The 72,089-nt window shown below is 46.3% G+C and overlaps 1 long non-coding RNA gene across 1 annotated transcript; it reads right to left on the bottom strand.

Annotated features, from left to right (window-relative positions):
• Window positions 1–36,674: 36,674 nt before the first annotated feature.
• Window positions 36,675–68,550, bottom strand: LOC135571027 (uncharacterized). Its single transcript, XR_010463624.1, has 3 exons — window positions 68,241–68,550; window positions 38,531–38,603; window positions 36,675–36,751 (listed from the first exon to the last, which is right to left on the bottom strand). It is a non-coding gene; the product is annotated as an uncharacterized LOC135571027 (long non-coding RNA).
• Window positions 68,551–72,089: the final 3,539 nt, after the last annotated feature.

The following is a 72,089-nucleotide window of genomic DNA, read 5'->3' as shown; positions in this document are numbered from 1 at the left end:
CTTCTCTAAAACAGTAGCCTGTGTCAGTGTCATTGAGTTGGCTGGCTTGGTGTTGGAGTCTCCTATAGACAGGCAGCAGTAGAGACTCTTCTCTCAACAGTAGCCTGTGTCAGTGTCATTGAGTTGGCTGGCTTGGTGTTGGAGTCTCCTATAGACAGGCAGCAGTAGAGACTCTTCTCTCAACAGTAGCCTGTGTCAGTGTCATTGAGTTGGCTGGCTTGGTGTTGGAGTCTCCTATAGACAGGCAGTAGTAGAGACTCTTCTCTAAAACAGTAGCCTGTGTCAGTGTCATTGAGTTGGCTGGCTTGGTGTTGGAGTCTCCTATAGACAGGCAGCAGTAGAGACTCTTCTCTCAACAGTAGCCTGTGTCAGTGTCATTGAGTTGGCTGGCTTGGTGTTGGAGTCTCCTATAGACAGGCAGCAGTAGAGACTCTTCTCTCAACAGTAGCCTGTGTCAGTGTCATTGAGTTGGCTGGCTTGGTGTTGGAGTCTCCTATAGACAGGCAGCAACAGTACAGGGTCTAGATCCCCCCCTCCATAACACAATAGACTTTGTTTATTTCCAATCAGGATGTGATTAATGGAGATGTTGACTAGGATTGTACCCTAGCTCCCTCCTCCACTCCACTGTCCTCTTTGTGAATGAATACATCCCCATCAGGCCCTGTCCTGTTAATAGTACTGAATGACTTCCTGTCTGTGTCCTCATTACCCCTCATAGTGAGGTGAAATTACATTACTCTGAGTGTGTGTGTGTGTGTGTGTGTGTGTGCGTGCGTGCGTGCGTGCAAGATACAGAGCTCATCTTTCATAGAGATACTATCCCCCCTCTACACACACACACACACACACACACACACACACACACACACCTGTTTCCTGTCTGCTGTTGTTCCTCACACAGAGAACTGCCATGATCCCATATGTATGACAAACATGTCTCAGACACACACCACTACTCAACCAATCTACTCTGCTGTCTCAGTCACACACCACTACTCAACCAATCTACTCTGCTGTCTCAGTCACACACCACTACTCAACCAATCTACTCCGTTGTCTCAGTCACACACCACTACTCAACCAATCTACTCTACTCTGTTGTCTCAGTCACACACCACTACTGTGTTCTCTGTGTGTGTGTAGCTGTAACATGTGTTCTCTGTGTGTATGTAGCTGTAACATGTGTTCTCTGTGTGTAGCTGTAACATGTGTTCTGTGTGTGTATGTTGCTGTAACATGTGTTCTCTGTGTGTAGCTGTAACATGTGTTCTCTGTGTGTATGTAGCTGTAACATGTGTTCTCTGTGTGTATGTAGCTGTAACATGTGTTCTCTGTGTGTGTGTGTAGCTGTAACATGTGTTATCTGTGTGTATGTAGCTGTAACATGTGTTCTCTGTGTGTGTGTAGCTGTAACATGTGTTCTCTGTGTGTAGCTGTAACATGTGTTCTGTGTGTGTATGTAGCTGTAACATGTGTTCTCTGTGTGTATGTAGCTGTAACATGTGTTCTGTGTGTGTATGTAGCTGTAACATGTGTTCTCTGTGTGTATGTAGCTGTAACATGTGTTCTCTGTGTGTGTGTAGCTGTAACATGTGTTCTCTGTGTGTAGCTGTAACATGTGTTCTGTGTGTGTATGTAGCTGTAACATGTGTTCTCTGTGTGTATGTAGCTGTAACATGTGTTCTGTGTGTGTATGTAGCTGTAACATGTGTTCTGTGTGTGTATGTAGCTGTAACATGTGTTCTCTGTGTGTAGCTGTAACATGTGTTCTGTGTGTGTATGTAGCTGTAACATGTGTTCTCTGTGTGTATGTAGCTGTAACATGTGTTCTGTGTGTGTATGTAGCTGTAACATGTGTTCTCTCTGTGTGTATGTAACATGTGTTCTCTGTGTGTATGTAGCTGTAACATGTGTTCTCTCTGTGTGTATGTAACATGTGTTCTCTGTGTGTGTGTAGCTGTAACATGTGTTCTCTGTGTGTATGTGGCTGTAACATGTGTTCTCTGTGTGTATGTGGCTGTAACATGTGTTCTCTGTGTGTATGTAGCTGTAACATGTGTTATCTGTGTGTGTGTAGCTGTAACATGTGTTCTCTGTGTGTATGTAGCTGTAACATGTGTTCTCTGTGTGTAGCTTTAACATGTGTTCTCTGTGTGTATGTAGCTGTAACATGTGTTCTGTGTGTGTGTATGTAACATGTGTTCTCTGTGTGTATGTAGCTGTAACATGTGTTCTCTGTGTGTGTGTAGCTGTAACATGTGTTCTCTGTGTGTATGTAACATGTGTTCTCTGTGTGTATGTAGCTGTAACATGTGTTCTCTGTGTGTATGTAGCTGTAACATGTGTTCTCTCTGTGTGTATGTAGCTGTAACATGTGTTCTCTCTGTGTGTATGTAACATGTGTTCTCTGTGTGTGTGTAGCTGTAACATGTGTTCTCTGTGTGTATGTAGCTGTAACATGTGTTCTGTGTGTGTGTATGTAACATGTGTTCTCTGTGTGTATGTAGCTGTAACATGTGTTCTCTGTGTGTGTGTAGCTGTAACATGTGTTCTCTGTGTGTATGTAACATGTGTTCTCTGTGTGTATGTAGCTGTAACATGTGTTCTCTGTGTGTATGTAGCTGTAACATGTGTTCTCTGTGTGTATGTAGCTGTAACATGTTCTCTCTGTGTGTGTGTGTAGCTGTAACATGTGTTCTCTCTGTGTGTATGGTGCTGTAACATGTGTTCTCTGTGTGTGTGTGTGTGTGTAGCTGTAACATGTGTTCTCTGTGTGTGTGTGTGTGTGTACTGTATGTGTGTTTTATCTGCTATAGCTAAAGGTGTACATAAGGTGTATATTTTTTAAATCTGTTTTCTAAATGATTCTACTTCTTGCATCAGTTACCTGATGTGGAATAGAGTTCCATGTAGTCATGGCTCTATGTAGTACTGTGAGCCTCCCAGAGTCTGTTCTGGATCTGGGGACTGTGAAGAAGAGACCCCCCCCCCCCCTGGTGGGATGTCTCATGGGGTATGCAATGGGTGTCCCAGCTTGTCTCATGGGGTATGCAATGGGTGTCCCAGCTTGTCTCATAAATGCAATGGGTGTCCCAGCTTGTCTCATGGGGTATGCAATGGGTGTCCCAGCTTGTCTATGGGGTATGCAATGGGTGTCCCAGCTTGTCGTGGGGTATGCAATGGGTGTCCCAGCTTGTCTCGTGGGGTATGCAATGGGTGTCCCAGCTTGTCTCTGGGGTATGCAATGGGTGTCCCAGCTTGTCTCGTGGGGTATGCAATGGGTGTCCCAGCTTGTCTCGTGGGGTATGCAATGGGTGTCCCAGCTTGTCTCATGGGGTATGCAATGGGTGTCCCAGCTTGTCTCGTGGGGTCGATGGGTGTCCCAGCTTGTCTCGTGGGGTATGCAATGGGTGTCCCAGCTTGTCTCATGGGGTATGCAATGGGTGTCCCAGCTTGTCTCATGGGGTATGCAATGGGTGTCCCAGCTTGTCTCGTGGGGTATGCAATGGGTGTCCCAGCTTGTCTCGTGGGGTATGCAATGGGTGTCCCAGCTTGTCTCGTGGGGTATGCAATGGGTGTCCCAGCTTGTCTCGTGGGGTATGCAATGGGTGTCCCAGCTTGTCTCGTGGGGTATGCAATGGGTGTCCCAGCTTGTCTCATGGGGTATGCAATGGGTGTCCCAGCTTGTCTCGTGGGGTATGCAATGGGTGTCCCAGCTTTGTGTTCAGCTGTTTGAATGGACAGACTCACGTCAAATGCCTCTCACAAAGACAAGTAGTCAATGCAGTGAATCTCTCCTCTACTTTGAGCCAGGAGAGATTGACATGCATGTTATTGATGTTAGCTCTCGGAGTACATCTAAGGGCCCAGCTGTGCTGCTCTGTTCTGGGCCAACTGGAATTCGCCCGTGTTCTATTTTGCAACACTCGACCATCTGACTGGACAAGAGTCCAGGTGGGATCAAACTAGAGAACTGTAGGACTGGTTTAGTTGATAGTGATTGTCAAGAAAGCCGAGCAGCACTTTATTACAGACAGACCTGTTCCCCCATCTTAGCTTGGGCCTCCCGAGTGACGCAGCGGTCTAAGGCACTGCATCTCAGTGCTTAGTGGCGTCACTACAGACACCCTGGTTTGATTCCAGGCTGTATCACAACCGGACGTGATTGAGAGTCCCATAGGGCGGTGCACAATTGGCCCAGCGCCGTCCGGGTTTGGCCCGGGGGTAGGCCGTCATTGTAAATAAGAATGTGTTCTTAACTGACTTGCCAAGTTAAATAAAGGTTAAATAATATTTTTTAATTATAATAATCTATGAGCCAGAATTACCTCAATTAGCCATAAAATCCCTAGTTTGAAAGTGATTGTTTTTCTAGAAGCTGTGCTGCACCATCTCCCCGACATTTTCCCCCACGTGGGCCAGCCGCCCAGCAATTAGAGTTCAACCAATGAGCTTCATCACCTCGCCGTATGAGTGACAGCTAGTAATAAGCATACTAGTGGAATGAACTGATTGACAGGCCCAACACATACAGTATACCACACAAGACATATACTACTAGTGGAATGAACTGATTCACTCTGACAGCCCCAACACATACAGTATACCACACAAGACATATACTGCTATATACTACTAATGGAATGAACTGATTGACAGCCCCAACACATACAGTATGACATATACTGCTATATACTACTAGTGGAATGAACTGATTGACAGCCCCAACACATACAGTACACCATACAAGACATATACTGCTATATACTACTAGAACACAAGCATGTGCTATCCCTCCAACACACAGTGTACATGCACAATGCTCTCACAGACAAGGGGCAACGTGCTCCAACAGACCATCATCAAGGGGCAACGTCCTCCAACTGACCATCATCAAGGGGACCATCATCCCCCTCCAACTGACCATCATCCAACTGACCATCATGAAGGAGCAACGTCCTCCAACTGACCATCATGAAGGAGCAACGTCCTCCAACTGACCATCATCAAGGAGCAACGTCCTCCAACTGACCATAGAACATCATCAAGGAGCAACGTCCTCCAACAGACCATCATCAAGGGACAACGTCCTCAAACTGACCATCATCAAGGAGCAACGTCCTCCAACTGACCATCATCAAGGAGCAACGTCCTCCAACAGACCATAGAACATCATCAAGGGACAACGTCCTCCAACAGACCATCATCAAGGGACAACGTCCTCCAACAGACCATAGAGGAATGCTGGAATGAAGACTCTCAGCCTGTTTGTGATCAGAGTCCTATAGCTCCCCCTACTGGATGAACGCTTTAACAGCTGGGAAGGAGACCTGGGAAGGAGACTGGCACAACGTCTACACAACGTCTACAGGGGCGTTGGGCCAGTAACTGAGAGGTTGCTGGATCGTTCTGAGCAATGCAGTAATCCAACTGTTCCCTGGGCGATAAAGACGTGGTCGTCGATTAAGGCAGCCCCCCCCACCTCTCTGATTCAGACGGGTTGGGTTAAATGAGGAAGACACATTTAAGTTGAAGGCATTGAGTCTTCCACCTTTCACCCAACCCCTTCTGTTGGTCAGCAAATGGGAGGGTCTTCAGAGGTTAAATTAAATGTATTCGGTATGCACAAGGGAACCCGCACACCTGCAAAGCCCATGACACCTGCCTAAAGGTACTGTAAGTCTGAATGGGGAAAGGGGAAATAACCTAACCTGGGGGGGGGGGCCCGTGAAGTGTCTCCAGGAGGGCATGTTGAGACAACCTGTAGAAACTCCTGTCCTCCTCATCTGGACCCTTTCCAACATGGACACTCCTTCTTCTGGACTCTCTCTGACTGGTGTTCAGCGCATCTTTAACCATTAAAACACGAGGGACTTCTACTAGTCTCCTCTTCCTGTTTGCTGTGTGTGTGGTGATAACGTGTGAATTGTGTCCCTGTCTCTTACTGGTTCTCTCTAACTGGATAGTTGTACCTATATCTGAACCGCCACTTCTTTTGGCGACCACCACATGGTATATGCTCTTTTTTCAGGGGGAATAGCGTGCTACATGTTTCTCAGATTTGATTCTCTGGAGAAATCGACAGACACACAATAAGTCAGTCTTATTCCATGTTTATTGACCAAATCAAAACAGAGTCAATGGGGTGAGTATACGTCGACTGATCAAGCTAGTAGACAGAAGCTCATCAAGTTCTAAATGAATAGTCCTACCGGTAAAAAAAAAAAAAAAAATGACACCAAGGTCAAAGGTTATCAAATCAGACAACAAAACAAAAGAAGAAAAGCCTAAATATAAAACAAAAACCTTAATTCAAAAGTTAAAAAATATACATTAATTTAATTCTGAATGATTTACTGTACATAAAGAATTTCTGGTCCAAAATGGATATTTTCTCAAGAACAAAACGGACGTTTTTCCTCTTTAAAAAACAGAACCTTCTGTTATTTAAATCTGCTCTTCACTCACAGAAAAAGGTCACATAACAATTGTTTTTTGTTGATCAGGGTTAAAACAAAATGGTTCATTTCTTAACGAAACGCGTATGTTTGTCTTCTGAAGGAAAATTAGATATTTACGTGAAAGCCGTCATCACAAAAACAAGATGAAAAGCTTCAGAGTAACTCACAACCCAAAAAGATGCCACGATCAACATAAAATTCATAACAAAGTATTCTGTTTGTCATCAAAAGATAATTGTAAACTGAGACTTTCTTTGCCACTGTGGGAGGGGGATAATTAAGAGCCCCTTTAAGAGCCCCTTTAAGAGCCCCTTTAAGAGCCCCTTTAAGAGCCCCTTTAAGAGCCCCTTTAAGAGCCCCTTTAAGAGCCCCTTTAAGAGCAGTCATTCACTAGATTCAGGGATGATTTGTTTCTTGAGCGGATGGTCAAGGAGCCGGAACACAAATCATTTGTAGACTGAAAATTGACCTCAAGAAGACCAAATAGATATAATATTTATCTTAAACTTAATCATTTCAAAGCTTGCTTAGATTTGTATACAGTCACATACATCCCTCTGTTACGCATGGGAATACTATAGAACAGATTTACATATATCTATCTAGCTCAGAAAACATAGGGCAGCAAATAATATCCCCTGTGGGCCACCAGTTGGGGAAGACCCCCCCCCTACGAGCCAAGCCCCCCCCCCTACTTTAAAGTAGCAGAATTCTGGTCCTCTTTAGTATCTCATTATAACTATTACTTTAAACAAAACTATCAAGAAAATATCAAAACTGCACAAAAAAAAAAGAAATACATGGAAAAGAAAACATGCAATGAACAAAAAACATCTTCACAAAAGAACACAGATTCAGAGGCTCACGAAATACCAAACTAAATTATATACAAGGTACTATAACAAACAAAAATGCATAACTCCTCAAAACACTGAAGAACAGAAAATAAAAACTCTTCCCCGAACTCTTCCTCTTCTAGTCAGGTCAACTCGATAACAACCGTTAACCGAACTTGAGATCTGTGAACGAAACTCACATTTTCACAAATCTCCTAATTAAATTCTCCAATTGAAAATCTCACATTTTTACATTTTCAATTCATGAAAGTTACCCATGCATATCTGAAGTTAGGATTGGACCCTATGAGAGCTGACAAACAATGCCGATCATGATTGATTCCTGATGATAAAATGGATCTTTCCCCAGAAGTCAAGGATGTGGTAGACTGCATCTGCCGAGGGTAGGAGACGACCCTCCATCTCTTTCTACATCCTCGTCTTCTCTGTCCTCTCTTCACGCTTCCTGTCCTCACTTTCTCCACATCTCTCTTTCCTGTTGTCTCTGTGACCCGGTCTGGTCTCGTCTTCCTCTCTAATCCATAACTACAGTCTCTAAAGTGCTCCGATGGAAACTGGACTGACAGAAAAGACAAGTCCCTCCCCCCAAAAAATACAAACAAAAACAAAACAAAAATTAAACAAAAAAAATGAAAGAAAATAAACATCTGCACCGAGCGTGTGTGTGTCTGTGTGTGTCTGTCTGTCTGTCTGTCTGTCTGTCTGTCTGTCTGTCTGTCTGTCTGTCTGTCTGTGTCTGTCTGTGTGTCTGTGTGTCTGTCTGTCTGTCTGTCTGTCTGTCTGTCTGTGTGTGTGTCTGTGTGTGTGTGTGTGTGTGTGTGTGTGTGTGTGTGTGTGTGTGTGTGTGTCTGTCTGTCTGTGTGTGTGTCTGTGTGTGTGTCTGTCTGTGTGTGTGTGTGTGTGTGTGTGTCTGTGTGTCTGTGTGTGTGTGTGTGTGTGTGTGTGTGTGTCATAGCGTCCCCCGTCATCATCTTCAGTACTTTGGCACTTTGGTGTAATCCTCAGTGTGTACGCTCTTACACAGCCCTATGGACAGGATCATACCCAGGAGCTGTGGAAAGCAGAGGGTAGAGGTTAGAGGTCAGGTTAACAGTATCACTACATCTAAAGCCTCTCAGGAGGGTTCTCTCAATAGCTGTGATCAATGTATGCTCCTGTAGCAGGAAGTGTCTACATACATTGAAAAACAAGAGCTGCTGTCTTGGAAGTCACGAGGATTAAGGTCAGAGGTCAGATGCTGTTTCTGACGGGCATTTATTCCTCTTAATGATAAACATCTGTCTGGCTGAGAGACCTGCCTGACAGATTCTATAAAATGTATATGTTGTTCTGGTCCAGTAGAATGTATATGTTGTTCTGGTCCTATAGAATGTATATGTTGTTCTGGTCCAGTAGAATGTATATGTTGTTCTGGTCCAGTAGAATGTATATGTTGTTCTGGTCCAGTAGAATGTATATGTTGTTCTGGTCCTATGTAATATATATGTTGTTCTGCTCCTGTAGAATGTATATGTTATTCTGGTCCAGTAGAATGTATATGTTGTTCCGGTCCTATAGAATGTATATGTTGTTCTGGTCCTATAGAATGTATATGTTGTTCTGGTCCTATAGAATGTTGTTCTGGTCCAGTAGAATGTATATGTTGTTCTGGTTCAGTAGAATGTATATGTCGTTCTGGTCCAGTAGAATGTATATGTCGTTCTGGTCCAGTAGAATGTATATGTCGTTCTGGTCCAGTAGAATGTATATGTCGTTCTGGTCCAGTAGAATGTATATGTCGTTCTGGTCCTATGTAATATATATGTTGTTCTGCTCCTGTAGAATGTATATGTTTTTCTGGTCCAGTAGAATGTATATGTTGTTCCGGTCCTATAGAATGTATATGTTGTTCTGGTCCTATAGAATGTATATGTTGTTCTGGTCCTATAGAATGTTGTTCTGGTCCAGTAGAATGTATATGTCGTTCTGGTCCAGTAGAATGTATATGTCGTTCTGGTCCAGTAGAATGTATATGTCGTTCTGGTCCAGTAGAATGTATATGTCGTTCTGGTCCAGTAGAATGTATATGTCGTTCTGGTCCAGTAGAATGTATATGTCGTTCTGGTCCAGTAGAATGTATATGTCGTTCTGGTCCAGTAGAATGTATATGTCGTTCTGGTCCAGTAGAATGTATATGTCGTTCTGGTCCAGTAGAATGTATATGTTTCTGGTCCAGTAGAATGTATATGTTGTTCTGGTCCAGTAGAATGTATATGTTGTTCTGGTCCAGTAGAATGTATATGTTGTTCTGGTCCTATAGAATGTATATGTCGTTCTGGTCCAGTAGAATGTATATGTCGTTCTGGTCCAGTAGAATGTTGTTCTGGTCCAGTAGAATGTATATGTTGTTCTGGTCCTATAGAATGTATATGTTGTTCTGGTCCAGTAGAATGTATATGTTGTTCTGGTCCTATAGAATGTTGTTCTGGTCCAGTAGAATGCATATGTTGTTCTGGTCCTATATAATGTTGTTCTGGTCCTATAGAATGTATATGTTGTTCCGGTCCTATAGAATGTATATGTTGTTCTGGTCCTATAGAATGTATATGTTGTTCTGGTCCTATAGAATGTTGTTCTGGCCCAGTAGAATGTATATGTTGTTCTGGTCCTATAGAATGTTGTTCTGGTTCAGTAGAATGTATATGTCGTTCTGGTCCAGTAGAATGTATATGTCGTTCTGGTCCAGTAGAATGTATATGTCGTTCTGGTCCAGTAGAATGTATATGTCGTTCTGGTCCAGTAGAATGTATATGTCGTTCTGGTCCAGTAGAATGTATATGTCGTTCTGGTCCAGTAGAATGTATATGTTGTTCTGGTCCAGTAGAATGTATATGTTGTTCTGGTCCAGTAGAATGTATATGTTGTTCTGGTCCAGTAGAATGTATATGTCGTTCTGGTCCTATAGAATGTATATGTCGTTCTGGTCCAGTTGAATGTATATGTCGTTCTGGTCCAGTAGAATGTTGTTCTGGTCCAGTAGAATGTATATGTTGTTCTGGTCCTATAGAATGTATATGTTGTTCTGGTCCAGTAGAATGTATATGTTGTTCTGGTCCTATAGAATGTTGTTCTGGTCCAGTAGAATGCATATGTTGTTCTGGTCCTATATAATGTTGTTCTGGTCCTATAGAATGTATATGTTGTTCGGTCCAGTAGAATGTATGTTGTTCTGGTCCTATGTAATATATATGTTGTTCTGCTCCTGTAGAATGTATATGTTATTCTGGTCCAGTAGAATGTATATGTTGTTCCGGTCCTATAGAATGTATATGTTGTTCTGGTCCTATAGAATGTATATGTTGTTCTGGTCCTATAGAATGTTGTTCTGGTCCAGTAGAATGTATATGTTGTTCTGGTTCAGTAGAATGTATATGTCGTTCTGGTCCAGTAGAATGTATATGTCGTTCTGGTCCAGTAGAATGTATATGTCGTTCTGGTCCAGTAGAATGTATATGTCGTTCTGGTCCAGTAGAATGTATATGTCGTTCTGGTCCTATGTAATATATATGTTGTTCTGCTCCAGTAGAATGTATATGTTGTTCCGGTCCTATAGAATGTATATGTTGTTCCGGTCCTATAGAATGTATATGTTGTTCTGGTCCTATAGAATGTTGTTCTGGTCCAGTAGAATGTATATGTCGTTCTGGTCCAGTAGAATGTATATGTCGTTCTGGTCCAGTAGAATGTATATGTTCTGGTCCAGTAGAATGTATATGTCGTTCTGGTCCAGTAGAATGTATATGTCGTTCTGGTCCAGTAGAATGTATATGTCGTTCTGGTCCAGTAGAATGTATATGTCGTTCTGGTCCAGTAGAATGTATATGTCGTTCTGGTCCAGTAGAATGTATATGTCGTTCTGGTCCAGTAGAATGTATATGTCGTTCTGGTCCAGTAGAATGTATATGTCGTTCTGGTCCAGTAGAATGTATATTCGTTCTGGTCCAGTAGAATGTATATGTCGTTCTGGTCCAGTAGAATGTATATGTTCGTTCTGGTCCAGTAGAATGTATATGTCGTTGTTCTGGTCCAGTAGAATGTATATGTCGTTCTGGTCCAGTAGAATGTATATGTCGTTCTGGTCCAGTAGAATGTATATGTCGTTCTGGTCCAGTAGAATGTATATGTCGTTCTGGTCCAGTAGAATGTATATGTCGTTCTGGTCCAGTAGAATGTATATGTTGTTCTGGTCCAGTAGAATGTATATGTTGTTCTGGTCCAGTAGAATGTATATGTTGTTCTGGTCCTATAGAATGTATATGTCGTTCTGGTCCAGTAGAATGTATATGTCGTTCTGGTCCAGTAGAATGTTGTTCTGGTCCAGTAGAATGTATATGTTGTTCTGGTCCTATAGAATGTATATGTTGTTCTGGTCCAGTAGAATGTATATGTTGTTCTGGTCCTATAGAATGTTGTTCTGGTCCAGTAGAATGCATATGTTGTTCTGGTCCTATATAATGTTGTTCTGGTCCTATAGAATGTATATGTTGTTCGGTCCTATAGAATGTATATGTTGTTCTGGTCCTATAGAATGTATATGTTGTTCTGGTCCTATAGAATGTTGTTCTGGCCCAGTAGAATGTATATGTTGTTCTGGTCCTATAGAATGTTGTTCTGGTTCAGTAGAATGTATATGTCGTTCTGGTCCAGTAGAATGTATATGTCGTTCTGGTCCAGTAGAATGTATATGTCGTTCTGGTCCAGTAGAATGTATATGTCGTTCTGGTCCAGTAGAATGTATATGTCGTTCTGGTCCAGTAGAATGTATATGTCGTTCTGGTCCAGTAGAATGTATATGTCGTTCTGGTCCAGTAGAATGTATATGTCGTTCTGGTCCAGTAGAATGTATATGTTGTTCTGGTCCAGTAGAATGTATATGTTGTTCTGGTCCAGTAGAATGTATATGTCGTTCTGGTCCTATAGAATGTATATGTCGTTCTGGTCCAGTTGAATGTATATGTGTTCTGGTCCAGTAGAATGTTGTTCTGGTCCAGTAGAATGTATATGTTGTTCTGGTCCTATAGAATGTATATGTTGTTCTGGTCCAGTAGAATGTATATGTTGTTCTGGTCCTATAGAATGTTGTTCTGGTCCAGTAGAATGCATATGTTGTTCTGGTCCTATATAATGTTGTTCTGGTCCTATAGAATGTATATGTTGTTCGGTCCTATAGAATGTATATGTTGTTCTGGTCCTATAGAATGTATATGTTGTTCTGGTCCTATAGAATGTTGTTCTGGCCCAGTAGAATGTATATGTTGTTCTGGTCCTATAGAATGTTGTTCTGGTTCAGTAGAATGTATATGTCGTTCTGGTCCAGTAGAATGTATATGTCGCTCTGGTCCAGTAGAATGTATATGTCGTTCTGGTCCAGTAGAATGTATATGTCGTTCTGGTCCAGTAGAATGTATATGTCGCTCTGGTCCAGTAGAATGTATATGTCGTTCTGGTCCAGTAGAATGTATGTCGTTCTGGTCCAGTAGAATGTATATGTCGTTCTGGTCCAGTAGAATGTATATGTCGTTCTGGTCCAGTAGAATGTATATGTCGTTCTGGTCCAGTAGAATGTATATGTCGTTCTGGTCCAGTAGAATGTATATGTCGTTCTGGTCCAGTAGAATGTATATGTCGTTCTGGTCCAGTAGAATGTATATGTCGTTCTGGTCCAGTAGAATGTATATGTCGTTCTGGTCCAGTAGAATGTATATGTTCGTTCTGGTCCAGTAGAATGTATATGTCGTTCTGGTCCAGTAGAATGTATATGTCGTTCTGGTCCAGTAGAATGTATATGTCGTTCTGGTCCAGTAGAATGTATATGTCGTTCTGGTCCAGTAGAATGTATATGTCGTTCTGGTCCAGTAGAATGTATATGTTGTTCTGGTCCAGTAGAATGTATATGTTGTTCTGGTCCAGTAGAATGTATATGTTGTTCTGGTCCTATAGAATGTATATGTCGTTCTGGTCCAGTTGAATGTATATGTCGTTCTGGTCCAGTAGAATGTTGTTCTGGTCCAGTAGAATGTATATGTTGTTCTGGTCCTATAGAATGTATATGTTGTTCTGGTCCAGTAGAATGTACATGTTGTTCTGGTCCTATAGAATGTTGTTCTGGTCCAGTAGAATGCATATGTTGTTCTGGTCCTATATAATGTTGTTCTGGTCCTATAGAATGTATATGTTGTTCTGGTCCTATAGAATGTTGTTCTGGTCCAGTAGAATGTACATGTTATTCTGGTCCTATAGAATGTTGTTCTGGTCCTATAGAATGTATATGTTGTTCTGGTCCTATAGAATGTTGTTCTGGTCCAGTAGAATGTATATGTCGTTCTGGTCCAGTAGAATGTATATGTCGTTCTGGTCCAGTAGAATGTATATGTCGTTCTGGTCCAGTAGAATGTATATGTCGCTCTGGTCCAGTAGAATGTATATGTCGCTCTGGTCCAGTAGAATGTATATGTCGATCTGGTCCAGTAGAATGTATAGGTCGCTCTGGTCCAGTAGAATGTATATGTCGCTCTGGTCCAGTAGAATGTATATGTCGCTCTGGTCCAGTAGAATGTATATGTCGCTCTGGTCCAGTAGAATGTATATGTCGCTCTGGTCCAGTAGAATGTATATGTCCATTCTGGTCCAGTAGAATGTATATGTCGTTCTGGTCCAGTAGAATGTATATGTCGTTCTGGTCCAGTAGAATGTATATGTCGTTCTGGTCCAGTAGAATGTATATGTCGTTCTGGTCCAGTAGAATGTATATGTCGTTCTGGTCCAGTAGAATGTATATGTCGTTCTGGTCCAGTAGAATGTATATGTTGTTCTGGTCCAGTAGAATGTATATGTTGTTCTGGTCCTATAGAATGTATATGTCGTTCTGGTCCAGTAGAATGTATATGTCGTTCTGGTCCAGTAGAATGTTGTTCTGGTCCAGTAGAATGTTGTTCTGGTCCAGTAGAATGTATATGTTGTTCTGGTCCTATAGAATGTATATGTTGTTCTGGTCCAGTAGAATGTATATGTTGTTCTGGTCCTATAGAATGTTGTTCTGGTCCAGTAGAATGCATATGTTGTTCTGGTCCTATATAATGTTGTTCTGGTCCTATAGAATGTATATGTTGTTCCGGTCCTATAGAATGTATATGTTGTTCTGGTCCTATAGAATGTATATGTTGTTCTGGTCCTATAGAATGTTGTTCTGGCCCAGTAGAATGTATATGTTGTTCTGGTCCTATAGAATGTCGTTCTGGTCCAGTAGAATGTATATGTCGTTCTGGTCCAGTAGAATGTATATGTCGTTCTGGTCCAGTAGAATGTATATGTCGTTCTGGTCCAGTAGAATGTATATGTCGTTCTGGTCCAGTAGAATGTATATGTCGTTCTGGTCCAGTAGAATGTATATGTCGAATTCTGGTCCAGTAGAATGTATATGTCGTTCTGGTCCAGTAGAATGTATATGTCGTTCTGGTCCAGTAGAATGTATATGTCGTTCTGGTCCAGTAGAATGTATATGTTGTTCTGGTCCAGTAGAATGTATATGTTGTTCTGGTCCAGTAGAATGTATATGTTGTTCTGGTCCAGTAGAATGTATATGTCGCTCTGGTCCTATAGAATGTATATGTCGTTCAGAGAGAGAGAGAGGTCCAGTTGAATGTATATGTCGCTCTGGTCCAGTAGAATGTTGTTCTGGTCCAGTAGAATGTATATGTTGTTCTGGTCCTATAGAATGTATATGTTGTTCTGGTCCAGTAGAATGTATATGTTGTTCTGGTCCATAGAATGTTGTTCTGGTCCAGTAGAATGCATATGTTGTTCTGGTCCTATATAATGTTGTTCTGGTCCTATAGAATGTATATGTTGTTCCGGTCCAGTAGAATGTATATGTTGTTCTGGTCCTATGTAATATATATGTTGTTCTGCTCCTGTAGAATGTATATGTTATTCTGGTCCAGTAGAATGTATATGTTGTTCCGAGAGTCCTATAGAATGTATATGTTGTTCTGGTCCTATAGAATGTATATGTTGTTCTGGTCCTATAGAATGTTGTTCTGGTCCAGTAGAATGTATATGTTGTTCTGGTTCAGTAGAATGTATATGTCGTTCTGGTCCAGTAGAATGTATATGTCGTTCTGGTCCAGTAGAATGTATATGTCGTTCTGGTCCAGTAGAATGTATATGTCGTTCTGGTCCAGTAGAATGTATATGTCGTTCTGGTCCTATGTAATATATATGTCGTTCTGCTCCTGTAGAATGTATATGTTATTCTGGTCCAGTAGAATGTATATGTTGTTCCGGTCCTATAGAATGTATATGTTGTTCTGGTCCTATAGAATGTATATGTTGTTCTGGTCCTATAGAATGTTGTTCTGGTCCAGTAGAATGTATATGTCGTTCTGGTCCAGTAGAATGTATATGTCGTTCTGGTCCAGTAGAATGTATATGTCGTTCTGGTCCAGTAGAATGTATATGTCGTTCTGGTCCAGTAGAATGTATATGTCGTTCTGGTCCAGTAGAATGTATATGTCGTTCTGGTCCAGTAGAATGTATATGTCGTTCTGGTCCAGTAGAATGTATATGTCGCTCTGGTCCAGTAGAATGTATATGTCGCTCTGGTCCAGTAGAATGTATATGTCGTTCTGGTCCAGTAGAATGTATATGTCGCTCTGGTCCAGTAGAATGTATATGTCGCTCTGGTCCAGTAGAATGTATATGTCGTTCTGGTCCAGTAGAATGTATATGTCGCTCTGGTCCAGTAGAATGTATATGTCGCTCTGGTCCAGTAGAATGTATATGTCGTTCTGGTCCAGTAGAATGTATATGTCGCTCTGGTCCAGTAGAATGTATATGTCGTTCTGGTCCAGTAGAATGTATATGTCGTTCTGGTCCAGTAGAATGTATATGTCGCTCTGGTCCAGTAGAATGTATATGTTGTTCTGGTCCAGTAGAATGTATATGTTGTTCTGGTCCAGTAGAATGTATATGTTGTTCTGGTCCTATAGAATGTATATGTCGTTCTGGTCCAGTAGAATGTATATGTCGTTCTGGTCCAGTAGAATGTTGTTCTGGTCCAGTAGAATGTATATGTTGTTCTGGTCCTATAGAATGTATATGTTGTTCTGGTCCAGTAGAATGTATATGTTGTTCTGGTCCTATAGAATGTTGTTCTGGTCCAGTAGAATGCATATGTTGTTCTGGTCCTATATAATGTTGTTCTGGTCCTATAGAATGTATATGTTGTTCGGTCCTATAGAATGTATATGTTGTTCTGGTCCTATAGAATGTATATGTTGTTCTGGTCCTATAGAATGTTGTTCTGGCCCAGTAGAATGTATATGTTGTTCTGGTCCTATAGAATGTTGTTCTGGTTCAGTAGAATGTATATGTCGCTCTGGTCCAGTAGAATGTATATGTCGCTCTGGTCCAGTAGAATGTATATGTCGCTCTGGTCCAGTAGAATGTATATGTCGTTCTGGTCCAGTAGAATGTATATGTCGTTCTGGTCCAGTAGAATGTATATGTCGTTCTGGTCCAGTAGAATGTATATGTCGTTCTGGTCCAGTAGAATGTATATGTCGTTCTGGTCCAGTAGAATGTATATGTTGTTCTGGTCCAGTAGAATGTATATGTTGTTCTGGTCCAGTAGAATGTATATGTCGTTCTGGTCCTATAGAATGTATATGTCGTTCTGGTCCAGTTGAATGTATATGTCGTTCTGGTCCAGTAGAATGTTGTTCTGGTCCAGTAGAATGTATATGTTGTTCTGGTCCTATAGAATGTATATGTTGTTCTGGTCCAGTAGAATGTATATGTTGTTCTGGTCCTATAGAATGTTGTTCTGGTCCAGTAGAATGCATATGTTGTTCTGGTCCTATATAATGTTGTTCTGGTCCTATAGAATGTATATGTTGTTCCGGTCCTATAGAATGTATATGTTGTTCTGGTCCTATAGAATGTATATGTTGTTCTGGTCCTATAGAATGTTGTTCTGGCCCAGTAGAATGTATATGTTGTTCTGGTCCTATAGAATGTTGTTCTGGTCCAGTAGAATGTATATGTCGTTCTGGTCCAGTAGAATGTATATGTCGTTCTGGTCCAGTAGAATGTATATGTCGTTCTGGTCCAGTAGAATGTATATCCCTGAAGCTGAGAGGCTCTGGTCCAGTAGAATGTATATGTCGCTCTGGTCCAGTAGAATGTATATGTCGTTCTGGTCCAGTAGAATGTATATGTAAATAGCCCTCTGGTCCAGTAGAATGTATATGTCAACTCTGGTCCAGTAGAATGTATATGTCGTTCTGGTCCAGTAGAATGTATATGTCGTTCTGGTCCAGTAGAATGTATATGTCGTTCTGGTCCAGTAGAATGTATATGTCCTTCTGGTCCAGTAGAATGTATATGTCGTTCTGGTCCAGTAGAATGTATATGTCGTTCTGGTCCAGTAGAATGTATATGTCGTTCTGGTCCAGTAGAATGTATATGTCGTTCTGGTCCAGTAGAATGTATATGTCGTTCTGGTCCAGTAGAATGTATATGTCGCTCTGGTCCAGTAGAATGTATATGTCGTTCTGGTCCAGTAGAATGTATATGTCGTTCTGGTCCAGTAGAATGTATATGTCGCTCTGGTCCAGTAGAATGTATATGTCGCTCTGGTCCAGTAGAATGTATATGTCGCTCTGGTCCAGTAGAATGTATATGTCGTTCTGGTCCAGTAGAATGTATATGTCGCTCTGGTCCAGTAGAATGTATATGTCGCCTGGTCCAGTAGAATGTATATGTTGTTCTGGTCCAGTAGAATGTATATGTTGTTCTGGTCCAGTAGAATGTATATGTTGTTCTGGTCCTATAGAATGTATATGTCGTTCTGGTCCAGTTGAATGTATATGTCGTTCTGGTCCAGTAGAATGTTGTTCTGGTCCAGTAGAATGTATATGTTGTTCTGGTCCTATAGAATGTATATGTTGTTCTGGTCCAGTAGAATGTACATGTTGTTCTGGTCCTATAGAATGTTGTTCTGGTCCAGTAGAATGCATATGTTGTTCTGGTCCTATATAATGTTGTTCTGGTCCTATAGAATGTATATGTTGTTCTGGTCCTATAGAATGTTGTTCTGGTCCAGTAGAATGTACATGTTGTTCTGGTCCTATAGAATGTATATGTTATTCTGGTCCTATAGAATGTTGTTCTGGTCCTATAGAATGTATATGTTGTTCTGGTCCTATAAAATGTATATGTTGTTCTGGTCCTATATAATGTTGTTCTGGTCCTATAGAATGTATATGTTGTTCTGGTCCTATAGAATGTATATGTTGTTCTGGTCCTATAGAATGTATATGTTGTTCTGGTCCTATAGAATGTATATGTTGTTCTGGTCCTATAGAATGTATATGTTGTTCTGGTCCTATAGAATGTATATGTTGTTCTGGTCCTATAAAATGTATAAGCTGTTCTGGTCCTATAGAATGTTGTTCTGGTCCTATAGAATGTATATGTTGTTCTGGTCCTATGGAATATTGTTCTGGTCCTATAGAATGTTGTTCTGGTCCTATAGAATGTAAATGTTGTTCTGGTCCTATGGAATGTATATGTTGTTATGGTCCAGTAGAATGTATATGTTGTTCTGGTCCAGTAGAATGTATATGTTGTTCTGGTCCAGTAGAATGTATATGTTGTTCTGGTCCAGTAGAATGTATATGTTGTTCTGGTCCAGTAGAATGTATATGTTGTTCTGGTCCAGTAGAATGTATATGTTGTTCTGGTCCAGTAGAATGTATATGTTGTTCTGGTCCAGTTGAATGTATATGTCGTTCTGGTCCAGTTGAATGTATATGTCGTTCTGGTCCAGTAGAATGTTGTTCTGGTCCAGTAGAATGTATATGTTGTTCTGGTCCTATAGAATGTATATGTTGTTCTGGTCCAGTAGAATGTATATGTTGTTCTGGTCCTATAGAATGTTGTTCTGGTCCAGTAGAATGTATATGTTGTTCTGGTCCTATAGAATGTATATGTTATTCTGGTCCTATAGAATGTTGTTCTGGTCCTATAGAATGTATATGTTGTTCTGGTCCTATAAAATGTATATGTTGTTCTGGTCCTATATAATGTTGTTCTGGTCCTATAGAATGTATATGTTGTTCTGGTCCTATAGAATGTTGTTCTGGTCCAGTAGAATGTACATGTTGTTCTGGTCCTATAGAATGTATATGTTGTTCTGGTCCAGTAGAATGTATATGTTGTTCTGGTCCTATAGAATGTTGTTCTGGTCCTATAGAATGTTGTTCTGGTCCTATAGAATGTAAATGTTGTTCTGGTCCAGTAGAATGTATATGTTGTTCTGGTCCAGTAGAATGTATATGTTGTTCTGGTCCTATAGAATGTATATGTTGTTCTGGTCCTATAGAATGTTGTTCTGGTCCAGTAGAATGTATATGTTGTTCTGGTCCTATAGAATGTATATGTTGTTCTGGTCCTATAGAATGTATATGTTGTTCTGGTCCTATAGAATGTTGTTCTGGTCCAGTAGAATGTATATGTTGTTCTGGTTCTATAGAATGTTGTTCTGGTCCAGTAGAATGTATATGTTGTTCTGGTTCTATAGAATGTATATGTTGTTCTGATCCTATAGAATGTATATGTTGTTCTGGTCCTATAGAATGTTGTTCTGGTCCAGTAGAATGTATATGTTGTTCTGGTTCTATAGAATGTATTAGTTGTTCTGGTTCTATAGAATGTATATGTTGTTCTTTACCTCGATGACAGCCACTCCCAGGCAGACCCCAGGATCACCCAACGTTGGCAAACAGCCAGCTCTCTACACTGGAGTTACAGCCTAAGGGACAGACAGAGAGAGAGAGCGACAGACAGACAGAGAGAGCACAGACAGACAGAGAGAGCGTTCACAGACAGACAGAGAGAGAGCGACACAGAGAACAGACAGAGGACAGACAGAGCGACAGACAGAGCGGTACAGAGCGACAACAGAGCGACAGACAGAGCGTTCAGACAGAGTCAGACAGACAGACAGAGCGACAGACAGACAGAGCGACAGACAGACAGAGCGACAGACAGACAGAGCGACAGACAGACAGAGCGACAGACAGACAGAGCGACAGACAGACAGAGCGACAGACAGACAGAGACAGACAGACAGAGACAGTCAGCGAGAGCGACAGAGAGAGCGACAGAGAGAGCGACAGAGAGAGCGACAGAGAGAGCGACAGAGAGAGCGACAGAGAGAGCGACAGAGACACAGTCCAATATATTAACAGATGAGGGTGGTGTTGAGTGATGAGTCAAACATGACATATTTCAATGGAACAGACTTCCATGGAGTACTGATACACGAGTAGCACAATGACAAGCCTCTAATGTAGGAGTGTTCTCTCAATCAATCAATCAACTAATATATGAAGAGTTCTTACCCTGTCGTAGACGGGCCAATCAATTGACTGCGCCTCACAGAAACCACTGTCGGAGGAGGAGTTACCCTCAACCAGAGACACGTTCTGACAGGAACACGGGAACAACAGCTGGGAACTGTTCACTACGACAGCATTACCATGCCAGTCCATACGACCCTCCATCCACAACACTCCATCTGGAGAGAGAGAGGGATGGACGGAGGGAAGGTAAAATGGATGGACGGAGAGGGGGATGGACGGAGAGGGGGATGGACGGAGAGGGGATGGTTGAGAGGGGATGGACTGGAGGGGGAGGGACGGAGAGGGGAGGGACAGGAGAGGGGGAGGGACGGAGAGGGGGATGGACGGAGAGGGGATGGACGGAGAGGGGGATGGACGGAGGGAAGGAGAGGGGGATGGACGGAGGGAAGGAGAGGGGGATGGACGGAGGGAAGGAGGGAGATGGACAGAGGGAAGGAGGGAGATGGACAGAGGGAAGGAGGGAGATGGACAGAGGGAAGGAGGGAGATGGACAGAGGGAAGGAGGGAGATGGACAGAGGGAAGGAGGGAGATGGACAGAGGGAAGGAGGGAGATGGACAGAGGGAAGGAGGGAGATGGACAGAGGGAAGGAGGGAGAGGATGAGAGAGAGAAGGGGGAGGTAGAGAGAGAGCGAATGGGGAGACATAGACAAAGAGAGAGCGAGAGGGGAGAGAGAGCGAGAGGGGAGAGAGAGCGAGAGGGGAGAGAGAGCGAGAGGGGAGAGAGAGCGAGAGGGGAGAGAGAGCGAGAGATAGATCAACGCTGACTAGCAACCCTGTACTGTAAGTATTGTTTTACAATGAACTTAGGACAATGTTGAAGCTGCTGAAGGCGTTTATAAGGAGCTGAGAGGTGGAGTTTTCTCCACTTCCTTCGTTTGAAATCACTTTTCCAGACGGACGGAGCTTTAAGAGCGTAAAGGCCGTCGCGTCCATTTCTAACAGTTGTGGTTTGGCTCCACTGAACAATCCATTTCTAACAGCTGTGGTTTGGCTCCTCTGAACAGTCCATTTCTAACAGCTGTGGTTTGGCTCCTCTGAACAGTCCATTTCTAACAGCTGTGGTTTGGCTCCTCTGAACAATCCATTTCTAACAGCTGTGGTTTGGCTCCTCTGAACAATCCATTTCTAACAGCTGTGGTTTGGCTCCTCTGAACAATCCATTTCTAACAGCTGTGGTTTGGCTCCTCTGAACAATCCATTTCTAACAGCTGTGGTTTGGCTCCTCTGAACAATCCCTTTCTAACAGCTGTGGTTTGGCTCCTCTGAACAATCCATTTCTAACAGCTGTGGTTTGGCTCCTCTGAACAATCCATTTCTAACAGCTGTGGTTTGGCTCCTCTGAACAATCCCTTTCTAACAGCTGTGGTTTGGCTCCTCTGAACAATCCATTTCTAACAGCTGTGGTTTGGCTCCTCTGAACAATCCATTTCTAACAGCTGTGGTTTGGCTCCTCTGAACAATCCATTTCTAACAGCTGTGGTTTGGCTCCTCTGAACAATCCATTTCTAACAGCTGTGGTTTGGCTCCTCTGAACAATCCATTTCTAACAGCTGTGGTTTGGCTCCTCTGAACAATCCATTTCTAACAGCTGTGGTTTGGCTCCTCTGAACAATCCATTTCTAACAGCGGTGGTTTGGCTCCACTGAACAATCCATTTCTAACAGCTGTGGTTTGGCTCCACTGAACAATTAGATGTCTTTTATGACGTGCGTCAAATGACACAAGTCTAATTTCTGTACAGAGAGACTCACACCCGCCTCACACCCGCCCCACACCCGCCCCACACCCGCCCCACACCCGCCCCACACCACCAGCCCCACACCACCAGCCCCACACCACCAGCCCCACACCACCAGCCCCACACCACCAGCCCCACACCACCAGCCCCACACCACCAGCCCCACACCACCAGCCCCACACCACCAGCCCCACACCACCAGCCCCACACCCTTGACTCCTTACATCAGACAATTATTTTCAATTGAATGGTTAAGATTAATTGTATTTTAATACATTTTACACCACTTGCCACTTTACCGTAAAAACTACAGGTCCTGTTAAACCTCTTTTGGTCGACTGGTGGGGTGACTTTTGAACTGGTTGGAATTGTTCTCCGTTTCAAGTCAAAATAAACCCCCTCGTAGTTCAAAATGGTTAGAGTTGTGGGAAGATACCACTAGATCTGTGCTCTCCTCTCACCGTCCTCTGTATGTAATCCCAGGCCTGCTCGGTGGTGCTGTTCTTGCCAGGGTAGTTGCTCAGGATCTGGGTCACGATGTTGGACATCTCCTTATTTAGCTGAGACAGAGAGACACAGACATAGACAGAGAGAGAGAGAGAGAGACAGAGACACAGAGACAGAGACACAGAGACAGACACAGAGACAGACACAGAGACAGACACAGAGACAGACACAGACACAGACACAGAGACAGACACAGAGACAGAAGGGGGGGAACCAGTCAGTAAACCAGTCATTCAATGAGTCAAATCAGACAGCCAGTGTTGGTTTCTAAACACAAACACAAAACCTGGAGAGAAAATACAATGCCCAGAACTAGAGATACAAATTAGTTGAATAAATCTGAGTAAATTCCTGTAGAAAAATATCCCTGACTATTGAAAACTAGCATTGTTTAGTAATGTGTAGATGTTACGGCTCCCACTCATCTCTGACCCCTCCCACTCATCTCTGACCCCTCCCACTCATCTCTGACCCCTCCCACTCATCTCTGACCCCTCCCACTCATCTCTTACCCCTCCCACTCATCTCTTGACCCCTCCCACTCATCTCTGACCCCTCCCACTCATCTCTGACCCCTCCCACTCATCTCTGACCCCTCCCCTTTCCTCTGTTGAATCAGGGCAAATAAATATAAGAGGCTCTTCCCCAAATGGCACCTATTCCGTTTATAGTGCACTACTTTTAACAAGGGTGTATAGGAATATCAGTCAAAAGTAGTGCACTATGTAGGGAATAGGGCTCCAGTCAATAGTAGTACCACTGTATAGGGAAAAGGGCTCCATTTGAGTTTTTTTCTGCCACCTAAAAGCTTTCAGGTGTGTGTCGGTAAAGAGCAGAACGACAGGAAGTTCATGTTCGATGGTTGTTGAAACGCGTTTTGTTTTGAACCTTTATTGAACCAGGAAGTCTCATTGAGGTCAGAAGGAGACCTGGCATGCCTTCCTATGGTGAGACATGTGCTCTCTCAATGAGCCTTTCCAACATTCCTCGCTCCCCTCTCCTCACTTCCTATATCCTCACCTCCTTCTCAACCGTAGGCCCAGGCCCGGCGACAGGCCCAGGGCCCCGGCGACAGGCCCAGCGGCAGGCCCAGGGCCGGCGACAGGCCCAGCGAACAGGCCTAGCTACAGGCCCAGGCGACAGGCCCAGCGTGGTTAGCTACATGATTTGAAATGCTTAGTTATAGTGAACAGAGTATTACTGAGAAATCAGATCTTGTTTAAAAAGTACTGAAGCAGCAACATGTCCAGTCTTGTCCATCTGGCAGACAGGCTGCAGCCGCCGGCTGATGCTGAAAAATAACTGAAGCTGGAGACGCACATCTGGAGAGGCCTCGGTGTGGTGGTCGGGAGAGGCCTCGGTGTGGTGGTCGGGAGAGGCCTCGGTGTGGTGGTCGGGAGAGGCCTCGGTGTGGTGGTCGGGAGAGGCCTCGGTGTGGTGGTCGGGAGTTCAATAATGCCATGTTGGAGAGGCCTCGGTGTGGTGGTCGGGGAGGCCTCGGTGTGGTGGTCGGGAGAGGCCTCGGTGTGGTGGTCGGGAGAGGCCTCGGTGGTGGTCGGGAGAGGCCTCGGTGTGGTGGTTAGGAGAGGCCTCGGTGTGGTGGTCGGGAGAGGCCTCGGTGTGGTGGTCGGGAGAGGCCTCGGTGTGGTGGTCGGGAGAGGCCTCAAATGGGTGTGGTGGTCGGGAGAGGCCTCTGTGGTGGTCGGGAGTTGGCCTCAGTGTGGTGGTCGGGAGAGGCCTCAGTGTGGTGGTCGGGAGAGGCCTCAGTGTGGTGGTCGGGAGAGGCCTCAGTGTGGTGGTCGGGAGAGGCCTCAGTGTGGTCACTCTGGTTGGAGAGGCCTCAGTGTGGTGGTCGGGAGAGGCCTCAGTGTGGTGGTCGGGAGAGGCCTCAGTGTGGTGGTCGGGAGAGGCCTCAGTGTAGAGGTCGGGAGAGGCCTCCCAGTGTGGTGGTCGGGAGAGGCCTCAGTGTGGTGGTCCAGAGGCCTCAGTGTGGTGGTCGGGAGAGGCCTCAGTGTGGTGGTCGGGAGAGGCCTCAGTGTGGTGGTCGGGAGAGGCCTCAGTGTGGTGGTCGGGAGAGGCCTCAGTGTGGTGGTCGGGAGAGGCCTCAGTGTGGTGGTCGGGAGAGGCCTCAGTGTGGTGGTCGGGAGAGGCCTCAGTGTGGTGGTCGGGAGAGGCCTCAGTGTGGTGGTCGGGAGAGGCCTCAGTGTGGTGGTCGGGGAGAGGCCTCAGTGTGGTGGTCGGGAGAGGCCTCAGTGTGGTGGTCAGAGGCCTCAGTGTGGTGGTCGGGAGAGGCCTCAGTGTGGTGGTAGGGGAGGATCATATCTCCCTTCCTACCTACCTAAATCCCTGAAGCTGGAGACTCATATCTCCCTCACTAACTTTAAGCATCGGCTGTCAGAGCAGCTCACAGATCACTGTACCTGTAAATAGCCCATCTGTAAACAGCCCATCTGTAAATAGCCCACCCAACTACCTCATCCCCATACTGTTATTATATATATTTATTTTTGCTCCTTTGCACCCCAGTATCTCTACTTGCACATTCATCTTCTGCACATCTATCACTCCAGTGTTTAATTGCTAAATTGTAATTACTTCTCCACTACGGCCTATTTATTGCCTCACCTCATTTGCACTCACTGTATATAGACTTCTATTGTGTTATTGACTGTAAGTTTGTTTTACTCCATGTGTAACTCTGTTGTTGTTTGTGTCGCTCTGCTTTGCTCTATCATGGCCAGATCGCAGTTGTAAGTGAGAAGCAGTTCTCAACTTTGGCCTACCTGGTTAAATAAAGGTGATCTGGCCTACCTGGTTAAATAAAGGTGATCTGGTCTACCTGGTTAAATAAAGGTGATCTGGTCTACCTGGTTAAATAAAGGTGATCTGGTCTACCTGGTTAAATAAAGGTGATCTGGTCTACCTGGTTAAATAAAGGTGATCTGGTCTACCTGGTTAAATAAAGGTGATCTGGTCTACCCGGTTAAATAAAGGTGATCTGGTCTACCTGGTTAAATAAAGGTGATCTGGTCTACCTGGTTAAATAAAGGTGATCTGGTCTACCTGGTTAAATAAAGGTGAAATAAAATAAATAAAAATAATGTTAAATGTTAGATCCAGACTTGGTTCCATTTCAGATCCAAAAAGCAGGAAGCTTCAGGGATAATATCTATGGCTGTCCCAAACAGCACCCTCTTCCCTAAGTAGTGCACTACTTCAGGGATAATATCTATGGCTGTCCCAAACAGCACCCTCTTCCCTAAGTAGTGCAGTACTTCAGGGATAATATCTATGGCTGTCCCAAACAGCACCCTCTTCCCTATATAGTGCACTACTTCAGGGATAATATCTATGGCTGTCACAAACAGCACCCTCCGCCCTAAGTAGTGCACTACTTCAGGGATAATATCTATGGCTGTCCCAAACAGCACCCTCCTCCCTAAGTAGTGCACTACTTCAGGGATAATATCTATGGCTGTCCCAAACAGCACCCTCTTCCCTATATAGTGCAGTACTTCAGGGATAATATCTATGGCTGTCCCAAACAGCACCCTCTTCCCTATATAAGTCGCTCTGGATAAGAGCGTCTGCTAAATGACTTAAATGTAAATGTAATAGTGTACTACTTCAGGGATAATATCTATGGCTGTCCCAAACAGCACCCTCTTCCCTATATAGTGCACTACTTCAGGGATAATATCTATGGCTGTCCCAAACAGCACCCTCTTCCCTATATAGTGCAGTACTTCAGGGATACATCAGGGATAATATCTATGGCTGTCCCAAACAACACCCTCTTCCCTATATAGTGTACTACTTCAGGGATAATATCTATGTTGTCCCAAATGGCATCCTCCTCCCTAAGTAGTGCACTATAGAGAGTCTGAGAGGTGGATTTCAGCTTTACGGCGTTTCCTAGTCAGATGTTTCCCTTCAGGTCCACTGGGAGAGACAGGCAGTGTGTGTGTGTGTGTTTGTGTGTGTTGTTGAGGTGGCTGAACCAAGCCAAACTATCCTATCCAGCCAAGATGGATTCTGTTCCATTACAAGTTTACATCTTCTGCTACAATCTGCTAAGTCATTCCAAACCAGCTAGAAAGTTATAGAAGGTGTGTGTGTGTGTGCATGTTTCTCCAATTATCCACATCTGTGTTCACACATCTCTCCAGCTGCTGTGAGTGTGTTTCTACGAGCAGCAGTCAAACTCTCTGACCCCTATCTCTCTGACCCCTCTCCTCACCGACACACACCTCTCTGACCCCTCTGCTTACTTCCTCTCACTGACAGACACACACCTGGCCAGGCTTTCAGACTGGTCCTCCTGGGGCCTCTGGGGTTATAAAGGCCTCATTTAAACAATAATCTCCTCCACTACACTAGTGCCTAGTTCCATATGTATTATTTCATTTGGATGTCTTCCCTATTATTCTACATGTATATGTTGTTCTGGTCCAGTAGAATGTTGTTCTGGTCCTATAGAATGTATATGTTGTTCTGGTCCAGTAGAATGTTGTTCTGGTCCTATAGAATGTATATGTTGTTCTGGTCCTATAGAATGTTGTTCTGGTCCTATAGAATATATATGTTGTTCTGGTCCTATAGAATGTTGTTCTGGTCCTATAGAATGTATATGTTGTTCTGGTCCTATAGAATGTTGTTCTGGTCCTATAGAATGTTATTCTGGTCCTATAGATTGTTATTCTGGTCCAATAGAATGTTTATGTTATTCTGGTCCTATAGAATTTATATGTTATTCTGGTCCTATAGTTTGTTATTCTGGTCCTATAGATTGTTATTCTGGTCCTATAGAATGTTGTTCTGGTCCTATAGAATGTTGTTCTGGTCCTATAGAATGTATATGTCATTCTGGTCCTATAGAATGTATATGTCATTCTGGTCCTATAGAATGTATTAACACAGCTTTTGGTAGCGTGTTCTGACTAAGTAATAAGGTGTAATCAGTCTCAGAACAAGGTGTTTTCTCAAGGGTGTAGTGAGTCATTTTCTACAGAACAGGTTGTGTTCAGGCGGGTTCAACATTCTGAATGTTCTTGGTTATAACAGTGAACAGACATTGTAGGTTCAACATTCTGGAATGTTCAGGTACAGACTGGTCTGTGCAGACATTGGTTCAACATTCTGGAATGAGGTACATTGTAGAACAGACATGTAGGTTCAACATTCTGGAATGTGCTCAGGTATACACAGTGTGAACAGACATGTAGGTTCAACATTCTGAATGTTCAGGATACATTGTAGAACAGACATGTCAGGTTCAACATTCTGAATGTTCAGGTATACACCGATGAGAACACATGTAGGTTAACATTCTGGAAAGGTACACACTCGTGTAGAACAGACATGTAGGTTCAACATTCTGGTTATGTTCAGGTGACACATTGTAGAACAACATGTAGGTTCAACATTCTGGAATGTCTCAGGTACTCTTGGTTATAACAGATGAAATGATACATTGTGTAGAACAGACATGTAGGTTCAACATTCTGGAATGTTCAGGTACACCAGAACTGGTCTGTGTCTAGTGGTTCAGAGCAGATGCAGTTCAGAGCTTTAACATAAAGTCAAATATTGCTGGGAATCTCCGAGCTCTTAGTTATAAAAATCTGTCGATGTGCCCTTGAGCAAGGCACTAAACCCTAATTGCTCCTGTAAGTCACAGTGGTTATAATGTGTCTGCTAAATTACAAAATGACATACTTTTCTGACATTTCTCTTTCCTGAATAGACCAACAACAGGTGTAAACAGGAAGTGACATCACTCACCTGGTCCTTCTGGTTATAGTAGATGAGTACATTGTGCCACCTGACCAATCAGAATCAGCAGCAGGCAGGTGCTCTTGGGGAGGAAGAGAGGATCATGGGATATATGAGATGACATCAACTCAGACTGGCAACAGTCCATAACAATGCATAAACACATCCACCCAATCACCCGACATCATCCCCTGCAGCATCGTTCAGACATCAACATGCCTTCAAATAGAAATGCATTATGTATTCAACTATGTATGTAAATACATTGACTAGGATGTGAACTCCACATCATCTCCTAGTTATAACAGAGATGCTACAATATCCAACTGGAACAGCCACAGGGCTTTGTGTTGCTACAATATCCAACTGAACAGTACGGGGCTTTTGTGTTGCTCAATATCCAACTGGAACTCACGGGGTTTAATGATGATACAATATCCAACTAAAACAACTCAGACTGGGCTTTGTGTTGCTATAATATCCAACTGGAACAGCCACGGGGCTTTGTGTTGCCATAATATCAACTGGAACAGCCACGGGGCTTTGTGTTGCTATAATAACAGACTGGAACAGCCACGGGGCTTTGTGTTGCTATAATATCCAACTGGAACAGCCACGGGCTTTGTGTTGCTATAATATCCAACTGGAACAGCCACGGGGCTTTGTGTTGCTATAATATCCAACTGGAACAGCCACGGGGCTTTGTGTTGCTATAATATCCAACTGGAAGAGCCACGGGGCTTTGTGTTGCTATAATATCCAACAGGAACAGCCACGGGGTTTGTGTTGCTATAATATCCAACTGGAACAGTATCAACATAAAGGGGCTTTGTGTTGCTATAATATCCAACTGGAACAGACTGGCTTTGTGTTGCTATAATATCCAACTGGAACAGCCACGGGGCTTTGTGTTGCTATAATATCAACTGGAACAGCCACTGGGCTTTGTGTTGCTATAATATCCAACTGAACAGCCACGGGGCTTTGTGTTGCATAATATCCAACTGGAACAGACTGGGCTTTGTGTTGCTTAATATCCAACTGGAACAGCCACGGGCTTTGTGTTGCTATAATATCCAACAGGAACAGCCACGGGGCTTTGTGTTGCTATAATATCCAACAGGAACAGCCACAGGGCTTTGTGTTGCTACAATATAAAGGAACAGCCACTGGGGCTTTGTGTTTATAATATCCAACTGAACAGCCACGGGCTTTGTGTTGCAACAATAGTCCAACTGGAACAGACTGGGGCTTTGTGTTAACTATAATATCCAACAGGAACAGCCAGGGGCTTTGTGTTGCTATAATATCCAACTGGAACAGCCACGGGCTTTGTGTTGCAACAATATCCAACTGGAACAGCCACGGGCTTTGTGTTGCTATAATATCCAACAGGAACAGCCACGGGGCTTTGTGTCAACTATAATATCCAACAGGAACAGCCACGGGCTTTGTGTTGCTACAATATCCAACTGGAAAGTATCCACAGGGACTCTACAAGGTCTGAAAGCCTTCCACAGGGTCTAAACAAGGTGTTAAAGCCTTCCACAGGGTCTCTACAAGGTGTTGAAAGCCTTCCACAGGGTCTCTACAAGGTGTTGAAAGCCTTCCACAGGGTCTCTACAAGGTGTTGAAAGCCTTCCACAGGGATACTGGCCCATGTTGACTCCAATGCTTCCCACAGTTGTGTCAAGTTGGTTGGATGTCCTTTGGGTGGTGGACCATTCTTGATACACACTGGGAACTGTTGAGTGTGAAAAACCCAGCAGCATTGCAGGTCTTGACACAAACCAGTGTACCTGGCAGTGTACCTGGCTTTAACCTGTCTCCTCTCCTTCATCTACACTGATTGAAGTGGATTTAACAATGACATCAATAAGGGATCATCTTTCACCTGGATTCACCTGGTCCGTCTATGTCATGGAAAGAGCAGGTGTTCTAATGTCAACTTTGTGCACTCAGTGTAGATTTTGGAGATGCCAGCAATGTTTTAAAGATGGTTTTGACTTTAGATTTGTGCACCACTGATTGCGAGTCAGATTGCGAGTGTGCGCCTGTGTGCGCCTGTGTGTGCCTGTGTGTGCCTGTGTGTGCCTGTGTGTGCCTGTGTGTGTGTGTGTGTGTGTGTCTGTGTGTGCCTGTGTGTGCCTGTGTGTGCCTGTGTGTGCGCGTGTGCGTCTGTGTGTCTGTGTGCCTGTGTGTGTGCGCCTGTGTGCGCCTGTGTGCGCCTGTGTGCGCCTGTGTGCGCCTGTGTGCGCCTGTGTGCGCCTGTGTGCGCCTGTGTGCGCCTGTGTGCGCCTGTGTGCGCCTGTGTGCGCCTGTGTGCGCCTGTGTGCGCCTGTGTGTGTGTGTGTGCCTGTGTGTGTGTGTGTGTGTCTTGTGTGTGTGTGTGTGATACATGTGTGCCTGTGCCTGTGTGTGTGTGCCTGTGCCTGTGTGTGTGTGTGTGCCTGTGTGTGTGTGTGTGTGTGTGTGCCTGTGTGTGTGTGTGCCTGTGTGTGTGTGTGCCTGTGTGTGTGTGTGTGTGCCTGACTGGTGTGTGTGTGCCTGCTCACCAGGCCCAGCAGACAGCGGATCTCGTAGATCGCCCCCAGGCAACCCAGGAAGCCCATCAACATGGAGAGACCACCGACACCTATCAGGATAAAGTCAAGCCATCTTCAGCGCTGTGGAGGACTCTTCTGTAGAGAGAAACAAAGCAACACTCTCAGGTTCATTAGTCGCTGTGGTAAAAACCATATATAGGCTAGCATTTTAGCATACCTACAGTACACAATGGGGTACTCCTCTTTAGAGGTGGGAACATTGCAGACAATGGTTAGCATATCTGCTGTTAACACATATAGGTTAGCAGTTTAGCAATCGACTACTGTGCAGGCTTGTATTTAAGCAGGCTGATGTAGGCTATACACAGGCTAGCATTTTAGCATCGCTATGGTAAAAACCATATATAGGCTAGCATGTTAGCACACCTACTACACATGACAGGCATTTTAACCCATTCATCCCTTAGCAGACACAGTGACTGCCTCACGTCTGACAGGTAGACAGACAGACAGTAGAATATAACAGGCATCTTCCTATAAGGTAACTCATTCCCTCAAAGTCAAAAGGAGACCTGAACTCAAACCAGCATCTCTGTTGAATATAACAGGCATCTTCCTATAAGGTAACTCATTCCCACAAAGCCAAAAGGAGACTGATCTCAAACCATTATCTGTTCATGGAAACAGGTCTGGGAATTCTGGATTTTATAAAAACTAAAAGTCCACTGGAGCCAGAGAGAGATTAGGGGTCTGCATTTCAAATGGCACCCTTTTCCCGATATAGTGCACTACTTTGGACCAAAAGTTCACTTAAAAAACATAAAATATTGTGCACTATAGGGAACAGGCTGCACATTTGGGACATATATTATGTCTGGCAACAGGAGGAATTATATATGTTACTCTGAGGACACTGTTCTCAGTGTGTGTGTGTGTGTCACTGCCAAACATTCTGAGGCTTCCTCAAAGGAAAGAGAGAAGCGTGTTTCTGTGGATCACTCCGGAGGTCTGGAACCAGACGTGTGCCATCACGGAGGCCCAACCATTTCTGCAAAGCCCAGAAAACCACCACTGAGACACAGAGAGAGAGAGAGAGAAGAGAGAGAGAACGGACAGTTCAACCTCATCTCAAGTATTTGGTTTAGGAGACATCATCCTCTGGAGACAGAGACGAGCTCCCGAGATCCCCAGAGGTTTTCACTATAATGGCAGAAACATCTGGCACGCCATGCAAATCAAAGTGTTTCTTTGTCAGCGAGTGTCAGCGCAGTACAGTGAAATGCTTATGCAAGATGTGAAACATGGCCAAATGTATATAGGTCATAGAGACAAAGCGAACTAAATACACAGAAAAAACAGTATCCTATTTAATACTGTGATGAAATAGCTGTGGTTGGTTGGCTGCATTATATTCCTAGGTGTGACCAATGTGGAATACATGAAGTTCAATAATGCCATGTTGGCTGATTTCTTCTTCTTCTTCTTATTCTAAGTGGGATGACTGTGGCAATATCACTGAAGGAATATGTAAACCGCTGGATGGGAACCCTCATTCCCAGCAAAAGTAGTTTAACCAGACACGTCTCTGATTATTAGAGACAGACCCTGCAGCACATCACAGATCCCTCTCCTCATTACCGTCACTCTGACGTTGGAACGGCTAGAGAACAGATCCCTCTCCTCATTCCGTTACTCTGACGTTGGAACAGCTAGAGAACAGATCCTCCTCATTACCGTTACTCTGACGTTGGAACAGCTAGAGAACAGATCCCTCTCCTCATTACCTGTCATCTGACGTTGGAACAGCTAGAGAACAGATCCTCTCCTCATTACCGTCACTCTGACGTTGGACTGCTAGAGAACACATCCTCTCTCCTCATTACTGTTACTCTGACGTTGGAACAGCTAGAGAACAGATCCCTCTCCTCATTACCGTCACTCTAACGTTGGAACAGCTAGAGAACAGATCCCTCTCCTCATGACTGTTACTCTAACGTTGGAACATCTAGAGAACAGATCCCTCTCCTCATTACCTGTCATTCTAACGTTGGAACATCTAGAGAACAGATCCTCTCCTCATTACCGTTACTCTGACGTTGGAACAGCTAGAGAACAGATCCCTCTCCTCTGACGTTGGAACAGCTAGAGAACAGATCCCTCTCCTCTGACGTTGGAACAGCTAGAGAACAGATCCCTCTCCTCATTACCGTTACTCTGACGTTGGAACGGCTAGAGAACAGATCCCTCTCCTCTAACGTTGGAACAGCTAGAGAACAGATCCCTCTCTCCTCTAACGTTGGAACAGCTAGAGAACAGATCCCCCTCTCCTCTGACGTTGGAACATCTAGAGAACACATCCCTCTCTCCTCTGACGTTGGAACATCTAGAGAACACATCCCTCTCTCCTCTGACGTTGGAACAGCTAGAGAACAGATCCCTCTCCTCATCACCGTTACTCTAACGTTGGAACATCTAGAGAACAGATCCCTCTCCTCATCACCGTTACTCTAACGTTGTAACGGCTAGAGAACAGATCCCTCTCCTCTAACGTTCGAACATCTAGAGAACAGATCCCTCTCCTCATCACCGTTGTCTAACGTTGTTTTCTAGAGAACAGATCCCTCTCCTCTAACGTTGGAACATCTAGAGAACAGATCCCTCTCCTCATTACCGTTACTCTAACGTTGGAACATCTAGAGAACAGATCCCTCTCCTCATTACCGTTACTCTAACGTTGGAACATCTAGAGAACAGATCCCTCTCCTCTAACGTTGGAACGGCTAGAGAACAGATCCCTCTCTCCTCTAACGTTGGGGGAGTGAACAGTGGTGGGGGGGAGGGAACGGTTTGGGAGGGTATGAGTCCTGTTATAGTTTAGTCTCCCATTAGGCCTGTGAATCCTATACAGTTTAGTCTCCCATTAGGCCTGTTATGAATCCTACCTTGGAATCCCATCTCACGAGGAGCAAACCCTTTCCTTTCTTCCTGGGCCAATCAGATGTGCCTAAACCTAGTGTGAAGTTACCAGGTTGTTAGCTAGCTAGGTAACATGACGTTGTTTGTTATCAAACCAATAATTAGCAACCCGGGATTAGTTTAAAACGGCCCTGTTGACGTGGTTTTGTAGACAGAAATAAAAGGTTACTTCTGGTAATATGGGTCATATAGAAAAAAAAAGGGTAGAGAGCCTAGAGAGCTGCCCTCAGTCCTGTACACCAAACTTTAAAATGTTTGACAGAGAAGCTTCCACTAAAAGAAACCCCTGAGTTCTATTAGATAGTTTCTCTGAATCACGGTATGGCAGAGGTTGAAAAGTCATAACACACATGTTTTTGAACAACAGGTTATGGTTAATATCAAAGGCTGCACTGAAATCTAACAATGCAGCTCCCACAATCTAACTAAATATCCATTTCGTTCAACCAATCATCAGTCATGTGTTTGTCAGTGCAGTACATGTTAGTGCCCTTCTCTATAAGCATGCTGAAAAAGTCTGCTGTTCATTTGTTTAAAGAGAAATAGCATTGTACTTGATCGAACACCATTTTTCCAACAGTTTGTTAAGAGCTGGTAGCTTATAGGTCTCCTGTTAGAACCAGTAAAGGCGTTTTTACCACTCTTGGGTAGTGGAATGACTTTTCTTCCCTCAGGCCTGAGGACAAAGACTTTCCTCTTAGGCTCCAGATTAAAAATATGACAGATAGGAGTGGCTGTAGAGTCAGCTACCATCCTCAGTAGCTTTCCATCTTAGTTGTCGATGCCAGGAGGTTTGTCATTATTGTTCGTTAACAACAATTGTTCCACCTCTGCCACACTAACTTGACAGAATTCCAACTTGAAATGCTTTTCTTTCATTATTTTTTTCATGCATGAATACAATTGCTCACTGTTGTTGTTGGCATTTCCTGCGGCATTTCCTCTAACCTAACCCACTTTGCCAATGAAGTAATCAATAAAATAAATTGCCAACATCAAATGGTTTGTGATGAATAAAGCCATCTGATTGGGTGAAAGATGGAGTTTTCTACCCATAATTACATTTAAAGTACTCCAAAGTTTTTTCCCCCATTATTCTTTATATTTTTACCTTTATTTAACTAGGCAAGTCAGTTAAGAACAAATTCTTATTTACAATGACGGCCTAGGAACAGTGGGTTAACTGCCTGTTCAGTAGGGGCAGAACGATCAGATTTGTACCTTGTCAGCTCGGGGGTTTGAACTTGCAACCTTCTGGTTTCTAGTCCAACGCTCCATCGATCTTGGCTTCATAATAAAGAACTTGCAAAGTCAACTCTGTGCTCTTGGTTATAACAGATGAAATGATACATTGTATTAACATAAAGTCAACTCAGACTGGTCTGTGCTCTTGGTTATAATAGATGATACATTGTATCAACATAAAGTCAACTCAGACTGGTCTGTGCTCTTGGTTATAACAGATGATACATTGTATCAACATAAAGTCAACTCAGACTGGTCTGTGCTCTTGGTTATAACAGATGATACATTGTATTAACATAAAGTCTACTCAGACTGGTCTGTGCTCTTGGTTATAACAGATGAAATGATACATTGTATCAACAATGGAGCAGTGCAGGCAAAGTAAACAATGTAACAGAAGTAACAGAAGACTCATCAGGGTCTGCATCCCCACTCGCCATCACGGCTACATTATATTATAAAACAGAGAGGAATAGATGGGCATCAACTATTGCTATCATTCTCATTCCTCTGGTGAAATGACTGCCACATTACTGTCATTCCTCTGGTGAAATGACTGCCACATTACTATCATTCTCATTCCTCTGGTGAAATGACTGCCACATTACTGTCATTCCTCTGGTGAAATGACAGCCACATTACTGTCATTCCTCTGGTGAAATGACAGCCACATTACTGTCATTCCTCTGGTGAAATGACTGCCACATTACGGTCATTCCTCTGGTGAAATGACTGCCACATTACTGTCATTCCTCTGGTGAAATGACTGCCACATTACTGTCATTATCATTCCTCTGGTGAAATGACTGCCACATTACTGTCATTATCATTCCTCTGGTGAAATGACTGCCACATTACTGTCATTATCATTCCTCTGGTGAAATGACTGCCACATTACGGTCATTATCATTCCTCTGGTGAAATGACAGCCACATTACTGTCATTCCTCTGGTGAAATGACAGCCACATTACTGTCATTCCTCTGGTGAAATGACAGCCACATTACTATCATTCCTCTGGTGAAATGACTGCCACATTACTGTCATTCTCATTCCTCTGGTGAAATGACTGCCACATTAGTATGTAGTTTGATAAACTTCCTGCAGGATGACCATGAAGCTCTCATTGTCCAGAAGGACCCACAGTCCAAACCCCATGATGAGGGCGCCAAACAGCTGCAGAGGGGGAGACAGAGAGAGAGTCAATACAACATGGTAAATAAGACTAAACTCCTTACTAAGTTCTGTAAATGAGTCTTTGGGTGCTGTTGTAATGTTCCATAGACAACCATCTACATCAGTCCTGTCAGTAGTGACGTTTCTCTACATCAGTCCTGTCAGTAGTGACGTTTCTCTACATCAGTCCTGTCAGTAGTGACGTTTCTCTACATCAGTCCTGTCAGTAGTGACGTTTCTCTACATCAGTCCTGTCAGTAGTGACGTTTCTCTACATCAGTCCTGTCAGTAGTGACGTTTCTCTACATCAGTCCTGTCAGTAGTGACGTTTCTCTACATCAGTCCTGTCAGTAGTGACGTTTCTCTACATCAGTCCTGTCAGTAGTGACGTTTCTCTACATCAGTCCTGTCAGTAGTGACGTTTCTCTACATCAGTCCTGTCATATTCTAGTTTCTCTACATCAGTCCTGTCAGTAGTGACGTTTCTCTACATCAGTCCTGTCAGTAGTGACGTTTCTCTACATCAGTCCTGTCAGTAGTGACGTTTCTCTACATCAGTCCTGTCAGTAGTGACGTTTCTCTACATCAGTCCTGTCATATTCTAGTTTCTCTACATCAGTCCTGTTAGTAGTGACGTTTCTCTACATCAGTCCTGTCAGTAGTGACGTTTCTCTACATCAGTCCTGTCAGTAGTGACGTTTCTCTACATCAGTCCTGTCAGTAGTGACGTTTCTCTACATCAGTCCTGTCAGTAGTGACGTTTCTCTACATCAGTCCTGTCAGTAGTGACGTTTCTCTACATCAGTCCTGTTAGTAGTGATGTTTCTCTACATCAGTCCTGTTAGTAGTGATGTTTCTCTACATCAGTCCTGTTAGTAGTGATGTTTCTCTACATCAGTCCTGTCAGTAGTGACGTTTCTCTACATCAGTCCTGTTAGTAGTGACGTTTCTCTACATCAGTCCTGTTAGTAGTGACGTTTCTCTACATCAGTCCTGTTAGTAGTGATGTTTCTCTACATCAGTCCTGTCAGTAGTGACGTTTCTCTACATCAGTCCTGTTAGTAGTGAGATCACACCATACATTGACAGTGTAACTTAAAAGCCTTAAGCTCTGGATCAGATTTTTAATTGACTCTGTTCAGTGATGTGAATGATGGATGGTAGAGAGGGGGGGGATTGTGGGAGCCTTGGACTGAGCGGATGAGTATCTCCGTGGTAACCAGGCCACAATCACTTAATCTGCTCTCTAATGAAGAAACCAGGGAGAGAGAGGGATGGAGGGGGTGAGAGGGAGAGAAAGAGGGCATGAGAGAAAGAGCAAGAGAGAGAAAGAGGGAGATGAGAGAGAGCTAAAGAGGGAGAGCGAGAGGGGGGCATGAGATAGAGCGAGCAAGAAAGAGAGCGAGAGAGCGAGCGAGCGAGAGAGGGCATGAGAGAGAGAGAGAGAGAGAGAGAGCGAGCGAGACAGAGGGCATGAGAGAGAGAGAGAGCTAAAGGGAGAGAAAGCGGGAAAGAGAGAGAGCGAGAGTGAATGATGTCAGAGAATGAGAGAGTGAAACAGAAGACAAGGACGACAGAGTAGTTGGTGTGTGTTGATGAGTTCACATTCCCTCCCACCGACTCGACCTCAAACCGGTCCAACAGGGCAATAGAGCTGTGGCGGTCATGTCATATCGATCAGACGGTAATTGTCATGCACGGTTTCATCCACTCAGAGGAGAGGCTGAGGTCCTGCACTGTATAGGCATGTTATCTGTGTCTGGGAAATAAGATACTTACGAAGAAGAGGACATTGAAGAGGAACAGGAAGTACTTGATTGCCTTCATGCAGCCTTTCCCCATTGTGATCGCTCTGTGAACAACAGAATACAAAATATTTAGTCATACTTTATTTGAAGAGTACTCAAGCATTAATATGATACGATCATGAAGATAAAATCACAGGTCAGGTCAGACATCCCTGTGGTCGACTGAAAAGTTTAACATGATGCCATCAAAGTACAGAGGGGACATGATCCACATAAGTGTGTGTGTGTCTAGATTTGCTGGTGTGAGAGGCCTACAGTATAAGTGGTGACAGATGCCTGGAACCCCCTGACCTGCTGGCTAAGCTGTTGAGATGATAGGGACCTGGATCTATAGGAGACAGATGCCTGACCTGACCTGACCTGCTGGCTAAGCTGCTGAGATGATAGGGACCTGGATCTATAGGAGACAGGTGCCTGACCTGACCTGCTGGCTGAGATGATAGAGACCTGGATCTCTAGGAGACCGATGCCTGGAACCCCCTGACCTGCTGGCTAAGCTGCTGAGATGATAGAGACCTGGATCTCTAGGAAACAGATGCCTGACCTGACCTGCTGGCTAAGCTGCTGAGATGATAGGGACCTGGATCTCTAGGAGACAGATGCCTGACCTGACCTGCTGGCTAAGCTACTGAGATGATAGGGACCTGGATCTATAAGAGACAGATGCCTGGAACCCCCTGACCTGCTGGCTAAACTGCAGAGATGATAGGGACCTGGATCTATAGGAGACAGATGCCTGACCTGTTGGCTAAGGTGCTGAGATGATAGAGACCTGGATCTATAGGAGACAGATGCCTGACCTGACCTGCTGGCTAAGTCGCTGAGATGATAGAGACCTGGATCTATAAGAGACAGATGCCTGGAACCCCCTGACCTGCTGGCTAAGCTGCTGAGATGATAGAGACCTGGATCTCTAGGAGACAGATGCCTGGAACCCACTGACCTGCTGGCTAAGCTGCTGAGATGATAGAGACCTGGATCTATAGGAGACAGATGCCGGACCTGACCTGCTGGCTAAGCTGCTGAGATGATAGGGACTTGGATATCTAGGAGACAGATGCCTGGAACCCCCTGACCTGCTGGCTAAGCTGCTGAGATGATAGGGACCTGGATCCCTAGGAGACAGATGCCTGACCTGACCTGCTGGCTAAGCTGCTGAGATGATAGAGACCTGGATCCCTAGGAGACAGATGCCTGACCTGACCTGCTGACTAAGCTGCTCAGATGATAGAGACCTGGATCTATAGGAGACCGATGCCTGACCTGACCTGCTGGCTAAGTCGCTGAGATGATAGAGACCTGGATCCCTAGGAGACAGATGCCTGACCTGACCTGCTGGCTAAGCTGCTGAGATGATAGGGACCTGGATCTATAGGAGACCGATGCCTGACCTGACCTGCTGGCTAAGCTGCTGAGATGATAGAGACCTGGATCTATAGGAGACCGATGCCTGACCTGACCTGCTGGCTAAGCTGCTGAGATGATAGGGACCTAGATCTATAGGAGACAGATGCCTGACCTGACCTGCTGGCTAAGCTGCTGAGATGATAGGGACCTAGATCTATAGGAGACAGATGCCTGACCTGACCTGCTGGCTAAGCTGCTGAGATGATAGAGACCTGGATCTATAGGATTACCGATTAAAAAAAACAATGGATGGTTGAAAAAAAAAGTACCCAAGTATCATACTTGAGTAAAAGTAAAGATAGCTTAATAGAAAATGACTCAAGTAAAAGTGAAAGTCACCCAGTAAAATACTACTTGAATTAAAGTCTGAAAAGTATTTGGTTTTAAATATACTTAAGTATAAATCATTTAAAATTTCTTTACATTAAGAAAAACCAGGCGGTATGATTTTGTAGTAAAAAAAAAATGTACAGACAGTCAGGGGCTCCTGACTCCAACATCATTTACAAATAAAGCCGTTGTGTTTAGTGAGTCCTCCAGATCAGAGGCAGTAGGGATGTTCTCTCTTTAGTGAGTCCACCAGATCAGAGACAGTAGGGATGTTCTCTGTTTAGTGAGTCCACCAGATCAGAGGCAGTAGGGATGTTCTCTGTTTAGTGAGTCCACCAGATCAGAGGCAGTAGGGATGTTCTCTGTTTAGTGAGTCCACCAGATCAGAGGCAGTAGGGATGTTCTCTGTTTAGTGAGTCCACCAGATCAGAGGCAGTAGGGATGTTCTCTCTTTAGTGAGTCCACCAGATCAGAGGCAGTAGGGATGTTCTCTGTTTAGTGAGTCCACCAGATCAGAGGCAGTAGGGATGTTCTCTGTTTAGTGAGTCCACCAGATCAGAGGCAGTAGGGATGTTCTCTGTTTAGTGAGTCCACCAGATCAGAGGCAGTAGGGATGTTCTCTTGATAAGTGTGTGAATTGGACCATTTTCCTGTTCGAATGTAACGACTACTTCTTGGTGTCACGGAAAACGTTTGGAGTAAACAAGTACATTATTTTCTTTAGGAATATAGCGAAATAAAAGTTGCCAAAAATATAAATAGTCAAGGACAGATACATTAAAGTACTTCAGTAGTTTACACCACTGCAACCAGCAACACAACCTCCATCACACTGTACAACCAGCAACACAACCAACAACCTCCATCAGACTGTACAACCAGCAACACAACCTCCATCACACTGTACAACCAGCAACACTACCAACAACCTCCATCAGACTGTACAACCAGCAACACAACCTCCATCAAACTGTACAACCAGCAACACAACCAACAACCTCCATCAGACTGTACAACCAGCAACACAACCAACAACCTCCATCAGACTGTACAACCAGCAACACACAACCTCCATCAAACTGTACAACCAGCAACACACAACCATCAGACTGTACAACCAGCAACACAACCTCCATCAGACTGTACAACCAGCAACACAACCTCTGTCAGACTGTACAACCAGCAACACACCAGCAACACACAACCCCAACAATCTCCATCAGACTGTACAACCAGCAACACAACCTCCATCAGACTGTACAACCAGCAACACAACCTCCATCAAACTGTACAACCAGCAACACACAACCATCAGACTGTACAACCAGCAACACAACCTCCATCAGACTGTACAACCAGCAACACAACCTCCGTCAGACTGTACAACCAGCAACACAACCAACAACCTCCATCAGACTGTACAACCAGCAACACAACCTCCATCAGACTGTACAACCAGCAACACACCAGCAACACACAACCCCAACAACCTCCATCAGACTGTACAACCAGCAACACAACTCCAACAACCAGCAACACAACCTCCATCAGACTGTACAACCAGCAACACAACCTCCATCAGACTGTACAACCAGCAACACAACCTCCATCAGACTGTACAACCAGCAACACACAACCCCAACAATCTCCATCAGACTGTACAACCAGCAACACACAATCTCCATCAGACTGTACAACCAGCAACACACAATCTCCATCAGACTGTACAACCAGCAACACACAATCTCCATCAGACTGTACAACCAGCAACACACAATCTCCATCAGACTGTACAACCAGCAACACACAATCTCCATCAGACTGTACAACCAGCAACACACAATCTCCATCAGACTGTACAACCAGCAACACACAATCTCCATCAGACTGTACAACCAGCAACACACAACCTCCATCAGACTGTACAACCAGCAACACAACAACCTCCAGACTGTACAACCAGCAACACAACAACCTCCAGACTGTACAACCAGCAACACAACAACCTCCAGACTGTACAACCAGCAACACACAGCACAGCCTGTACAAGCGGCTAACACCGGTCAAACATCGGACTGAACTAACACCGGTCAAACATCAGACTGAACTAACACCGGTCCAACATCAGACTGAACTAACACCGGTCCAACATCAGACTGAACTAACACCGGTCCAACATCAGACTGAACTAACACCGGTCCAACATCAGACTGAACTAACACCGGTCCAACATCAGACTGAACTAACACCGGTCCAACATCAGACTGAACTAACACCGGTCCAACATCAGACTGAACTAACACCGGTCCAACATCAGACTGAACTAACACCGGTCCAACATCAGACTGAACTAACACCGGTCCAACATCAGACTGAACTAACACCGGTCCAACATCAGACTGAACTAACACCGGTCCAACATCAGACTGAACTAACACTGGTCAAACATCAGACGACTTAAAAACGGTCCCACAGCCAAGAGGCCCGAACGTGAATATATATTGAAACAAGGCTGTTCCATGATGTTAACTAGTCAACATAAGACCAGTTTACTGCCATGTTAACGGTGTGTTCAAAGAGCCCCTTCAGCCACAAGACAGGCCAGTCGTTACAGTGGTCTGTGAGTCAGACAGTTAAACCAGGCTAAACGGTCTCAACATACTGTTTAAAAACACAGGGACACATAGTGGAAAACATGACAGGGCTGTAAATATAGAAGTGGACACCAATTTTCCACCATAATTTGCAAATAAATTCATTAAAATTCCTACAATGTGATTTTCTGGATGTTTTTTCCTCATCTTGTCTGTCATAGTTGAAGTGTACCTATGATGAAAATTACAGGCCTCTCTCATCTTTTTAAGTGGGAGAACTTGCACAATTGGTGGCTGACTAAATACTTTTTTGCCCCACTGTATTGCACTACTGTTGACCAGGGCCCTATATAGTGTACTACTGTTGACCAGGGCCCTATATAGTGTACTACTTTAGACCAGGGCCCATAAGAGAAAGGGAGGCTATTTGTAAAACCTCTGAAGAACGAGGGATTCTCCAGACACTGCAACTTCGCCGGCTACGGCGTTGCCTCTCGCCGGCTACGGCGTTGCCTCACGCCGGCTACAGTGTTGACTCAATGTTAAGTTAGGGGCATTTCCATGGAAAAGGACCCATGAGCACCAATTGGGTGACAAATGAAAGCGAACCCACTGGGCACAGGCATCAATTCAATGTCTATTCCACATGGGTTCAACTTACGTCGGAGAAATGATGTAAAAACAACGTTGATTCAACCAGTGTGACCGGCTGAAATGTAAAGCGGTCTTTTCAAACAGCTCATTAAAAAGGGCGTCATTATACCATTTTTTAAATTTTCAGTGTTATTCCAACCTCAAAAACACAGGGATATCTTGTTCGGGCCTTTAAAAGGGTATTATAAATAAAGTGGGTTCAGAAAGAATTGGTACCCTTGATAAACATGAGCAAAAAGTATTATTTTATACTAATACTCAAACAGTTAGGGGTCAAAATGATTCACTTCCCTTGATTTCAATAGCTCACTTTGTGAGGATCAGGGCACAGAGACTTTTTCTAAAATGTTTTCTGAGATTGGAGAACACATTTGGAGAGATATTTCGACCATTCCTCGAAACAGAATCTGTCCAGAACCTTGATCTCCTTCGTTTGAGTTTACGAACTTGTCCTTGTTCAATTCAAACCGCAGGTTTTCAAATGTGTCTCAAGGTCTGGAGACTGAGACGGCCATTGGAAAAATGTTGATTGTGTGGATTCATTTCTTTGTGGATTTTAAATGTGTTGCTTGGGGTTTATTGTCTTGCTGGGAGATCCACTTGCGGCCAACTGTCATTCTCCTGGCAGAGGAAACCAGGTTTTTTTGGCAAAAATGTCCTGGTACTGGGTACAGTTCATGATGCTGTTGACCTTAACAACGGCCTCAGGACCGATGGAAGAAATATATCCCCAAAACATCAAAGATCCACCACTATATTTTTTACAGTAGGTTCGGCGTTCATTCTCATTTCGATGCCAAACCCACCGCTTGGCCAAAGAGCTCTATTTCCATCTCATTGGACTAAAGCAGCAGTTCCAAATCCCGAGCCGATACCGTTTAGTAAACTCCAGGCGTTTACATTTGTTGGATGACAAGAAAATTGTGCTCTTATATTTAGGTTTTAGCAGAAATTATTTGCCTTCTTTAAGATGAAGAAATATGACCTAGTATCTTTGTCATTCTGTTACAAAACCCAACCTGCACTGTTCTTTAAGAGTAAATGTGTTTTTGTAAAAAATGTTCAGTGGAAATAGTTAAAAAGTAGTCCTCGTGTATATGTTGTTCGGTTTGTTCAACGTTGCAATCAAATATATATATATATTTTTTTTTAAAGCTTATACTTGAAAAGTCTGAGTCTAAGCATAATTTTGTTATCATGGAATTACCCTTTATCAATCACAGGTCTATATAAAAGTTCAAGAGCCCCCGCAAAGACCAAAGACCTAAAACAGCGAGGGTCCGGGCTATTGTCCCCCGACCACAATATTGACTGCAAACTTTTTACATTTTCCGAAAATTCTCTGTGTTAAAACGTCACCGTCCACCGCCACCCAGCAGGTGAACTCACCGCGGCCTCCGTTGCTTGTGGTCATTTGTCTTCGCGGCGCGTCTCTTCTCTTAGCGGGCATGTCTCATATCCAGAAAGGCACAGTGACTAAGGTCAAATGAAGTCTCATAGACTCTAACCTCAAAGCTGCTGTTGATGACATTATTGCAGTGATTTATTTTTTATCTGTTAAGTGCTGTAACATTATATAGTAGAGAGGCTATAGAACACAGTAGAGGCTATAGAACACAGTAGAGAGGCTATAGAACACAGTAGAGAGGCTATATAACACAGTAGAGAGGCTATAGAACACAGTAGAGGCTATAGAACACAGTAGGGAGGCTATAGAACACAGTAGAGAGGCTATAGAACACAGTAGAGAGGCTATAGAACACAGTAGAGAGGCTATAGAACACAGTAGAGAGGCTATAGAACACAGTAGAGAGGCTATAGAACACAGTAGAGGCTATAGAACACAGTAGAGAGGCTATAGAACACAGTAGAGAGGCTATAGAACACAGTAGAGAGGCTATAGAACACAGTAGAGAGGCTATAGAACACAGTAGAGAGGCTATAGAACACAGTAGGGAGGCTATAGAACACAGTAGAGAGGCTATAGAACACAGTAGGGAGGCTATAGAACACAGTAGGGAGGCTATAGAACACAGTAGGGGGGCTATATAACACAGTAGGGGGGCTATATAACACAGTAGGGGGGCTATATAACACAGTAGGGAGGCTATATAACACAGTAGGGAGGCTATATAACACAGTAGGGAGGCTATAGAACACAGTAGGGAGGCTATAGAACACAGTAGAGAGGCTATAGAACACAGTAGAGAGGCTATAGAACACAGTAGAGGCTATAGAACACAGTAGGGAGGCTATAGAACACAGTAGGGAGGCTATAGAACACAGTAGGGAGGCTATAGTAGGGAGGCTATAGAACACAGTAGGGAGGCTATAGAACACAGTAGGGAGGCTATAGAACACAGTAGGGAGGCTATAGAACACAGTAGGGAGGCTATATAACACAGTAGGGAGGCTATATAACACAGTAGGGAGGCTATATAACACAGTAGGGAGGCTATATAACACAGTAGGGAGGCTATATAACACAGTAGGGAGGCTATATAACACAGTAGGGAGGCTATAGAACACAGTAGGGAGGCTATAGAACACAGTAGGGAGGCTATATAACACAGTAGGGAGGCTATATAACACAGTAGGGAGGCTATATAACACAGTAGGAGGCTATATAACACAGTAGGGAGGCTATATAACACAGTAGGGAGGCTATATAACACAGTAGGGAGGCTATATAACACAGTAGGGAGGCTATATAACACAGTAGGGGGGCTATATAACACAGTAGGGAGGCTATATAACACAGTAGGGAGGCTATATAACACAGTAGGGAGGCTATATAACACAGTAGGGAGGCTATATAACACAGTAGGGAGGCTATATAACACAGTAGGGAGGCTATATAACACAGTAGAGGGGCTATATAACACAGTAGAGGGGCTATATAACACAGTAGAGGGGCTATATAACACAGTAGAGGGGCTATATAACACAGTAGAGGGGCTATATAACACAGTAGAGGGGCTATATAACACAGTAGAGGGGCTATATACAGTCTACTATCTAATACTAACAAGTGAGTGATTCAGACCATTATATCTCCAAGACGAAGTGAAAGCAGAGAGAATAAAGGGTCATCTCTTTACAAAATGTTTTGTCTCCAACCTCATTGGTTAATAAAAAAACACACTAGACACTTTCAGCGAGTTCGGTAGCATACAGACTTTACACAGCGTATCAAATCGACCTCGTGTGTGTGTGTGTGACAGACATCTGTCGCCATTCAAAGAGGCCGTAAACACATCGCTATCTACATCTTACAGTAGACCCATCAGTAGTTTAACACACTACCGTAGCCGACCAATCACAGACCAGGGCCCGCATTCACAAAAGGTTCTCGGAGTTAGGAGTGCTGATCTAGGATCAGTTTCTGTCTTTTAGATCAGAATGAATACGACAATACAGACACTGAAGAGAGGCACAGTCCCCCCTCCTCCTCCTCTCTCCTAGCCCCTCCTCCTCTCTCCTAGCCCCTCCTCTCTCCTAGCCTACACTAACCCCTCCTCCTCCTCTCTCCTAGCCCCTCCTAACCCCTCCTCTCTCCTAGCCTACACTAACCCCTCCTCCTCCTCTCTCCTAGCCCCTCCTCCTCTCTCCTAGCCCCTCCTCCTCTCTCCTAGCCTACACTAACCCCTCCTCCTCTCTCCTAGCCTACACTAACCCCTCCTCCTCCTCTCTCCTAGCCTACACTAACCCCTCCCTCCTCCTCTCTCCTAACCCCTCCTCCTCCTCTCTCCTAGCCTACACTAACCCCTCCTCCTCCTCTCCTAGCCTACACTAACCCCTCCTCTCTCTAGCCTACACTAACCCCTCCTCCTCTCTCCTAGCCTACACTAACCCCTCCTCCTCTCTCCTAGCCTACACTAACCCCTCCTCCTCTCTCCTAGCCTACACTAACCCCTCCTCCTCCTCCTCTCCTAGAGACACTAACCCCTCCTCCTCCTCCTCTCTCCTAGCCTACACTAACCCCTCCTCCTCCTCCTCTCTCCTAGCCTACACTAACCCCTCCTCCTCCTCCTCTCTCCTAGCCTACACTAACCCCTCCTCTCTCCTAGCCTACACTAACCCCTCCTCTCTCCTAGCCTACACTAACCCCTCCTCTCTCCTAGCCTACACTAACCCCTCCTCTCTCCTAGCCTACACTAACCCCTCCTCTCTCCTAGCCTACACTAACCCCTCCTCTCTCCTAGCCTACACTAACTCCTCCTCTCTCCTAGTCTACACTAACTCCTCCTCTCTCCTAGCCTACACTAACCCCTCCTCCTCCTCTCTCCTAGCCTACACTAACCCCTCCTCCCCTCCTCTCTCTCCTAGCCTACACTAACCCCTCCTCCTCCTCTCTCCTAGCCTACACTAACCCCTCCTCCTCTCTCCTAGCCACACTAACCCCTCCTCCTCTCCTCTCCTAGCCTACACTAACCCCTCCTCCTCTCCTCTCCTAGCCTACACTAACCCCTCCTCCTCTCTCTCCTAACCTACACTAACCCCCCTCCTCCTCCTCCTCTCTCTAGCCTACACTAACCCCTCCTCCTCCTCCTCTACACTAACCCCTCCTCCTCCTCCTACACTAACCCCTCCTCCTCTACACTAACCCCTCCTCCTCCTCTACACTAACCCCCTCCTCCCCTCTCCTAACCCCCTCCTCCTCCTCTCTCCTAACCCCCCCTCCTCTCCCTCTCCTAACCCCCTCCTCTCCTAACCCCTCCTCTCCCCTCCTCTCCTAACCCCTCCTCCTCTCTCCTAGCCTACACTAACCCCTCCTCTCTCCTAGCCTACACTAACCCCTCCTCTCTCCTAGCCTACACTAACCCCTCCTCCTCCTCTCTCCTAGCCTACACTAACCCCTCCTCCTCCCTCTCTCCTAGCCTACACTAACCCCTCCTCTCTCCTAGCCTACACTAACCCCTCCTCCTCCTCTCTCCTAGCCTACACTAACCCCTCCTCTCTCTAGCCTACACTAACCCCTCCTCTCCTAGCCTACACTAACCCCTCCTCTCTCTCTCCTAGCCTACACTAACCCCTCCTCTCTCCTAGCCTACACTAACCCCTCCTCTCTCCTAGCCTACACTAACTCCTCCTCTCTCCTAGCCTACACTAACCCCTCCTCCTCCTCTCTCCTAGCCTACACTAACCCCTCCTCCTCCTCTCTCCTAGCCTACACTAACCCCTCCTCCTCCTCTCTCCTAGCCTACACTAACCCCTCCTCCTCCTCTCTCCTAGCCTACACTAACCCCTCCTCCTCTCTCCTAGCCTACACTAACCCCTCCTCCTCTCCTCTCCTAGCCTACACTAACCCCGCCTCCTCTCCTCTCCTAGCCTACACTAACCCCTCCTCCCTCCTCTCTCCTAACCTCCTAACCCCCTCCTCCCTCTCCTAACCCCCCTCCTCCTCTCTCCTAACCCCCCTCCTCTCCTCTCCTAACCCCCCTCCTCCTCTCCTAACCCCTCCTCTCCCCTCCTCTCCTAACCCCCCTCCTCCTCTCCTAGCCTACACTAACCCCTCCTCTCTCCTAGCCTACACTAACCCCTCCTCCTCCTCTCTCTAGCCTACACTAACCCCTCCTAACCCCCTCCTCTCTCCTAGCCTACACTAACCCCTCCTCTCCTAGCCTACACTAACCCCTCCCCTCCTCCTCTCTCCTAGCCTACACTAACCCCTCCTCCCTCCTCTCTCCTAGCCTACACTAACCCCTCCTCTCTCCTAGCCTACACTAACTCCTCCTCTCTCCTAGCCTACACTAACCCCTCCTCTCTCCTAGCCTCACTAACCCCTCCTCCTCTCCTCTCCTAGCCTACACTAACCCCTCCTCCTCCTCCTCTCCTAGCCTACACCCCCCCCCTCCTCCTCCTCTCTCCTAGCCTACACTAACCCCTCCTCCTCCTCTCTCCTAACCTCTCCTCCTCCTCCTCCTCTCTCCTAACCTACACTAACCCCCTCCTCCTCCTCTCTCATAGCCTACACTAACCCCTCCTCCTCCTCTACACTAACCCCTCCCTCCTCCTCTACACTAACCCCTCCTCCTCCTCACACTAACCCCCCTCCCCTCTCCTAACCCCCTCCTCTCCTCTCCCCTCCCTCCTCCTAACCCCTCCTCTCCCCTCCTCTCCTCTCTCCTAACCCCTCCTCTCCTCTCCTAACCCCTCCTAACCCCTCCTCTCCTCTCCCTCTCCTAACCCCTCCTCTCCTAACCCCTCCTCTCCTCTCCTAACCCCTCCCTCTCTCTAACCTCTCCTCCTCCTCCCTCCTAACCCCTCCTCTCCTCTCCTCCTCCCTCTCCTAACCCCTCCTCTCTCCTCCTCCCTCCTAACCCCTCCTCTCCTCTCCCTAACCCCCCTCCCTCTCCTCTCCTAACCCCTCCTCTCCTCTCCTAACCCCTCCTCTCCTCTCCTAACCCCTCCTCTCCTCTCCTCACCCCTCCTCTCCTCCTAACCCCTCCTCTCTCCTCTCCTCTCCTCTCCTAACCCCTCCTCTCCTCTCTCTCCTAACCCCTCCTCTCTCTCCTAACCCCTCCTCTCTCTCCTAACCCCTCCTCTCTCTCCTAACCCCTCCTCTCCTCTCCTAACCCCTCCTCTCCTCTCCTAACCCCTCCTCTCCTCTCCTAACCCCTCCTCTCTCCTAACCCCTCCTCTCTCCTAACCCCTCCCTCTCCTAACCCCTCCTCTCTCCTAACCCCTCCTCTCTCCTAACCCCTCTCTCTCCTAACCCCTCCTCTCTCCTAACCCCTCCCTCTCTCCTAACCCCTCCTCTCTCCTAACCCCTCCTCTCTCCTAACCCCTCCTCTCTCCTAACCCCTCCTCTCTCCTAACCCCTCTTCATCTCTTAACCCCTCTTCATCTCTTTTCTTCCACCTCATGTTTTTTCCCTTCTCCAAACCGTGAAGTATCCCAGGAGCCTCCAGAGCAGAGGGCTTTAGGATCATATGACAGCCTTTCCAAGTGGCACCCTATTCCCTATGTAGTGCACTACTTTTGACCAGGGCCCATAGGGCACTACAGTATTTAGGGAATAGGGTGCCTTTTGGGACGCAGGCCTTTTCTTCTGCTTTCACTTCAGGGTGTCAACAAACAAGTCAGTTCAGTTTCTCTCTCTGAACTTGCTCTTTTTTCCCCTACTAGTTGTTCTGCTTCTCCTCCTCCTCCCGTTTCTATCTGTACCAGGCACTACTGAGAGAACACATTGGGTCGGCTGATACAACACTCAGTAAAGTGAGATAAGAGGGTATATGAGAGGGAGAGAAAGAAAGAGCGAGAGGAGGGGGGAGAGAGAGGGAGAAGGGGAGGAGCGGGGAGAGAGAGAGAAAGGAGCGGGGAGAGAGAGAGAAGGAGCGAGAGGAGCGGGGACAGAGAGGGAGAAGGGGAGGAGAGAAAGAAAGAGCGAGAGAGAGGAGCGGGGAGAGAGAGAGAGGAGGGGGGAGAGAGAGAGAGGAGAGAGAGAGAGAGGAGCGGGGAGAGAGAGAGAGGAGCGGGGAGAGAGAGAGAGGAGCGGGGAGAGAGAGAGAGGAGCGGGGAGAGAGAGAGAAGGGGAGGAGAGAAAGAAAGAGCGAGAGGAGAGGGGAGAGAGAGGAGAGGGAGAGAGAGAGAGAGAGGAGCGGGAGAGAGAGGGAGAAGGGGGAGAGAGAGAAGAGAACGGGGAGAGAGAGAGAAGGAGGGGAGAGAGAGGGAGAGAGGAGAGAAAGAGGAGCGGGGAGGAGAGGGAGAGAAGAGAAGGGGAGGAGAGAAAGAAAGCGAGAGGAGAGGGGAGAGAGAGGAGGAGGGAGAGAAAAGAGCGAGAGGAGAGGGAGAGAGAGGAGAGGTGAGAGAGAGAGGAGCGGGGAGAGAGAGAGGAGGGGGAGAGAGAGAGAGAGAGGAGCGGGGAGAGAGAGAGGAGAGAGAGAGAGGAAGAGGAGAGAGAGAGGAGAAGGAGGAGGAGAGAAAGAAAGAGCGAGAGGAGCGGGGGGAGAGAGAGAGGAGCGGGGAGAGAGAGAGAGGAGAGCGGGGGGAGAGAGAGAGAGGGGAGGAGAGAGAGAGAGGGGGAGAGAGAGAAGAAGGGAGAGAGAGGGGGAAGGGAGGAGAGAAAGAAAGAGCGAGAGGAGAGAGAGAGAGAGAGAAGGGGAGGAGAGAGAGAGAGCGAGAGGAGAGGGGAGAGAGAGAGAGAAGGGAGGAGAGAAAGAAAGAGCGAGAGGAGCGGAGGAGAGAGAGAGAGAGCGGAGAGAGAGAGAGAGGAGCGGAGAGAGAGAGAGGAGGGGGGAGAGCGGGGAGAGAGAGAGAGGAGAGGGGAGAGAGAGAGAGGAGCGGGGGAGAGAGAGAGAGGAGAGAGAGAGAGGGAGAGAGAGAGAGAGAGGAGCAGGGAGAGAGAGGGAGAAGGAGGAGAGAGAGAGCGAGAGGAGGGGGAGAGGAGAGAGAGAGAGGAGAGGGGAGAGAGAGAAGAGAGGGAGAGAAAGAAGAGAGGAGGAGAGGGGAGAGAGAGAGGCGGGGAGAGAGAGAGAAGGGGAGGAGAGAGAAAGAAGGAGCGGGGGAGAGAGGGAGAAGGGGAGGAGAGAGAAGGAGCGAGAGGAGAGGGAGAAGGAGGGAGAGAGAAGGAGGGGGAGAGAGGGAGAGGGAGAGAGAGAAAGAAGGAGCGGGAGGAGAGAGAGGAAGAAGGGGAGGAGAGAAAGAAGGAGCGGGGAGAGAGAGGGAGAAGGGGAGGAGAGAAAGAAGGAGCGGGGAGAGAGAGGGAGAAGGGGAGGAGAGAAAGAAAGAGCGAGAGGAGAGGGGAGAGAGAGAGAAGGGGAGGAGAGAAAGAAAGAGCGAGAGGAGAGGGGAGAGAGAGAGAGAGAGGGGAGGAGAGAAAGAAAGGAGCGGGGAGAGAGAGGGAGAAGGGGAGGAGAGAAAGAAAGAGCGAGAGGAGAGGGGAGAGAGAGGAGCGGGGAGAGAGAGAGAGAGGAGCGGGAGAGAGAGAGAAGGAGCGGGGGAGAGAGAGAGGAGAAGGGGAGAGGAGAGAGAGAGGAGCGGGGGAGAGAGAGGAGCGGGGAGAGAGAGAGAGAAGGGGGAGAGAAAGAAAAGAGCGAGAGGAGCGGGGAGAGAGAGAGAGAGGAGCGGGGGAGAGAGAGAGAGAAGGGAGGAGAGAAAGAAAGAGCGAGAGGAGCGGGGGAGAGAGAGGGAGAAGGGGAGGAGAGAAAGAAAGAGCGAGAGGGGGGAGAGAGAGGAGCAGGGAGAGAGAGAGAGGGGGAGGGAGAGAAGGGGAGGAGAGAAAGAAAGAGCGAGAGGAGCGGGAGAGGAGTAGGGGAGAGAGGAAGGGGGGAGAGGAGGGGGAGAGAGAGAGGGGGAGGGGAGAGAGAGAGGGGAGGGGAGAGAGGAGGGGGAGGGGGAGAGAGGGGGAGGGGAGAGAGAGAGGGGGGGGAGAGTGAAAGCACTGGGTCAAGATCAGAGTTTGAAGTCAGAGAGCTTGCAGGTCACTTTTGCTTCCACTTTCTGTCTACATGTGTTTGCATCAGAGGCGGTTGGTGCCGTTTATGAAGAGGGAGGATTAAACTCTTTTTTATGAGCATTACAGCATATTGGATGACTGTCATTCGTACTCCATTCACCCAGTTCAATATAACATTGATAGGGTTTAGGCTACTACATGATACTCTAATTGTCCCTATACCCATCATGAGGTTGCTGCAGCCAGGCCTAAACCCTACACCCATCATGAGGTTGCTGCAACCAGGCCTAAACCCTACACCCATCATGAGGTTGCCACAACCAGGCCTAAACCCTACACCCATCATGAGGTTGCCACAACCAGGCCTAAACCCTATACCCATCATGAGGTTGCCACAGCCAGGCCTAAACCCTACACCCATCATGAGGTTGCTACAACCAGGCCTAAACCCTACACCCATCATGAGGTTGCCACAACCAGGCCTAAACCCTACACCCATCATGAGGTTGCTACAACCAGGCCTAAACCCTACACCCATCATGAGGTTGCTACAACCAGGCCTAAACCCTATACCCATCATGAGGTTGCTACAACCAGGCCTAAACCCTACACCCATCATGAGGTTGCCACAACCAGGCCTAAACCCTACACCCATCATGAGGTTGCTACAACCAGGCCTAAACCCTACACCCATCATGAGGTTGCTACAACCAGGCCTAAACCCTACACCCATCATGAGGTTGCTACAACCAGGCCTAAACCCTATACCCATCATGAGGTTGCTACAACCAGGCCTAAATCGCAATAATCTAGTTTTGTGTTTTTCATGTTTGAGCGTTTAGGTGCTTGTTCTCATGTCTTTTTGGTCTCGTCTCCTTGGCTCCTCTGTGCATCTTCCCATTTACACCAGAGATCTGGATATAAATGACAGCCCTAACAAAATGGGAATTGTTGTCCCAAAGGCAGAAAGGCAGGCGACAAGCTTAGGTCCAAAACAAGCCCATAGAAATGCATTGGGCTGACTGTGGACAGATTTTGGAGTAAAACCTCTTGCCTCGCCTCTTCCTCTATGATTTACACACACACCAAGCCCCTCCCCTCACACCAAGCCCCTCCCCTCACACCAAGCCCCTCCCCTCACACCAAGCCCCTATTAGATTATTGTTGACTGTTTGAAATAGTGTATTTGACCTTTCATTGTACACCACTTATTTAGAGAAAACATAGAAATAAAATACCCAGATATGTGGTGAATTACCCAGAAGTTAAAAATACATCAAAAACATTGAGATATGATTTCTAGGCCATATATCACCCAGCCCTAATTCTACTCATTTTGCCATGGAACAGAGAGAATAATTAACAGTTTTTACAGCTCATTCCCTACAATTCTTCACATTTTGTCACGGGCTGGAGGAAAAAGTCTGCTGTTTTTAAATATGATAACTGATGATCAATGGACTCCACCCCGGTCTGTAATTCAACCATGCTCACTACACGCTCAGACTAACGCTCACTACACGCTCAGACTAATGCTCACTACACGTTTAGACTAACGCTCACTACACGCTCAGACTAACGCTCACTACACGCTCAGACTAACGCTCACTACACGCTCAGACTAACGCTCACTACACGCTCAGACTAACGCTCACTACACGCTCAGACTAACGCTCACTACACGCTCAGACTAACGCTCACTACACGCTCAGACTAACGCTCAGACTAACGCTCACTACACGCTCAGACTAACGCTCACTACACGCTCAGACTAACGCTCACTACACGTTTAGACTAACGCTCACTACACGCTCAGACTAATGCTCACTACACGCTCAGACTAACGCTCACTACACGTTTAGACTAACGCTCACTACACGTTTAGACTAACGCTCACTACACGCTCAGACTAACGCTCACTACACGTTTAGACTAACGCTCACTACACGCTCAGACTAACGCTCACTACACGCTCAGACTAACGCTCACTACACGCTCAGACTAACGCTCACTACACGCTCAGACTAACGCTCACTACACGCTCAGACTAACGCTCACTACACGCTCAGACTAACGCTCAGACTAACGCTCAGACTAACGCTCAGACTAACGCTCACTACACGCTCAGACTAACGCTCACTACACGTTTAGACTAACGCTCACTACACGCTCAGACTAATGCTCACTACACGCTCAGACTAATGCTCACTACACGTTTAGACTAACGCTCACTACACGTTTAGACTAACGCTCACTACACGCTCAGACTAATGCTCACTACACGCTCAGACTAACGCTCACTACACGTTTAGACTAACGCTCACTACACGCTCAGACTAACGCTCACTACACGTTTAGACTAACGCTCACTACACGCTCAGACTAATGCTCACTACACGCTCAGACTAACGCTCACTACACGTTTAGACTAACGCTCACTACACGTTTAGACTAACGCTCACTACACGCTCAGACTAACGCTCACTACACGTTTAGACTAACGCTCACTACACGCTCAGACTAACGCTCACTACACGTTTAGACTAACGCTCACTACACGCTCAGACTAACGCTCACTACACGCTCAGACTAACGCTCACTACACGCTCAGACTAACGCTCACTACACGCTCAGACTAACGCTCACTACACGCTCAGACTAACGCTCACTACACGCTCAGACTAACGCTCACTACACGCTCAGACTAACGCTCACTACACGCTCAGACTAACGCTCACTACACGCTCAGACTAACGCTCACTACACGCTCAGACTAACGCTCACTACACGCTCAGACTAACGCTCACTACACGCTCAGACTAACGCTCACTACACGCTCAGACTAACGCTCACTACACGCTCAGACTAACGCTCACTACACGCTCAGACTAACGCTCACTACACGCTCAGACTAACGCTCACTACACGCTCAGACTAACGCTCACTACACGCTCAGACTAACGCTCACTACACGCTCAGACTAACGCTCACTACACGCTCAGACTAATGCTCACTACACGTTTAGACTAACGCTCACTACACGCTCAGACTAACGCTCACTACACGCTCCGACTAACGCTCACTACACGCTCAGACTAACGCTCACTACACGCTCAGACTAACGCTCACTACACGCTCAGACTAACGCTCACTACACGCTCAGACTAACGCTCACTACACGCTCAGACTAACGCTCACTACACGCTCAGACTAACGCTCACTACACGCTCAGACTAACGCTCACTACACGCTCAGACTAACGCTCACTACACGTTTAGACTAACGCTCACTACACGTTTAGACTAACGCTCACTACACGCTCAGACTAACGCTCACTACACGTTTAGACTAACGCTCACTACACGTTTAGACTAACGCTCACTACACGTTTAGACTAACGCTCACTACACGCTCAGACTAACGCTCACTACACGTTAAGACTAACGCTCACTACACGTTAAGACTAACGCTCACTACACGCTCAGACTAATGCTCACTACACGTTTAGATAGATGGCCGCTAGACTAATCACCCCCCCCAAAAAAAAATGGTTGACAGCTGATGCAAAACCAATTATCTAAAATGTCACCTTGTGTATTCTATTATTCTAACTGTCAACAGTAAGTTGAGACCCCGACCCCCGACTGAGTTCACCTCCGCGGGCCTACAGTTGCCCATCCCTGATTTAGACAGTGTGTTTAAGGGAATAAGAATCTGCTTTTGTTTATAGTATGTGTGTGTGTGTCAAGACACGATACTTCCATTACTGCTGTGCCACTGGAATCTTCTTCAAAATGTTAGTCTCTCTCCCCTGGTAACATAGTAACTAAAACTAGGAGGAAGTAAGGACATTCTATGAGATGTTAGTCTCTCTCCTGGTAACATAGTAACTAAAACTAGGAGGAATTAAGGACATCTGTGAGATACTGTATCTGGAGCGCCTACAGAGAGATAATGAAAGAATGTGCTTCTGTTTGTGTGTTAAAAAGGGGAAATGTACAAAGATAAGATAACTTCTGACATTTGTTGTTCTGTCTGCAGGGTGACATTTAGCGTTCATTCTGACACACACACACACACACACACGATCCCATGCACAACTTAGACACAGACTCCTGTCACACCCATGAGCTGGTTAGAGCCGTGCAGGACAAGACAATTTAGTCTAGGGGTTTCTTTGGGAAATACATGCCCTCTCTGGATTGGCTGTATACAGTCGAAGTCTGACGTTTACATACACTTAGGTTGGAGTCACTCGGTCTGGAGTCACTCGGTCTGGAGTCACTCGGTCTGGAGTCACTCGGTCATGTACCACTGTACATGTTTGACCTACTTGTTAGATGTGTGTGTATACAGTTGAAGTCGGAAGTTTACATACACCTTAGCCAAATACATTTTAAACCCAGTTTTTCACAATTCCTGACATTTAATCCTAGTAAAAATTCCGTCTTAGGTCAGTTAAGATCACCACTTTATGTTAAGAATGTGAAATGTCAGAATAATAGTAGAGAGAATTAATTACTTCAGCATTTATTTATTTTATCACATTCCCCGTGGGTCAGCAGTTTACTTAATACTAATTGAGTGTTTGGTAGCATTGCCTTTAAATTATTTAACTTGGGTCAAACGTTTCAGGTAGCCTTCCACAAGCTTCCCACAATAAGTTGGGTGAATGTTGACCCATTCCTCCTGACAGAGCTGGTGTAACGGAGTCAGGTTTGTAGGCCTCCTTGCTCGCACACGCTTTTTCAGTTCTGCCCACATATTTTCTATGGGATTGAGGTCAGGGTGTTGTGATGGCCACTCATTTGCAACCAAGCTTTAACTTCCTGACTGATGTCTTGATGTTGCTTCAATAGATCCACATAATTTCCCTCCTTATGATGCCATCTATTTTGCAGCAAAGCACCCCCACAACATGATGCTGCCAGCCCCATGCTTCAGGATTGGGATGGTGTTCTTCGGCTTGCAAGCATCCCCCTTTTTCCTCCAAACATAACGATGGTGATTATGGTCAAACAGTTCTATTTTTTGTTTCAGCAGAGGACATTTCTCCAAAAGGCGGTTTTGAAGCAGTGGCTTCTTCCTTGCTGAGCGGCCTTTCAGGTTATGTCGATATAGGACTCGTTTTACTGTGGCTATAGATACTTTTGTACCGGTTTCCTCCAGCATCTTCACATCTTCACTTGCTGTTGTTCTGGAATTGATTTTGCACCAAAGTAAGTTAATCTCTAGGAGACAGAAGACAAACACTCCTAGTGTTGGAAGGTAGACACTCCTAGTGTTGGAAGGTAGACACTCCTAGTGTTGGAAGGTAGACACTCCTAGTGTTGGAAGGTAGACACTCCTAGTGTTGGAAGGTAGACACTCCTAGTGTTGGAAGGTAGACACTCCTAGTGTTGGAAGGTAGACACTCCTAGTGTTGGAAGGTAGACACTCTAGTGTTGGAAGGTAGACACTCCTAGTGTTGGAAGGTAGACACTCCTAGTGTTGGAAGGTAGACACTCCTAGTGTTGGAAGGTAGACACTCCTAGTGTTGGAAGGTAGACACTCCTAGTGTTGGAAGGTAGACACTCCTAGTGTTGGAAGATAAACACTCCTAGTGTTGGAAGGTAGACACTCCTAGTGTTGGAAGATAAACAGCCTCGTGTTTCTTACAGAGTCACAATATTTTACATAAAGTCGTTTATTTTTTAAAGGACCTAAGTGTTTAATCTGCTTTACGTTTTATTTTGTTGGCCAAAGAAAGTCTGGTCACACTCTGGTCCGGTAGCACAGTCACACTCTGGTCCGGTAGCACAGTCACACTCTGGTCCGGTAGCACAGTCACACTCTGGTCCGGTAGCACAGTCACACTCTGGTCCGGTAGCACAGTCACACTCTGGTCCGGTAGCACAGTCACACTCTGGTCCGGTAGCACAGTCACACTCTGGTCCGGTAGCACAGTCACACTCTGGTCCGGTAGCACAGTCACACTCTGGTCCGGTAGCACAGTCACACTCTGGTCCGGTAGCACAGTCACACTCTGGTCCGGTAGCACAGTCATACTGGGATTGTGACAACCCTTCTTCTCCGTGTCGAGTCAAAGAGGCTGAGTGTGGACGTGTTTTAACACCAGTCTCATTAGTCACTCCCATCCTACAGGCTGTCATCACACATCATCCTAATGGCTTGATAATGAAGCTAGAATACAGGCTTCCCCTGTTAGAGGACAAATCACACACACACACAGACAGTTTTAATGGAGTGGTCGTCCACTTGAACAAGCCTGTTCTCCAAGCAGGGCAAGGTTAAGTTTCATCAGTGTTAAGCTGGTCTAGCCAGTCTCTGGTTAAGACTACACACACATGCGCAAAACACACCCAAACTTTTCTCCAAACCCACACAGCACGTCCCTTAACACCTGCCCTCCTTAACAAAACCCGTGCACTCACTGCCCCCCTCTCTTCTACATCTCTCACACACACACACACACACACCATAGCCAACATCCTCCAGCAACCATCCTCTAGACAGAGAGACAGACAGACAGGACAGGGCCCCTGCTTTGAGTTGGCCACCAAAACAAAGGCAGCTTTCAGCCACTCTGATCCCTGAACAAAAGGAGAAACTCAACACGGAGAGGAGAGAGGACCACTCCACTCCAGCCTTACATTCAAACTGCGTCCCCCAGATAACACCCTATTCCCTATGTACCGCGCTACTATGGACCGGGGCGCATAGGGCTCTGTTCAAAAGTAGTGCACTACATAGGGAATATGGCGTCAGTTGGGACACAGGCCTCTTCACTACAACAGCAGACCAATATGAAAGATGTCCCTTTCTCACCAGAACAATGGTTAGTTATGACCAAGTGACCGGAGGCTGTTTTAAAAGGTGTAAAACTATCCCTGCCTGGTTGAGGTATCTGGCCTGGGAGGAGTAGAGAAACAAGGGGGTTGAGGTATCTGACCTGGGAGGACCAGAGAAACAAGGGGGTTGAGGTATCTGGCCTGGGAGGACCAGAGAAACAAGGGGGTTGAGGTATCTGGCCTGGGAGGAGTAGAGAAACAAGGGGGTTGAGGTATCTGGCCTGGGAGGACCAGAGAAACAAGGGGGTTGAGGTATCTGGCCTGGGAGGACCAGAGAAACAAGGGGGTTGAGGTATCTGACCTGGGAGGACCAGAGAAACAAGGGGGTTGAGGTATCTGGCCTGGGAGGAGTAGAGAAACAAGGGGGTTGAGGTATCTGGCCTGGGAGGAGTAGAGAAACAAGGGGGTTGAGGTATCTGGCCTGGGAGGAGTAGAGAAACAAGGGGTTGAGGTATCTGGCCTGGGAGGAGTAGAGAAACAAGGGGTTGAGGTATCTGGCCTGGGAGGACCAGAGAAACAAGGGGTTGAGGTATCTGGCCTGGGAGGAGTAGAGAAACAAGGGGTTGAGGTATCTGGCCTGGGAGGAGTAGAGAAACAAGGGGGTTGAGGTATCTGGCCTGGGAGGAGTAGAGAAACAAGGGGTTGAGGTATCTGGCCTGGGAGGACCAGAGAAACAAGGGGTTGAGGTATCTGACCTGGGAGGAGTAGAGAAACAAGGGGGTTGAGGTATCTGACCTGGGAGGAGTAGAGAAACAAGGGGGGGTTGAGGTATCTGGCCTGGGAGGAGTAGAGAAACAAGGGGGTTGAGGTATCTGGCCTGGGAGGAGTAGAGAAACAAGGGGTTGAGGTATCTGGCCTGGGAGGAACAGAGAAACAAGGGGTTGAGGTATCTGGCCTGGGAGGACCAGAGAAACAAGGGGTTGAGGTAACTGAGCTGGGAGGACCAGAGAAACAAGGGGTTGAGGTATCTGGCCTGGGAGGACCAGAGAAACAAGGGGTTGAGGTATCTGGCCTGGGAGGACCAGAGAAACAAGGGGGTTGAGGTATCTGGCCTGGGAGGACCAGAGAAACAAGGGGGTTGAGGTATCTGGCCTGGGAGGACCAGAGAAACAAGGGGGTTGAGGTAACTGGGCTGGGAGGACCAGAGAAACAAGGGGGTTGATGTATCTGGGTTGGGAGGGTCAGAGAAACAAGGTGAGTGTAGGGTGGGGATCAGAAAGGGGGTGAGAGAGGGGGGTTAGAGGTGTCAACAGTGAGGGGGGGTGCTGCCTAGACTTGTCAGCAGCGTGAGCTGGCCCAACAGTCATGAGCACCCTGGCCATAGGGCTCTGGTCAAAAGTAGTGTGATATATAATGGCACCCTGGCCATAGGGCTCTAGAGGGTCAAAGTAGTGTAATATATAATGGCACCCTGACCATAGGGCTCTGGTTAAAAGTAGTGTCATATATAATGGCACCCTGGCCATAGGGCTCTGGTTAAAAGTAGTGTAATATATAATGGCACCCTGGCCATAGGGCTCTGGTTAAAAGTAGTGTCATATATAATGGCACCCTGGCCATAGGGCTCTGGTTAAAAGTAGTGTAATATATAATGGCACCCTGGCCATAGGGCTCTGGTTAAAAGTAGTGTCATATATAATGGCACCCTGGCCATAGGGCTCTGGTTAAAAGTAGTGTCATATATAATGGCACCCTGGCCATAGGGCTCTGGTTAAAAGTAGTGTCATATATAATGGCACCCTGGCCATAGGGCTCTGGTTAAAAGTAGTGTAATATATAATGGCACCCTGGCCATAGGGCTCTGGTTAAAAGTAGTGTAATATATAATGGCACCCTGGCCATAGGGCTCTGGTCAAAAGTAGTGTAATATATAATGGCACCCTGGCCATAGGGCTCTGGTCAAAAGTAGTGTAATATATAATGGCACCCTGGCCATAGGGCTCTGGTCAAAAGTAGTGTAATATATAATGGCACCCTGGCCATAGGGCTCTGGTCAAAAGTAGTGTAATATATAATGGCACCCTGGCCATAGAACCTCCCAGATAACTTCATTAAAGACTCCTTCTGTGACGTTCCCATGACAACCGACCGGGGGAAAGGGGGGGGTAGGATGATGGGGAGGGGTGTTTGTCTGAATGAGGGAGGCTCCTGCTGAGAAAGAAGTCTCACGCTTGGCCCCTCCCCTAAACCCCAACCCCCCTTCTCACATAGTCACCCCCCAACCACCAGGAACATGTAAACAGAGGAGAAACACATGGTTCAGACTATAGAGTCTAGTAGTTACAGGGGTTCAGACTATAGAGTCTAGTAGTTACAGGGGTTCAGACTATAGAGTCTAGTAGTTACAGGGGTTCAGACTATAGAGTCTAGTAGTTACAGGGGTTCAGACTATAGAGTCTAGTAGTTACAGGGGTTCAGACTATAAGAGTCTAGTAGTTACAGGAGTGCAATGTTCTCTACTGTGGCTGCAAGGATTAGGGACTATTTACAGTTTAGGGGTCAACGTTTGAGGGCTCATCGGTTGAATTTGAGGGGTTAATCTGATTCAATGATGTCCTTTTGAATAAAGAAGCAACCGGTTGGGTGGAACCACTACAGACATCGTCCCATTGGTAGAGCAGCCGGTGATGGGTGGGCCCGCCCCACTGGTAGAGCAGCTGGTGGTGGGTGGGCCCGCCCCACTGGTAGAGCAGCTGGTGATTGGTGGACCCGCCCCCACTGGTAGAGCAGCAGGTGATTGGTGGACCCGCCCCCACTGGTAGAGCAGCAGGTGATTGGTGGGCCCGCCCCCACTGGTAGAGCAGCAGGTGATTGGTGGGCCCGCCCCCACTGGTAGAGCAGCAGGTGATTGGTGGGCCCGCCCCACTGGTAGAGCAGCAGGTGATTGGTGGGCCCGCCCCACTGGTAGAGCAGCAGGTGATTGATGGGCCCGCCCCCACTGGTAGAGCAGCTGGTGATTGGTGGGCCCGCCCCCACTGGTAGAGCAGCTGGTGATTGGTGGGCCCGCCCCCACTGGTAGAGCAGCTGGTGTTAGCTGGGCTTGATTCATCAACAGTTCATGCAGTCTACCACTAACAAGCCTAGAAAGCAAGTAACCTTGGTCTCAGACTGGAACCTAGAATACATGAACAACATCTCAGCAGATATTACAGGTTCTATGAACAAAGTCTGACACACGACCTACAGCGTCAGTGTGACACACACACACACACGGAATGCAGGCAAACTGCAATCCCGTTCATAAGAAACTGTTTGAAATGATTTACTGTGTGAGAGTCTAAAACAACACTTAAACTGTCTGTACTGGGAGCTTTTCATCTTTTCCCAGAAGCCTTATACACAGAGGGCATGTCCCCCCCCCCCCTATCTATACTGGGAGCTTTTCCATCAGAAAGGACCCATGAGCACCCAGAAGCCTTATACACAGAGGGCACGTCCCCCTCCCCTATCTATACTGGGAGCTTTTCCATCAGAAAGGACCCATGAGCACCCAGAAGCCTTATACACAGAGGGCACGCCCCCTATCTATACTGGGAGCACAGAAAGGTGAGCCCCCCTTATCTCCCCCCTATCTGTACTGGGAGCTTTTCCATCAGAAAGGACCCATGAGCACCCAGAAGCCTTATACACAGAGGGCACGCCCCCCCCCCCCTATCTATACTGGGAGCTTTTCCATCAGAAAGGACCCATGAGCACCCAGAAGCCTTATACACAGAGGGCACGTCCCCCCCCTATCTATACTGGGAGCTTTTCCATCAGAAAGGACCCATGAGCACCCAGAAGCCTTATACACAGAGGGCACGTCCCCCTATCTATACTGGGATTTGTCTTCCATTCAGACCTTCAGCTGAAGCCAGAAAGGGGCACTTCATATCTATACTGGGAGCTTTTCCATCAGAAAGGTTGAGCACCCAGAAGCCTTATACACAGAGGGCACGTCCCCCCTAACTATCTTAGCTGGGATGCCTGCTGGCAAGCTTGGTAGAGTTCAGAGAAAAAGCAAGCGATAACTAAAATGTAGTGAATAACTCACATTCCTTTCAGTCTTTTATCCAGATTTGAGCAGAGGTGCACAGAAGCATATTTATCTTCTTTATTATAAATAACCACCAGACAGGAGCGTATAGATTAGCTCAAGAGGTGTGCTGAGATATGCAGAAAAATTAGACATTCAAATCCATAAATTATGCATTTCTGTTTATTACAGATCAGGGACCAATTAGGTCATTTTGTTTCCGTAATTCCTGTTAATGGGAGTAAATCCACCTCACGTAATGTAGTACAATAACCCCCACAAAACAATATATAGATATGTTCAGACTCAAAACAATATATAGATATGTTCAGACTCAAAACAATATATAGATATGTTCAGACTCAAAACAATATATAGATATGTTCAGACTCAAAACAATATATAGATATGTTCAGACTCAAAACAATATATAGATATGTTCAGACTCAAGGCGCCTGGTCATAGCTGACAGGCAGTTCTCTCTTCAGACATCTTTGAATCTTAATTCAGAGCAGATATTTAAAAACAGGGTGTTTGAGGGAACGTGATCATGAAACCCAGATGGAGATTTGACTGTAAATTCTGTTACCAAAGTCTACATCTACACAGTTCTTCCACTAAGTTAGTTTTTGCTACATTTACCAGCAACAACTAGTTCAACGTAGTCCTTGTGCCGAGACTTGTATGGTTTGATAAACGTTCAAATAAAGTTTGTGTTTGGCATATATTTTAAAGTTTTTAAAAAGTCCAAGCGTAATTTGGTTAGCGTGGAATTGCCCACTCGTAGTACAACGATCCCATTCAATTCACAATCAACTTAACAGCTAACTAAAAAAAGACATTCATTTCTATTTATTCTGGGTATGTGAACAGATCTTATGGGCCAGTAACATCTACGTTGGCCACATCTTTCCCTCCATCTCTAAAACACAGAGGGGAAAAACCCCATAAAGTCCAGCGAGGTGATCAGATCAACAACTCTGAAGTAAAAGTGAAAGAAAGTCTCTCAGCCAGTCATCTCTGGCATCAATGAGAGGCACGTCCACACTGGGGGCAGGAGGGCTGGGGGGGAGGCATGTCCACACTGGGGGGCAGGAGGGCTGGGGGGAGGCATGTCCACACTGGGGGGCAGGAGGGCTGGGGGGGGGGCATGTCCACACTGGGGGGCAGGAGGGCTGGGGGGCGCAGGAGGGGGCAAGGCACGTCCACACTGGGAGACTGGCCAACTGATGTCATCGGTGTACTCACCACCCACTAGCCAGCTAGCTCTGCCCACCAGTCACACACAGCTAGCTCTGCCCACCAGTCCCACACAGCTAGCTCTGCCCACCAGTCCCACACAGCTAGCTCTGCCCACCAGTCCCACACAGCTAGCTCTGCCCACCAGTCCCACACACACACAGCTTGCTCTGCACCACCAGTCCCACACACACACAGCTTGCTCTGCCCACCAGTCCCACACACACACAGCTTGCTCTGCCCACCAGTCCCACACACACACAGCTTGCTCTGCCCACCAGTCCCACACACAGCTAGCTCTGCCCACCAGTCCCACACACAGCTAGCTCTGCCCACCAGTCACACACACAGCTAGCTCTGCCCACCAGTCACACACACAGCTAGCTCTGCCCACCAGTCACACACAAAGCTAGCTCTGCCCACCAGTCACACACACACAGCTAGCTCTGCCCACCAGTCACACACACACAGCTAGCTCTGCCCACCAGTCCCACACACACAGCTAGCTCTGCCCACCAGTCCCACACACACAGCTAGCTCTGCCCACCAGTCCCACATACACAGCTAGCTCTGCCTACCAGTCACACACAGCTAGCTCTGCCCAACAGTCACACACACAGCTAGCTCTGCCTACCAGTCACACACAGCTAGCTCTGCCCAACAGTCACACACACAGCTAGCTCTGCCTACCAGTCACACACAGCTAGCTCTGCCCAACAGTCACACACACAGCTAGCTCTGCCCACCAGTCACACACAGCTAGCTCTGCCTACCAGTCACACACACAGCTAGCTCTGCCCAACAGTCACACACAGCTAGCTCTGCCACAGAGTTACATACAACAACTGTAATAAAACAAACATACACTATTGTGTTTAACCAACATCACATTTAAAATGACCCATGTCGACATGGTCCTGTATAACTGCATTTAAATACACAGAGAGGAGACATGAAACCAGACTGATAGTCTGTTACAGAGAGGAGGAGATATGAAACCAGACTGATAGTCTGTTACAGAGAGGAGATATGAAACCAGACTGATAGTCTGTTACAGAGAGGAGATATGAAACCAGACTGATAGTCTGTTATAGAGAGGAGATATGAAACCAGACTGATAGTCTGTTATAGAGAGGAGATATGAAACCAGACTGATAGTCTGTTATAGAGAGGACACATGAAACCAGACTGATAGTCTGTTATAGAGAGGAGATATGAAACCAGACTGATAGTCTGTTATAGAGAGGAGATATGAAACCAGACTGATAGTCTGTTATAGAGAGGACACATGAAACCAGACTGATAGTCTGTTATAGAGAGGAGATATGAAACCAGACTGATAGTCTGTTATAGAGAGGAGATATGAAACCAGACTGATAGTCTGTTATAGAGAGGAGATATGAAACCAGACTGATAGTCTGTTATAGAGAGGACACATGAAACCAGACTGATAGTCTGTTATAGAGAGGAGATATGAAACCAGACTGATAGTCTGTTACAGAGAGGAGATATGAAACCAGACTGATAGTCTGTTATAGAGAGGAGATATGAAACCAGACTGATAGTCTGTTACAGAGAGGAGATATGAAACCAGACTGATAGTCTTATAGAGAGGACACATGAAACCAGACTGATAGTCTGTTATAGAGAGGAGATATGAAACCAGACTGATAGTCTGTTACAGAGAGGAGATATGAAACCAGACTGATAGTCTGTTATAGAGAGGAGATATGAAACCAGACTGATAGTCTGTTACAGAGAGGAGATATGAAACCAGACTGATAGTCTGTTACAGAGAGGAGATATGAAACCAGACTGATAGTCTGTTATGTTGCTAGTTACATACCGTGCTACCAGTATGTAGGTTGAGTTGTGTGTCTGTATCTGTGTGTGTTAGAACAGCTACTGTAAACACACACACTAGTCTGATGCTGCCCTGAAGGTCTCCCCTGCTTCCCCTGACCTGCTACTGAGTTGAGTCCCAAATGACAAGCTATCCTGTATATAGCACCCTACGAGGACTGGTCGACAGTAGTGTACTATGTAGGGAATAGGTAGTACTAGTAGTGTACTATGTAGGGAATAGGATGCCATATGGGACACAGACAAAACTCTCTCCAGCAGGGAGATGAACACACAGCCTCTGCTTTAGCCATCACTGGTCTGGTAGAAACACGTTCCTAAACAACCTCTGTTCTGGGGCCCGTGTTCAAAACAGGAACGCTGATCTAGGATCAGGAGCCCTCTCTCTGTCCATGTACTATTATCCATTACAACGATAAGACCAAACAGATGTGAGATCAGCCTTGAGATAATATAATATACATGGCCCCTGGCCAAAAAACGGTGAACGCTGCGTGGAGAAGAACTTGGCAGTATGTTCCACGTGTCGGGAAGTATCATCTACACTATAGAACGTGTGGAGGTCAGTGGATGGAAGGATTCCACACTGTTCAACCCTCCGTTTTAGTTTGAACGTTCGGACACAATATCAAATACAACAGGAAGGAATGGAACTCATACCAACGTGATAGAACATTCTAGACCAGCTAATGGAAGAAAAACCAGAACAGATGCGTTATTTTTTTCCCCATAACAATAAGATAAACTCTTAAGTCTGTCAGAGACGGAAAAAAGCATGTTTCAGAAGTCCATATTCAATTTCAGATGTTTAAACACCTCTCAAATATATATATAAAACACTACAAGAAACGTTGCAATGTTGAACAAAGTGTGTATATTTTGATCATGATGCATCAACAATGATTCCGCATATAACTTCACTACAAATGTATTCACATCATCAGGAGAACAGACGTTATGGTTGGAAAGTTCCAATGCCTGGGATACGACTGGTCTCAATTACAGACGTTAGTGTTTGAGTCCTGGTGTTCAACCAACAGTTCCACACACGCCACATCAGCAGTAACTGATGAAAACACAGGACCATTGCTTTTACCTTTCCAACGTTTATTACCCCCCCGAATTCTGTTTAAATTCATCATTCTACATACACTCCCATTCCACTTTTTTTCTCTTCCAAAGGGCTCATCAAAATGTCAAGCGTGTCACCCCCAAAAACAATTGCGCTTCAATCCAAGGGAAAACGTAGGCTAACCATTTGCACAAAAAAACGACAAATCATATTGTGTAATACCAAAGCGCAAAGTTTGCCTGGTATAATTACTTACGGTTTGGCGTAAAGTTTGTAGGGGGGGGATAAAAGTTGGTGCAACGGAGTGGTCGGTCTCCTTGTCCTGTTGTGTGTGAGCTGTCTGTCTGTTGGACTTTGGACTGGTAATAACAAAGCCAAGAGTGAACAACACGACGCGGAGCGGAGCGGAGCGCGGACGGGACCGAGTGGAGATCCTAGCTCTAGTGCCGGGCGTTACGTAACCAGCTGTTAACTTTTAGAAAGGCTCAGCGTCAGCAACAAGCATGTTAGTGTAACGGCTCGGAACAGAGCGAGGGAATCCTCTGTAGTCTCCCACCATTTTAACGAGCCTGCGCGCAATGCCCTTCTTTAACCCCCTAAATCCCGTGACGCTCGAGCGTAATTATCATGTCTGTATAGATTGATTGATTGGGTAGGCCTACAGACTGAAATTGTATTTCTTTCCTATACCATTGCACGTTGACCTACATTGAGGTATACGTCAATGCGGATGATGTAGTGAAGAGAGGTTTGACTTTATAGATGGGTTTTATTGCAGGTTGAAAGTAGGTTGATGCTGTCGGTAGGGGCTATACTGTCATGAAACCATTAAGCTGTGGCCCCAAAGCTGCAGCTACTAATAGCAACAATACCCTGAGCAGAGTCTATTCAGATCATGTCATTGGACAGATAAAGGCAGAGCCCCCATGAGCTTTGGACAAGTAACCTGAAGGTTGTAAAGATCGAATCCCCAGAGCTGACAAGGTAAACATCTTTCGTTCTGCCCCCTGAACAAGGCAGTTAACCCACTGTTCCTAGGCCGTCATTGAAAATAAGAATTTGTTCTGAACTGCCTAGAAAAATAAAATCCACCCATATGGTATCATCTCATTGGACAGATAAAGACAGAACCCCCATGATGATCCACCCATATGGTATCATCTCATTGGACAGATAAAGACAGAACCCCCATGATGATCCACCCATATGGTATCATCTCATTGGACAGATAAAGACAGAACCCCCATGATGATCCACCCATATGGTATCATCTCATTGAACAGATAAAGACAGAACCCCCATGATGATCCACCCATATGGTATCATCTCATTGGACAGATAAAGGCAGATTTAAATTTTTTATTTTACCTTTATTTAACTAGGCAAGTCAGTTAAGAACACATTATTATTATTTTCAATGACGGCCTAGGAACAGTGGGTTAACTGCAACCTTCCGGTTACTAGTCCAACACTCTAACCACTAGTCTACCTGCTGGTTACTAGTCCAACACTCTAACCACTAGACTACCTGCTGGTTACTAGTCCAACACTCTAACCACTAGTCTACCTGCTGGTTACTAGTCCAACGCTCTAACCACTAGGCTACCTGCTGGTTACCAGTCCAACGCTCTAACCACTAGGCTACCTGCTGGTTACTAGTCCAACGCTCTAACCACTAGGCTACCTGCTGGTTACTAGTCCAACACTCTAACCACTAGGCTACCTGCTGGTTACTAGTCCAACGCTCTAACCACTAGGCTACCTGCTGGTTACTAGTCCAACACTCTAACACTGAGGCGACCTGCTGGTTACTAGTCCAACACTCTAACCACTAGTCTACCTGCTGGTTACCAGTCCAACACTCTAACCACTAGTCTACCTGCTGGTTACTGGTCCAACACTCTAACCACTAGACACCTGCCTGGTTACTAGTCCAACACTCTAACCACTAGGCTACCTGCTGGTTACTAGTCCAACACTCTAACCACTAGGCTACCTGCTGGTTACTAGTCCCAACGCTCTAACCACTAGGCTACCTGCTGGTTACTAGTCCAAAGGTCTAACCACTAGGCTACCTGCTGGTTACTAGTCCAACGCTCTAACCACTAGTCTACCTGCTGGTTACTAGTCCAACACAACCTGCCGCCCCTCCACTCTAACCACTAGTCTACCTGCCGCCCCTCCACTCTAACCACTAGTCTACCTGCCGCCCCTCCACTCTAACCACTAGTCTACCTGCCGCCCCTCCACTCTAACCACTAGTCTACCTGCCGCCCCTCCACTCCTAACCACTAGTCTACCTGCCGCCCCTCCACTCTATCCACTAGTCTACCTGCACGCCCCTCCACTCTAACCACTAGTCTACCTGCTGCCCCTCCACTCCTAACCACTAGTCTACCTGCCGCCCCTCCACTCTAACCACTAGTCTACCTGCCGCCCCTCCACTCTAACCACTAGGCTACCTGCCGCCCCTCCACTCTAACCACTAGTCTACCTGCCGCCCTCCACTCTAACCACTAGGCTACCTGCCGCCCCTCCACTCTAACCACTAGTCTACCTGCCGCCCCTCCACTCTAACCACTAGGCTACCTGCCGCCCCTCCACTCTAACCACTAGGCTACCTGCCGCCCCTCCACTCTAACCACTAGGCTACCCTGCTGCCCCTCCACCCCTCCACTCTAACCACTAGGCTACCTGCCGCCCCTCCACTCTAACCACTAGGCTACCCTGCTGCCCCTCCACCCCTCCACTCTAACCACTAGGCTACCTGCCGCCCCTCCACTCTAACCACTAGTCTACCTGCCGCCCCTCCACTCTAACCACTAGGCTACCTGCCGCCCTCCACTCTAACCACTAGTCTACCTGCCGCCCCTCCACTCTAACCACTAGTCTACCTGCCGCCCCTCCACTCTAACCACTAGTCTACCTGCCGCCCCTCCACTCTAACCACTAGTCTACCTGCCGCCCCTCCACTCTAACCACTAGTCTACCTGCCGCCCCTCCACTCTAACCACTAGGCTACCCTGCCGCCCCTCCACTCTAACCACTAGTCTACCTGCCGCCCCTCCACTCTAACCACTAGTCTACCTGCCGCCCCTCCACTCTAACCACTAGTCTACCTGCCGCCCCTCCACTCTAACCACTAGTCTACCTGCCGCCCCTCCACTCTAACCACTAGGCTACCCTGCCGCCCCTCCACTCTAACCACTAGTCTACCTGCCGCCCCTCCACTCTAACCACTAGTCTACCTGCCGCCCCTCCACTCTAACCACTAGGCTACCCTGCCGCCCCTCCACTCTAACCACTAGTCTACCTGCCGCCCCTCCACTCTAACCACTAGTCTACCTGCCGCCCCTCCACTCTAACCACTAGTCTACCTGCCGCCCCTCCACTCTAACCACTAGTCTACCTGCCGCCCCTCCACTCTAACCACTAGTCTACCTGCCGCCCCTCCACTCTAACCACTAGGCTACCCTGCTGCTTTCCCACTTGGTTATCGACACGAGACACAGACATCCTATTAAAAGACATCATTCTGTCGGTCAGAGAGGTTGGAATGTTGGAAACCAAGATGAAGGGGGGTCGCCCCCCATGGAAACAGAATGATTCTATTGGTCATCATCATGATCGTTGTAATTGTATGGGCTGGCTAGCCCTGCACCGTGCGCTAGGCAGTGACACATAGTAGCACTTAGTGACAACAGAGAGAAGCTACACAGGAGAGGCCACTGTACTCAGGCTTACATGCTACCATGCACCAGGCCAGGTGGCTAGCTGACACCATCCACTGTTGATTGACCTGCCTGGGTAGAGTAGTGAGGTCAGGCTCAGACCAGGGCCAGGCCAGGCAGCTAGCCAACACCCTCCACTATTGATTGACCTGCCTGGGGGGGGCAGAGTAGTGATGTCAGGCTCAGGCCAGGGCCAGGCCAGGCAGCTAGCCAACACCCTCTACTATTGATTGACCTGCCTGGGGGGCAGAGTAGTGATGTCAGACAGGGCATTAAATAACACAATACAATCGTCCATTCACCTCCAATGTACACAGATGGTACATACAGCATGGCGCTATACTTGTGGTTCAATGGGCTGCTGTGTTCTATCA

This window comes from Oncorhynchus nerka, unplaced genomic scaffold (genome assembly GCF_034236695.1).
Source record: "Oncorhynchus nerka isolate Pitt River unplaced genomic scaffold, Oner_Uvic_2.0 unplaced_scaffold_841, whole genome shotgun sequence".
NCBI classification, from domain to species: Eukaryota; Metazoa; Chordata; class Actinopteri; order Salmoniformes; family Salmonidae; genus Oncorhynchus; species Oncorhynchus nerka.
The sequence above is the reverse complement of the archived record's forward strand: the minus strand, read 5'-3'. Positions and strand labels throughout refer to the sequence as shown.